The sequence below is a fragment of the Nicotiana sylvestris genome, chromosome 5 (assembly GCF_000393655.2).
Source record: "Nicotiana sylvestris chromosome 5, ASM39365v2, whole genome shotgun sequence".
In the NCBI taxonomy this organism is placed as follows: Eukaryota; Viridiplantae; Streptophyta; class Magnoliopsida; order Solanales; family Solanaceae; genus Nicotiana; species Nicotiana sylvestris.
Window position 1 is genome coordinate 177,922,170 of NC_091061.1, and position 72,089 is coordinate 177,994,258.

Genomic DNA, 72,089 nt, shown 5'->3' on the forward strand with positions numbered 1-72,089 from the left:
ACCAGTATATAGATATATGTAGATTTAAAAAGAATGGATTATTGCATACCGAAGTTAGTTCTCTCACGAATCTCTTTCTCAGGCCAAGAGGTCTAGTTGTTCTGCTACAAACAAAGGAAACATATGCTCTTCATAGGCAATGCCACCGGCTTTAGAGCAAAGGACTTCCAAACTTCCAACTTACTTTTATTAGAATGTGACCTTTGTTTCTAATGTTATTAGAGTATGCGACAGCAGCTGGCTTCATCAGTCACGGTGTCATGTTGTTCACCATTGTCATATCTGCTCCTTATCCCAACGCGATGTTCTGTTGGTTCATCTTTATACAACAAACGAAATCCAAACTTCTTCATTTCTCCGGAAAAAGATAGCCTGACATGCCCATAGTCATTTGGTGTTTTTCCATTTGCCTTAGATGTATCCCATAAGACAGCAAAAGGTACAAAGAAAAAATGTATATAATATACCGAATCAGATTCTGAATGGTTGGATAAGGCAAGTTTCTGGGTCATCCACGACATCCCATCATCACATACGGGAATCAATTGAGCTGTGGTGTCAGTTAAGATGCCTTTGTAACATACAGCAAATCCCAAGAATTTATCAGGTATATACCAATTTCCAGGCAAATTGACTGATACACTTCTATCCCTTCCCTTATGGTGGAACCAACTTGGGATCTTCTTCCAAGGATGCACAATGGTAAACACATTTTCGGACAAGGAATCTGAAGCAGATATGTCATGCCTCAAGGAAGAGATATTCTGAAACAGGGCATGGGTAAACAAATTATATATAGAATCATTGTGTGCATCATCCTTACCATACAGTGGTGTGAATATCACCCTCTGTAGTTTCTTTCTCTTTGTTACTAAATCATGGATAAATTTCAGAGCCATATGACAATCTACACGCAATTCATTTAATTCTGGTGGAAGTTCTGGCAGCTGTGTAAGCCTCTTGCCATTTCTTAAGTCCAAGATTCGAAGAGCACCTAGTTGGGCTATGCTTCGAGGCAAATGCTCAAAATTATTTCCACTGAGATCCAACTCTTTCAAAGAGGATAAGGATCCAATATCTTCCGGAAGTCCTCCATCTATTAGATTGCAGTAAATGAGACTCAAAGTTTCCAATGAGCGTAATCCTTCCGCCACAGGAGGAAACTCAAAGTGCACTCCATCGTCTCTGAAGCAGCTAAAGCTCAAGATTTTAAGTTTGTTCAAGCGTACGATGGAAGACGGAGGTCGTGAAATTAGAGTATAGCTGGCATCAAGCTCCTCCAAGTTGTCTAAATCCCCTATTTCTTCTGGCAAGCTTTCCAGTTTTAAGCAACATGACACACTCAGACTAACCAAACTTTTCAACCTACAGATGCTGCTTGGAAGAGCTACAAGGTTTTCCATATCGCTCAAATCTAGCTTGGTAATATGAGTTTTGTACTGAAAATAAGAGGATGGTAGTTCCCTTAACCCAGAGTATTTCATGTGAATTTGTATCTCCGGCTTCATTCTCCCGTGGATTTCTGGAAATTTCTCTAAACTTGAGCAATGTTCTAATTCCAGATATTCAAGAGATTCCACATTAACACATGGAAACCTCTTAAGGCTTTTACAATAATACAAATTTAACTGAATGAGTTTGCTGCAACATCTCAGGGAATGGTGAACCTCTTCAAGATTACTACAATTATTTAAATGCAAATACTCCAAATTTGGCAAGTTACAGATGCTGCTTGGAAGAGCTACAAGGTTTTTCATATAACTCAAATCTAGCTCGGTAATATGAGTTTGGTACTGAAAATATGAGGATGGTAGTTCCCTTAACCCAGAGCCTTGCATGTGAATCTGTGCCTCTGGCTTCATTCTCCCTTGGATTTCTGAAAATTTCTCTAACCGAGAGCACTTTTCTAAACTCAGATATTCAAGAGATTCCACATTAACACATGGAAACATCTTAAGGCGACCACAACGACTCAAATCTAACCGAATGAGTTTGCTGCAACATCGCAGGGAATGGTGAACCTCTTCAAGATTACTACAACATGCCAAGCTCAAATACTCCAAATTTGACATCCCCGTGAAATCGGGTGTTCGCATCAGGCTTTCAGAGCCGCTGAGATCTATCCTCCGTAGAGACGGCAAATGCTGTACAGAACATAAACAGAATGAGAAAAAAGAAAGAACCTATTTTGCTGCTCCGCAGGATTCCTATAATATTATATTTTGTTAGTGGGGCTATCTATGAATGTAGAAACTTTTTTGTTTTGTTTTTTCATTTGTATTTTTGGGCATCAATGACCTCTGTTTTCTTGAATTCTTAATTACTTATTGCTAGCTTTCCTAAAAGTATTTATTACTCCCTCGACAAGAAATGAATGATAGCATTTGAATTATGAGGGCCAACACATTATTTTTGTGCGAAATTAGAAATTTATTTTTTGTATATGGAAAATTACTTGTTAAGAAACTGAATAAAAGTAAATTATAAATAAAAATATTGCTAACTGTAATTTAACATGATTGGAAAAAAAAACTGTAGCAAAGAGAAAAGTGTTTCTCTATTTAAAAAAGTGTAAAATAAAACGGGAAAACCCAAATGTTAAATCCGGAAGCAATGTATGAAAGCGTATATGTCATTCGAGAAAATAGTCTTACAGAATAAACTCCTTTTGCTTTAGTAATAAGTATTCCTTCCGTCCCACTATATACAACCTAGGATGAAATTCATGTGAATCTAATCTTATTATGAGAAATAATTGAATGAGTTTTTAAGTTGAGCTTCTTAGTTAAAATGATGATGGGATGATTTAAAGAAAAAAGATAGAGAGATTTTACAATAATACTGAGAACAACCCCAAATAATATAAATTACAATAATCTAGTTGAGATGGAAATACATTAATTTGAGCTTATGGAATTAGTAACTTTTGTTTATTTAAAGACATGCACCGTAATTCAAGCAAAAATAGAAAGTACCTCAAATAATACGTGAGAAAAGCAATAATATTTGTTAATTATCACTAAATTAAAAGACAAAGATAGTTAGAAAGAAAAATAAAAGTAAAGTAAAACTTAACTATTGTACCTTTGTTTCCATCCAGAAATAACGCAGTGAATTGCCAGAGAGTTTAAGGTGAACAAGCATTTTGGGTTCAAATGTAGATGGCAATGATTCACAAGGATAGTAATCCCAGAAAAACCAACGCAAGTTGTTGGGCAGATACTCAATGGAGCCATCATGGCTAATATTGGAACCATCATAGGGCCAACTCTCGATGTGTAATATCCTAAGCCTTTTCATATTTTTCATGGCCTCATTGTTAAAGCGTAGTGCATTAGAATGAAGCCAAATTGCTTCCACTGCCATGGTCCCCTGGTAAGAAGATCATTAGGAAATGCTGATAGAAAGAAACTGCAATTGATTAGAGTCAATGACTAAGAGCCAAATTTTTCTAATATTTCATTTTTCTTAGAAGTTCATTAGAGTCAAGTTTATAATTGTAGTGACTTTTTAAAATTAAAAGAAATAAACAATGGTAAAGTGAATCTCTGATTGAGTTATTATGTAATGAAATGTCATAAAATTTTCAAGTTAATCCAAAGAATGAAATTGGATCAAACAGATTTTGGTTACTAGCTAGATTAATCAATGGGAAAATGCATAAGTACCCCCCTGACCTATACTCGGATTTTCAACTACACACTTTTTCTTTGCGGGAATCCTATTACCCTCCTAAACTTATTTTAAATGGAATTATTTGCACCCTTAACGCTAACAACCAAACTCTTGGCAAGTGGTGAGCTACACGCGCCCCCACATATATTTTTAGTACTTTTTTAATTCTTTCTTCTTTTTCTTATTTCTTATTATTCTCATTTTTTTTTGGTTATTTCGTTCTCTTTCTTTTTGTTTTGATCACCAACGGCATAAAATGGTGGTCATCGGAATTTCACAAACATCATTTTTTCCGGCGACAAATTTTTATCCCGATCTAAGTGTTTTTTATTTTATATGATGATTTTTTCCCCAAATCTGAGTGTATTTTACTTTGCTTATGAATAGATCTTTTTGAGAGTTTAATTTGGGCGTGAAAAGAAAAAATGAAAGAAAAACGGTTAGACAAAGTTGTCGGTGAATGAATATCCGCCGGAATGAGAGAAGAAACGAAAAAAAAGTAAAAGAAAAAAGATAAAGAAAAAAAAAAGGAAAAAAAAAGTAAGAAAAAATGGTAAAAAAGAAAAAAAATAATCTGAAAATCATTTTTTCTTGCTTCTCACTCTCCTTTGGGAGAGTGAAATACACACACTCTGCCACGTCAGTGTTAAGAGTGCAAATAATTCCATTTAAAATAAGTTTAGGGGAGTAATAGGATTCCCGCAAAGAAAAAGTGTGTAGTTTGGAATACGGGTATAGGTCAGGGGGGTACTTATGCATTTTCCCTTAATCAGTCGCTTAAAAATATAAGAAAAACAACTTAGGCAACGTAAATTAAAGAGGCTACTAAACGAATTAGGCAATTAATTTTTTTTTTACTAATTAGGCAACTATTATTACTTTTGCTTCTCCTTCTAACTAAAGTAAACAACTAAAATGACGTGCCTGCAAGAAGATGAAGCAAGATGAACAAATAATTGGAGTTGGCTGCCTATATGTCTTTGGAATATGAAAATTAGAAATTCAAAATTATTGCTTTGTTTAGCTTACTAACCGTATTGTTGATCATCACTTCTTCAAAATCCTTGGCGAGCCATAGTCTGCTGCATTCTCCCAAATCCTTTTGCAAGTTCACTATATATCTACCCATTTCTTGTATTAAGTCATGCATTTGAATTTTACCGTATTCAGTGATGAACACAAGAGATCTTTCAATTAGGACATCCAATCCGTATTCAGCTCCACAATCACAACTCTTAAGAACTTGCATGATGGCACCTTTTCCGTACCCTCGGAAGAAGCATGATATATCTAGGAACATCTTTTGTTGTATGGGCTCTAATCCATCATAACTAATTTTGAGATTTGCAACAATTTTTGAATTAGGATTATTTTTCATTTGCTCTATAGCACTTCTCCACACAGTTATACCCCTATTACGTAAGGAAGAACCCAACACTCTTAGGGCTAAAGGAAGGCCTTTAGCATGATTTACAACCTCCAATGAAAGCTTCTTAAAATACTCATTTGGAACCTCTTTATTGAAAGCATACTGATTGAACAATTGAATAGATTCATGATCAGGTAGTGCATTCACTTCATATATTACATTATTCTTCTCTATCAAATGCTTGTCTCTAGTTGTTACAATAATTCTACTTCCATTATCAAACCAATCAAGATCTGCTAAATACTCCAAATAATGATCTTTATCATCTATGTCATCAAGCACAATTAGGACCTTCTTAGAACGAAGTCTACTGGCCATTTGGTGCTTTCCGTCCTCCTTATTATTGTACTCAGCTTTTTCCCTTAACAGTTTAGCGAGAAGGGTATTTTGCAAAGAATGTATTCTACCTTTGTATTCTTTAATATTCTCAAGGAAACAAGCACCATCAAATTGATAGGAACTATCCCTTCTCACTAAGAGAGTATCAAACATAGCTCTTGCTATTGTCGTCTTACCGACTCCTCCCATGCCCCAGATCCCCATAATCCGAACATCATTGATTCCTATCCCTAGTAAGGATTCTATTTCCTTTAAATAAGTATCTATTCCAACAAGGTTTTGCAAATAAGATAAAGAAATCTTGCATAATTTGGACGAGATTTGGTCAATAATCTGCCGAATACAGTCTGATTCAGTCCTACAAAAAATAAGAAGATTGCTGATATATACAGGTAAATAAGTCAAGAATTACAAGAGGTATTTCACACTATAGAACGCAAAATTATGATAAACTGTGCACATAAATCAATCTCTTGAATTACCAATCAAACTATTATCAATGTAACAATGTCATTGAGTAATTAAATTGAGTGGAACTATCCGTTCTTACTGATAAAAACATAATCAACCATTATTCTTTTTTTAGGAAATAAAAAATAAAAATAATTTTTAACTTTTAAATGACAATCAATGAAATTAAATTGTACATGCATTACTCTTAACAAAACAAAATGATTTAGTTTCCATCTTTTAATTTTTATTTTCATATAATTAGCTAGAGTTTGGACATAGATTTGGTTGAAACTTGAAAAAAGAGGTTTTAAAGTTGTATTGAAAAATTTTTGGAAGTTGAAGTTGTGTTTGGATATGCATTTTATTTGAAAAAAACGTGAAATTTTGTGTATGAAAGAAAATTTTCACCAAAAAACGGTCCTAAAACCAGTTTTTGGGAATTTGAAAAACATTTCGATTTTTTTTCAAAAACTCATGTTCCATGAAAAAACAATGTTTTCAATTTATTTTTTAAAAAAGTAGCCAAATCTATGGCTAAATGGGAGCTTAGTGTCGAATTCGTTTAACTCATTTTTGGAGGTATAGATTCATTGTTCTATAGTAGAATATGTATTAGTCTTAACATAATCATGCAGAACTGAATGGAAATTACTCCATTTTTATAAGCAATTATGTGTTCTTAACTCACTTGTCACGAATATCACAGCCTTTGAGATTGGCCGCTGCAGTTAAAGCAATCCTCCATCTTTGCATTCCTTCGATATCATCCTTATACTTTGTTTCATGTTTGGAAAATGCTTCGGCAAAGCTCTCCCTCTGGTTCCGAACATGTGATGGATCCACATCATAGAAGACCGGTATGACAGTTTGTCCAAATTGAGTCTTGCAATCCATGATCTTCACTAGTTCATTCAAGCACCACCTCGATGTTGCATAATTCTTTGAGAAAATGATGACTGCACATTGAGACTCTTCGATAGCTTTACAGAGTTCATCCGAAATGGATGCGCCATGCTCTAGCCTTTTATCATCTTGAAAGGTTTTTATTCCCCTGATATCCAAGATTTCGTACAGGTGACTCGTAAATGTTTTCCGAGTATCTTCACCTCTAAAACTTAGAAAGACATCGTAGTTCCATCGAGGAAACTGTGAAGTACCAGAAGCAGAAGATGATGCCATTGATTCAATTAATTATCTGGAAAAAAAAAATAACCCAAACGTGGATAAATTGTAGTGTTGTGGTAAGAGATAAACTGATGATAATAGGAGAGAAAGAAATAAACAATTAGTAGCACTTCAAATAAGAAAAATTTGAATGAGTTGGGCTATACTCCATAGAATTATTGGTATAGGACCGAGTCAACTGATACATACTGTAATATTTAATGTGGTAGGAAATTATTGTGAAGCTTCTTCTTAATGATCTACTCCAGTTGATTTGAATTTATTTTGTTTTCTTTGAACTTTAATATAAGGAAGTAGGAACTACCCTTCTTTAGTCCACTGTAAGCCTGTAATATGTACACAATGGATAGCTAAAAGTACAAGCAGATGAAGCTACAAAGAAAAAGAAGGGTAATTTCCGAGCAATTTGATCATTAGGCCATATCCTTGGATGCATTTGGATATACAACTTGATGTACCTGACCTGAATTTAGTAACTTGATATACAATCTTCCATTTCCTCAAAAGAGACCGATTTAGATTGAGCAATTTAGTAGATTATTGATTGTTCTTGTTCAAGACAAATAAACTCAAACAGTATAAAATAACATATTTTTACAAAGGAGAAAAAGGTGAAGCAACTCACAGCGGAATATCGCCGGAGGAGACGAGGTCTTGTCCTGTTTGATGCATTTGCCTACTCCTACTGTTCTTCTTATCTGCTAAAAGAGAGCACAAAAGTCAACACAGTCAAACAAAACACAGCGAATTTGTCGCCATTTAAGGAAAGATTTTTAGAGAGATTTTCTGAGAGAATGACAAAAATGTCCCCCAAACAAATTTAAAATGTTCCCTGTACTATAGTTTGAGTAATTACATAAGTACCCCTTAACTGTAATCATATTTTCAACTACACATTTCCTTTCCGATGGGCCCTATTACCCTCTTAACTATTTTAAATTAGAATAAATTCACCTTTGAAATACGACAACCAGACTACTGTTGGGCTGTGAACTGCACTCGCTTGACACGTGTATATTTCGTTAAAATTAATTTTTTGCTTATTCTTTCCCTTATTTTTCTTTTCTTTTCCTTTCTCCTTTTCTCTTTTTATATAAATTGATTCGTATATAATTAATATAGTCTTCTTTCTTCTTTCATAGATAAAACGATTGGTATACATGAAATAATTCCTAAAAACACTAACTTGCTAAAAGTTAAATTTGCCGCTACTCTTGGCTTGAGGCCTTTAAATGACTATTGTGGTAGAAGACTTTTAGATGGTGAATATCACTAGTGATAATGAGCGGCGTAAAAATGGTGGTCATTGAAATTTCAAGGACTCTATTTTTTCCGGTGCCAAAAAACTTTTCAGTGACAAACTTTTTTGTCCAGATCTGACTGTGTTTGCTTTATATATGTATAATTTTTTCTTGAAAGTGTGATTTATGTGTGGGAGGAAGATAAAAAGAAAGAAAGAATATAAGCTGAAAAATAGTGGTAGTCGGAATTTCAAGTACTTCATATTTTTTTGGGGCAAAAAAATTTTTCGATGATAAAATTGTTTGTCCAGATCTGATGATGTTTTGCTTTATATATGTATAATTTTTTCTTGAAAGTGTGATTTATGTGTGGGAGGAAGAGAAAAAGAAATAAAGAAAGAATATAGGTGGTCATCGGAATTTCATTTTTTCCGGCGCGAAATTTTTTTCCCGGTGACAGATTCTTTTTGTCCAAACGTCGTCGGTGTATGTTCTATTTGAAGAACCTCATGTAAAGAAGAGAAAAAAGAATATTATAGAAAAAGGCAAAGAAAAAGAAAAAGAAAAGAAAAAGATTAGAAAGTATATATTTAATTAAAAATCTGCTCCTCACTCTTTTTGAGAGAGTGGAATACACACACTGCCACATACGCCTTTAGGGTGGAAATAATTCTACTCTAAAATAGTATAGGGGATAATAGGACATGTAAAGGAAATGTGTGTAGTTAGAAATATGACTATAGTTCAGGGGTACTTGTGCATTTTTCCCTGTAGTTTTGGTACTTTTAAGTTTGTAAAAGGAGAGCATTTTAGTTTTTGTCAAATATTTGATCAAACGTTGATTTTTAGATTTAATTGGAACCGTGAAAAAACATATGTATGATTTTATATAAACTCACATTTGAATTTGCATTTTTTCAGTTTTTGCTATTTTTTTGGTCTATTTTTGGATTCTATTGCAGCTTTTCAAGGTGTAATTTTTGATATTTTTAATTTAGTGCTAGTGTCTGGTGAGTGTTGAGTTTCTCATATTTGACGGAACTTTTCGAGTGTTTCTAGTTAAATCTTTTTTTTTTTTAATATTTCATATTAAATCTAGTTCTGGTGTCTTTTTTCACATTTTTCACATCATAGTTTGTTAAATATTTGACGAAAATATAAAATATTCACTTTTAACAAACTTAGAAGATCAATACTTCCTAGGTATGTACTTAAGGGACCATTTTTGTTATTTTTTGTCTTTCTTAAATAGGGTTTCAAGATAGAGTTCGGCCTATTGTGAATGGCCAACATTAGATTGAGGGACTAATGGCATTTTCTATCATTCATTTCTATTTTATCAAGATTTTATCGGAGCTAGTAAATAACTGTATCCTTCTAACTTTACCAGCAAGATGAAGAATTAGAGAATTGTAGAGATCTCGCGAAAAAAGATTAGAGCAAATGCAACACAACATCCAATAAATCAATGCAATAATTCTTCAACATCACTGTTTCTGGGAGCTATTTACAAATGATCAATACTTCATTAAGCCCATATATTCTACTATTAAATTAACTAGCTTTTGCCAATAAAGATTACATTAGAGGCACTAAAATGGGACACTGCATCTTTCATAGACTTTATTTCTAAGCCTATGCTTTTCAGTAGAACTTGGTAGTGGCAGAGAAAGTATTTGAGCTCTACATCCCAAAGGAAAAATAGTTGCTCGATCGCTGGAGGTACGTTTGATTCCAGGAAATAGTTCCCCTTTGATCCGCTTGCTTTGTGCTTCGCAAACATTCATTTGGATTGGTTTTTAAAAGCCTACAAAGGCGAAGATGCGATTTCATTTCACAAGACTAGCTCCTCTAGTCAAAGAGAGGTGTCATGTCATCTTTACTAATAAGACCAGCATATACATATACATAGATTTAACTTTTAAAAAGAATGGATTATTGCATACCCAAGTTCTTTCGCGAATCTCTTTCTCAGGCCAAGAGTCTAGTTGTTCACTTGTTCTGCTACAAACAAAGTAAACATATGCTCTTCATAGGCAGTGTCACCGGCTTTGTTCCCAAAGTACCATGTTCCCAGTTTGCAGTGCAGACGTGATCAAAAACCAAAAGACTTATGAAAACCGCTTATAAGTAATCAAAATATTGATGTTATTGTTGAAGTTTGGCAAATTCTTTTGTCCCACATCGGCGAGCTCTTGAGTTTGGGCGGGATTTTCCCCCTATAAAAGAAGGCCTAATGTTTAGGATTTAAACACACCTCTCATTTACCTTCTCATCTGTTTAAGACATTTGTATCTTCTCTCTTTAGTATTATTTCACTTGTATTTTTGGAGTGGAATAAAATATTGGTTGTGTCCGAGGAGTAGGCAAAATTAGCTGAACCTCGTAAATTCTGGTGTTCCCTTTATTGTTGCTTTATTGTCTTATTTATTATTTGGTGGCTGTCATAATTTTTGGTATAGTAGTTGTGACTTATTCACACTATATACATTTGGCTTCCACAACAATTGGTATCAGAGCCAAGGTACTGTCTAAGTATGCTCTGTGGTTGCAGCATAGTCTGATCTTCCACATCAGAAAAGATTTATCTTGGTAACTGAGTCAAGGTTCTGTCTGAGTATGCTCTGTGGTTGCAGCTTAGTCTGATCTTCTACATCAGAAAGGAAATAATCTTGATTTGTGTCGTCAGCTATTAAATAATATTTGTGTCAAATATGGGAGACAATAAACAAGAAGAATCTACATCAAGTGTCAACAATACGTCATCATTGGCATCTTCGCTTATGACAAGAATTGTGTCAAATGCGAAATTTGCGGTAGAAATTTTTGACGGGTCCGGGCATTTTGGGATGTGGCAAGGCGAGGTTCTAGATGTCCTTTTTCAACAAGGGCTAGATCTGGCCATTGAAGAAAAGAAACCAGATGTTATTGGAGAAGAAGATTGGAGAATTATCAACCGTGTTGCTTGCGGTACCATTCGATCCTACCTTGCTAGAGAGCAGAAATATCCATACACAAAGGAAACTTCTGCAAGTAAATTATGGAAAGCACTGGAGGATAAATTTTTGAAGAAAAATAGTCAAAATAAATTGTACATGAAGAAGAGACTGTTTCACTTCACCTATGTTCCTGGTACCACGATGAATGAACATATCACCAGTTTCAATAAGTTGGTCACAGATTTGCAAAATATGGATACAACTTATGATGATGGTGACTTGGCCTTGATGTTGTTGGCGTCACTTCCTGATGAGTACGAGCACCTTGAAACTACTCTACTCCATGGAAATGACGAAGTTTCTCTCAGAGAAGTTTGTTCGGCTTTGTACAGCTATGAACAAAGAAAGCGAGAAAAACAGAAGGGCGGAGAAGGAGAAACACTATTTGTGAGGGGTCGTCCTCAAAATCAAACGAGGACAAAGAAGGGAAGATCCAAGTCAAGATCCAGACCCAGCAAAGATGAATGTGCCTTTTGTCGAGAAAAAGGGCACTGGAAGAAAGACTGTCCGAAGTTGAAGAATAAGGCCAAACATAACAATGGAAAGGCCATTATGGATTCAAATGTAGCTGATTGTGATGATTCAGACTTCTCATTAGTTACAACAGAGTCATCAACATCATCAGACATATGGTTGATGGACTCGGCTTGTAGCTATCATATGTGTCCCAACAGGGACTGGTTCGTGGAATTTCAAGAAGGAGAATATGGAGTCATCCACACAGCGGATAACAGCCCTCTTACCTCATATGGCATTGGTTCAATACGATTAAGGAACCATGATGGAATGATCAGAACATTGATAGATGTTCGATATGTACCGGATTTGAAGAAGAATCTCATCTCTGTGGGAGCCCTAGAATCAAAAGGGTTCAAAATCATTGCAGAAAATGGAGTGATGAGAGTATGCTCCGGTGCACTAGTGGTAATGAAGGCTAATCGGAAGAATAATAATATGTACCGCTATCGTGGCAGTACAGTTATTGGGACAGCGACAGTAACATCCAGTGACGACAAAGAGGCAGAAGCAACCAAGCTATGGCACATGCGCTTGGGACATGCTGGAGGAAAATCCTTGAAAACTCTATCAGATCAAGGATTGTTAAAAGGAGTAAAGGCTTGCAACTTGGAGTTTTGTGAGCATTGTGTCAAAGGGAAACAGACAAGGGTTAAATTTGGTACAGCGATCCATAATACTAAAGGCATTTTGGATTATGTACACTCTGATGTTTGGGGTCCTTCCAAAACACCTTCATTGGGTGGGAAGCACTATTTTGTAACCTTTGTTGATGATTTTTCTCGAAGAGTGTGGGTGTATACAATGAAAAACAAAGATGAAGTGCTGGGAATTTTTCTCAAATGGAAGACGATGGTGGAGAATCAAACAGGCAGGAGGATCAAGTGTATTCGCACAGACAATGGAGGTGAATACAAAAATGATCATTTCAATAAGGTCTGTGAAAATGATGGCATCGTCCGACACTTCACTGTTAGACATACACCACAACAGAATGGAGTGGCAGAACGTATGAACCGGACCTTGCTGGAGAAGGTACGGTGTATGTTGTCCAATGCTGGCTTGGGCAAAGAATTTTGGGCTGAGGCAATTACATATGCATGCCACCTCATTAATCGTCTACCATCTGCTGCTATTGATGGCAAGACACCATTTGAAAAATGGTATGGAAAGCCTGCTGTAGATTATGACTCTTTGCACGTGTTTGGCTCAACTGCATATTATCATGTGACAGAGTCAAAATTGGATCCAAGGGCAAAGAAGGCTATTTTTATGGGAATTACTTCTGGAGTCAAAGGATATCGCTTATGGTGTCCTATGACAAAGAAAGTAATATTCAGCAGGGATGTTACCTTTGATGAATCTGCTATGGTAAATAAGGTAACAGAAGATACCAAACAAAATGAAGGTGCTTCTAAGCAGGTGGAGTTTGAGGGAAAATTTATTTTTCCTACACAAGAAGCAGAGGAGGAAACAAATGAAGATTACCCTCTGGAAGGAGAGCCAGTAGAGGAGATTCCAACTCAGGAACCTCAACAACAACTTGAATCAATAGCAACCAGCAGGCCAAAAAGAACAATAACGAAACTTGTTCGTCTCATAGAGACGGTTGCTTGTGCAACCTCAATTGTAGCTGATGATGTTCCTACCACTTATAAAGACGCTGTCCAAAGTTCAGAAGAAGATAAGTGGAGGATTGCCATGAATGATGAAATACAGTCCCTTCATCAGAATCATACATGGAGATTGGCCAATCTCCCGAAGGGAAAGAAAGCAATTGGGTGCAAATGGGTATTTGCAAAGAAGGAAGGATTTCCTAACCAAGTAGATGTTCGCTACAAAGCAAGATTGGTGGCCAAAGGATATGCTCAAAAGGAGGGAATTGATTACAATGAAGTGTTTTCTCCAGTTGTAAAACATTCCTCCATTAGAATTATGTTGGCTTTGGTAGCACAATTGGATTTGGAACTAGTTCAGATGGATGTAAAAACTGTGTTTTTACATGGAAACTTGGAGGAGGAAATCTACATGACTCAGCCAGAAGGATTCAAAGTTGCTGGAAAAGAAAATATGGTGTGCAAACTTGAAAATCGTTGTACGGATTGAAACAATCTTCTAGACAATGGTACAAGCGATTTGACGAGTTTATGTTGCGGCAAGGGTACAAGAGAAGCAAATACGATCATTGTGTGTATTTGCACAAGCTTAAAGATGGTTCCTTTGTATATCTTCTCCTATATGTTGATGATATGTTGATAGCTTCCAAGAATTCGGAAGAAATTGATAAGTTGAAGATTCAACTGAAGAAGGAGTTCGAGATGAAGGATTTGGGTGAGGCAAAGAAAATTCTTGGCATGGAGATAATTAGAGATAGACGTTCAAAGAAACTCTGTTTATCTCAAAAGGAATATTTGAAGAGAGTACTTCAACGTTTTGGCATAGATGACAAGACTAAGCCAGTTAGTACTCCACTTGCTTCCCATTTTAAGCTAAGTACTACTATGTCGCCAATGGATGAAGCTGAACGAGAGTATATGTCAAAGGTACCATACGCAAATGCTGTTGGTAGCTTGATGTATGCAATGGTTTGCACAAGGCCTGACATTTCACAAGCTGTTGGAGTTATTAGCAGATATATGCACAATCCAGGGAAGGAGCATTGGCAAGCTGTGAAGTGGATTCTACGGTATATTCATAATACTGTAGATGTCGGGTTAGTTTTTGAGCAGGAAGACAATCAGTCTGTAGTTGGATATTGTGACTCAGATTTTGCGGGTGATCTGGACAAACGAAGATCAACTACTGGTTATGTGTTTACTTTTGCAAAGGCACCAGTTAGTTGGAAGTCTACTTTGCAGTCAACAGTTGCTTTGTCTACAACAGAGGCAGAGTACATGGCTATTACAGAGGCTGTGAAGGAGGCAATTTGGCTTCAAGGATTGCTAAAGGAGCTTGGTGTTGAACAAAAAGGTATCACAATTTTTTGTGATAGTCAAAGTGCTATTCAATTAGCGAAGAACCAAGTTTATCATGCAAGGACGAAGCATATTGATGTTCGGTATCATTTTGTACGAGAAATCATAGAAGAAGGAGGAGTCGCGGTGAAGAAAATTCATACTACGGAGAATCCTACTGATATGCTGACAAAGGTGGTGACTGCGATCAAGTTTCAACATTGTTTGGATTTGATCAACATTGTTGAACACTGAAGATTGAAGATTTAGACACAATCAAAAATTTGAAATTTGTTATTGAGAGAAAATTGAAGATGTGGAATTTTGCCAAGGTGGAGATTTGTTGAAGTTTGGCAAATTCTTTTGTCCCACATCGGTGGGAAAACAAAAGTTGGGGGGATTTTCCCCCTATAAAAGAAGGCTTAATGTTTAGGATTTAAACACACCTCTCATTTGCCTTCTCATCTGTTTAAGGCATTTGTATCTTCTCTCTTTAGTATTATTTCACTTGTATTTTTGGAGTGGAATAAAATATTGGTTGTGTCCGAGGAGTAGGCAAAATTAGCCGAACCTCGTAAATTCTGGTGTTCCCTTTATTGTTGCTTTATTGTCTTATTTATTATTTGGTGGCTGTCATAATTTTTGATATAGTAGTTGTGACTTATTCAAACTATATACATTTGGCTTCCGCAACAGTTATTGCTTTATCCAGATCGACATAAACAACACATCACATGTTATCACATATTGCTAATCCAAAAGATCACAACATCACATCTAATCATGAATTAGTGCAATCAGTCTTTAGAGCAAAGAGCTTCCAAACTTCCAACTTGCTTTCATTAGAATGTGACCTTTGTTTCTAATATAAGATTATTAAATCGCAGTCATAGCAGATATTAATACACAATTGTAGAATCAATCTAGAGTTAGAGTTTAAGGAAGCGTACCGTTAAACTCCATGGATACAACAACGACAACAAACAGCGATTAAGCCTGAGACCAACTTTCACGATCCACTTGCTACTCGCTCTCATAGCCCGAAGAACTTGACTGATGGGATGTCTACCGTTATCACGTATTCAAGAGGCAGAAGGTTTTCTAATAGCTAGGGAAATAGGGGTTGGCCTCTATTTATAAAGAGTGTCTACCCATCACAGACCAATAGTTATTAGGTCTCACTTATCCACACTCACGATATTTAATATTAGACCTTTTATTTATCCACTACTTGGTCCACGTCACTATCCTTTCAGGCTATAACCAATTAACGTAAGTCCAAATTCCAACATTCTCCCACTTGGACACCAACGTTAATTGAGGACAAGAAAACAATTTTAAATATTTGAGTTTTTAAGAAAATCATTTTGAAAAAGGATTTTAGACTCTACGGTGGCCACACTACTCACATAACCAAGGATAGAATGACCCATATAACAATCCATTCAGTCTCAGTAGAAAAGACTAATAATGAATCATAGCAGGCATCACACCATTTTAAGGTATGAATTCTATCTACGATCACATATGCTAGAATTTCCATCAACATGGATCAAACATACGTGCTAAGCATTTTATCTTTATAATCAAGGTGAATAGATTCACACCTCTTAGAAAGAAATAATCCTCCAAGTGATATTATAAACATATCACCTCAGGAGCCTCCAAGTGACACAAAATCATATCACCTCAGGAGGATTCCCTTGTGCCTTACCCGGGATAATTAAGGCAACAAGCCGCAAGACTCAAAGATATCATGAGTTTATGCAGTGTCCAATTGGAAATAAAAATAAATAAATTATCATGTTAGTCATAAGCATAAGAGATATCAAATAACACAAGCTTGCATAAAAATAGAATTTATTAAAGGCAATATCTCAGTCAGCAATTACAAAGTAACTCCCAATGACTAAAGCACATCAAAAGACTCTAAAATACCCATATTTTTAGTATGTTCATTAAATATGCCTAAGACATTTAATCAAAGGATCATCCAACGTAGATTCTGAGTTAATATGCTCAATACATATATCACCTTCTTTTACCATGTCTCTAACCTTAAGAAACTTAAGGCTAACATGCTTAGAGCCTCTTGTTCTCTTGTTATTCTTGGAGAAGAACACAGTTGCACTGTTGTCATAGAAAATAGTCACCGGCTTAGATATAAAATCCACAATTTGCAATTTAGTAAGAAAATTCTTCATCTAGACAGCATGTGAAGCAGTCTCAAAACAAGCAATAAACTCAGCTTCCATTGTAGATATAGCAGTGATGCTTTGCTTCTCACTTTTTCAAGAAATAGCACCTCCACCCAACATAAAAATATACCCAGAAGTTGATTTCATAGTGTCTTGACAACCTGCAAAATCAGAATCTGAATATACTAGAAGATCCAGGTCATCAACCCTTTTGTACACAAGCATGAAGTCTTTGGTGCGTTGTAGATATCTTATCACTTTCTTTGCAGCTACCAAATGTGCCCACCTAAGATTAGAAGAAAATCTTCCCAACATGTTAATAGCAAATGCAATATCAGGCCTTGTACAAACCTGTATGTATATCAAACAACCAACAACACTTGCATATGACACATCTTTCATTGCTCTCATTTCAACTTCATTTTTCGGATATTGATCTTTACTAAGTTTATCCCCTTTTACAACAGGTGCAACACCAGGTCTACAGTCTTGCATATTGAAAGTTTTAAGAACACTCTCAATATAGGAACGCTGTGATAAACCCAATAAACCACGTGACCTATCTCTTTTAATTTCTATCCCAAGAACAAAAGAGGCTTCACCAAGATTTTTCATATCAAAAGACCTAGACAAAAATTGTTTGGTCTCATTCAACAAGCCCAAATCATTTGTGGCAAGCAGAATGTCATCAACATAGAGAACCATGATAATGAAATTACCATTAGCTATTTTAAGATAAACACATTCATCAAGCTTATTCTCCACAAATCTAAATTTTGTAATAATTTCATCAAATTTCAAGTACAACTGCCTGGAGGCTTGTTTAAGCCCATATATGGACTTGTTAAGCTTGCACACCAGATGTTCTTTACCAACTTCTTTAAACCCTTCAGGTTGAACCATATAAACTTCTTCAAGTAGACTCCCATTCAGGAAAACAGTTTTAACATCCATCTGGTGCAATTCTAAATCAAAATGAGCCACCAGAGCCATCACAATTCTAAATACATCCTTGGATGAAACAGGAGAAATTGTTTCTTTATAATCAATACCTTCTTTCTGAGTGTAACCCTTAGCAACCAACCTTGCTTTATAACGGTCTATGTTTCCCGTAGAGTCTCTTTTAGTTTTAAACACCCATTTGCAACCAATAGGTCTAAAACCTTCAAGCAGTTCAACTAATTCCAACACTCCATTGTGTTTCATGGAGCGCATTTCATCTTTCATTGCCTCACGCCATTTATCAACAAATGGAGAGGAAATAGCTTGAACATATAAAGGATCAGTCAGCTCTCCAGTATCACTAAGATTTTCAGTCATATACACAATAAAATCATCAGAGATGGCAGACCTTCTTTCTCTTTGTGACCTACACAGTGGTTCATTGTGTACATTTTGTTCAGGAACTATGGGATCTACGTCGTTGTTCCCTTGATTCTCCCCCTCATGAATAGGTTGGTTTACCACCTTTTCATGTATAACAGGTACATGGACAATGACTTCTTTCTCTTTCAATATAATTTCCTTACCACATGATCAATCACAATCACAAACATCATGCTCAAGAAATTTTACCTTAATAGACTCAACGATTCTAGTGCCACGCCCAGGACAGAAAAACCTAAAACCTTTAGAGTGATCAGGATAGCCTATAAAGAAACAACTGGTAATTCTAGGATCAGTTTTCTTTTCTGTGGGTAAATAAATACGAACTTCAGCTGGACATCCCCAAATGTGAAAATGGTTCAAGCTAGGTTTTCGGGTTGTCCATAGTTCAAAGGGAGTTTTTAAGACAGGTTTTGTAGGAACTCTATTCAGGATATAGCTAGCTGTTTTTAAGGCTTCACCCCAAAGAGACTCAGGTAGGCTAGTCCTTGACATCATACTTCTTACCATTTTCATGAGAGTACGATTCCGTCTTTCAGCCATACCATTCTGCTTATGAGTACCTGGTATGGTATATTGTGCTACTATCCCACATTCTTGCAAAAATAAAGCAAAAGGCCCCATACATTGACTAGACTCATCATATTTTCCATAGTACTCACCACCACGATCAGACCTCACTATCTTAATGGACTTCCCAAGCTGTTTTTCAAATTTAGTCTTGTAAATTTTAAACTTATCAAGTGCTTCAGATTTTTCTTTTAAAAGATATATATAATAGTATCTTGAAAAGTCATCAATAAAAGTAATAAAATACTTATGATTGGTCAAAGTAGGTACATAAGGTCCACTAATATCAGTATGAATTATTTCTAAGAGTTCAAATCTCTTAGTGGAACCCTTTCTCTTAACTTTGGTCATTTTACCCTTAACACAATCCACACAAGTTTCGAAATCTTTTGGATCAAGAACAGGTAAAATATTTTTCTTTACCAATCGTTCAATTTTTTCTTTAGAATTATTCAGTTTGGTAACAATGTTAACCAATTTCATAATATGATCACGGACACTACCTACAAGGTCATACTTTATGGTAGACAGGGAATCAATCAAGCTACTTATCTCAGCTTTATCAAATTCTAGGAATTTCTGTCCAATGGCACTCAAGAAATCTTTGGCATTCCCATTATCCTTAATAGCACCTTTTATGTGATCAGAAATAGATCTCTTCATGATAATGAGACTCAATTTATTAGCTTTCATCCATTTCTCATACTTAGCCTTTTCATCAGCAGTGCTAGTAGTTGTGGGTTCATCGGGTTTCTGTTCAATCAATGCAAAGTCCAGGTCCATCAGGCCTAATACTATTTCAATATTCTGTTTCCACTTCTTGTAGTTGCTACTAGTTAGAGTTTCAATGGAATTCAACTGAGTAGTCATGTTGTTAACATGTATAAGCAAACAACACAAAATTAGCTAAAATTATGGGTAGGAATATATAAATCAAAAGAGTCAAAGATATTCCTTACACCCCTTCTTTGGGTAGAAGATGCAATTGTCTCCCTTTTAAAAAAAAATAAGGAGTCCAAGGCATTCATTGCATCCTCACCTTTAGGCAAGAGATACAAAACTTTCCCTTTATTATCCAAGAGTACAAGACATACATTATGTCCTTCCTTTAGGTAAGAGACACAAAACCTCCTCTTACAACAACTTATCCTTAGCATTAATTTAGCGTCACTAGTATCAAAAGAAAAATCTCCAACACTAGTGTATACTTGTAAAGGATAGTTTGGACATGGTACATTGAGAATAGTTTAATGACTCAAATAAACAGGCCACTTTGGTGGAAACTATCTAGTAATCATAACTCTCAATCCATGTATTAAATGATCTCACATGTATGTAGTATTAAGAACTTTTCAGTGACTCTAAATAAATAGACCACTATGGTGACACTATTTATTAATCACAGTTTCTTAGTTATATACGTTAATACATGTGATAAAACACCCATATACTCAAACTCTTCTATATATCTTTATTAATTTCTGATTGGAAGAAATAAAAGTACCAAAGCAGAAGGTTTAAGGATACATAGCATGCAGGCAACTAAACAATTTCTTTTTCCTTTAATGAAAAGCAAAACGATCTGCCGCTAAAGTGAATGATCGAAGTGGCAGCAATAATAAGATCCTTGATTAGGGATCATACTATTTCTATAACAAATACTACAGCCATGTCCGTAAACCAAACGTTGAACCATAAATTAAAAAATAAAAAATATTATAATAATAAAGAACATGCCCCAAGATAAGAAGTATGTTCAAGACAAAAGAAATCATCATATTGTCTTCTGTCGCCATCGACTTTCACCAGCCAAAACTTATAGATTAATTTATTTTAATCCTATCATAAAGGCCACACACATAATTAGAATTCCTTTAACAAAGAAACAGATTTTGTTTCCTCCGCCGCCTCTATTACATTAGACTAAAACAGTTACCAACGTGCGGCGATGGAACAACTTTGGTGAAAAAGAGTATCGTACCATCGTCCAAGTTCACAACGATCGCTTTTCCGTTAAAACCCAAAATTAATTCATGATCTTAATCCCTAACTATGGTGGCTCTGATACCAACGGTAAAATTATTAAATCGCAACTATAACAGAGATTAAGACACAATTGTAGAATCAATCTAGAGTCAGAGTTTAAGGAAACGTACCGTTAAACTCTATGGATACAACAGCGACAGCAAACGGCGATTAAGCCTGAGACCAACTACCACGATCCACTAGCTACTCACTCTCACAGCCCTTGACTGATGGGATGTCTACCGTTACCATGTATTCAAGAAGCAGAATATTCTAGGTTTTCTAATAGCTAGGAAAAGGGGGGTTGACCTCTATTTATAAAGAGTGTCTACCCATCACAGGCCAATAGTTATTGGACCTCACTTATCCACACACACGATATTTAATATTAGGATTTTTATTTATCCACCACTTGGGATACGTCACTATCACTACTAGAAATCCGGACAAAAGCGACCACAAAAAGCGACCAAAGTTGGCCGCTTATGGAATAAAAAGCGACCAAAAAGCGACCAAACACGCCTGGTAGCTATATTGATGGTCCCTTTTATTTAGGGACCAAATATTCTGATTTTGACTTTAGTGACCAACTTTGGTTGCTATATTAATTTAATAATATAAATTTGGCGACCAAAGTTGGTCTCTACATATGAAATACGTTGTTTTTAATTTATCATTAATCATTAGAAAGCGACCAACGTTGGTCTCTAATCCAAATATTATATTTTAAAATATGGACAATAGAGACCAAGTTGGTCGCTAAATTCAAGAATTTTTTTTAAGGATAAGCGACCAACATTGGTCGCTATATTTCCAGAAATTGTATTTTTTTTAATACAAATCTGGGCAGGTAGCGACCGAGATTGGTCGCTATTGCCCAGAAAATTATTATTTTTATGGTGAAATGCGACCAAATAGAGACCAAAGTTGGTCGCTTTTCTTGGTATATTTTTGGCAGAAACTGCCTGTTTTGGCAGCTACACCACCTGCCAACTTACCAAACATCCTAAACAGGCATTTTATGCCAGCAACAACAACAACAATAATTAAAAGCAACAATCAACAGAACTAACACATTAAGCTAACAAAACTAAGTTAACGCTTATTACAAGCCCATTCGAACTAAAAAGAACTAACACAATAGAATTAAGTTTTTTTGTCTAGTTCAAAGTATATAAAGTACTCAAGGAGTGTTCTTTCAGCATCCTCGTCCGAAAGTTGGATTGCCTCGCCCGATTCATTAGGTGGTTGACTGCGTATGAATTCCCCCACGTCAGCTGCATGTGAAGCGAACCTATATGAAAAATTATATATATTGAATTAGTATTTCAAAATTTATATAAAAGTAAATCAAAATACTTAATGAAAAGTAAAAAACTTACATGTATATAGTCGAGGCTCGACCCTCCTTTCTGAATCAGTCTCTTTCTTCTTCTTTACAATACGAGTTTCATTGAATAGCTCATCTTGCTTCATTGGCATCATATTGTCTGGTGACTTTGGTGATTATCCTCGTGGTACTATTACTCGGGATGAACTTGGACAGAGAATAACTTGGATACAGTACCTGACAGGGTGTGTCTTTGATCAATTATTGATCTCTATAGCTACAATGATAATGAGAAGGCAACGACATGTGTTTCAAAATAGTGATGGTAAAGGTAGGATTTAACATTTCCTAAGTAGATAAAAGAGGTTATAGAGGAATTCTCTACTTCACTTTCCAAGAGGAAAAGAAGTTTGATTGATAGTGACAACGTTGATGAAAACGGAATGTTTTTCGTTGGTCATGGTAGTTCCCATAAAGTGGGGATCATAAGACTCTATGATTACCAATGGAATACATTCCGTCTTCATCAACCTTGTCACTCTCAATTAAACTTCTTTTCCTCATGGAAAATGAAGTACAAAATTACTCTATAAGCTCTTCTTTTATCTACTTAGGAAATACTAAATTCCTACCTACACCATCACTATTTGAAACACATGCCATTGCCTTCTCATCATCATTGTCGCTAATGAGAAGAACAATTAAAGGCACACTTTGCCAGGTACTGTGTCTTAGTTATTCTTGGTGGAAGTTCTATTGCATGTCTAATAACGTCATCAACCTCTTCTAATAATCGTCCGGCAATCTAAAATTCCAAAACATAAACTAAAAGTTCAATTCATATCCTAAACCTTCAATTCATATCCACAAAAGTTCAACTCATATCCTAAAAGTTTCAACTCATATCGTAAAAAGTTCAAGTCATACATAAAAGCTTCAATTTATATCGTACAAGTTCAATTCACAAGAACAAAATCTAAAAACTAAAAGTTCATCAATTCTTATCCTACGAGTTTAAACATAAACTAAAAGTTCAATTTATATCCTAAAGGTTCAATTCATATCCACAAAACTTCAAGTCATATCCTAAAATTTCTATTTATATCCTAAAAATTCAACTCACATCCTAAAAGTTTCAATTTATATCCTACAAGTTCAATTCACAAGAACAAAACCTAAAAACTAAAAGTTATATTCATATCCTACGAGTTTAAACATAAACTAAAAGTTCAAGTCATATCCTAAAGGTTCAATTTATTTCCTAAAAGTTCAACTCATATCCTAAAAGTTTCAACTCATATCGTAAAAAGTTCAAGTCATATCCTAAAAGCTTCAACTCATACCTAAAAGGTTCAATTCATATCCTAAAAATTCAACTCGTATCCTAAAAAGGTTCAATTCATATCCACAAAAGTTCAAGTCATATCCTAAAGGTTCAACTTATACATAAATGCTTCAATTTATATCCTAAAGCTTCAACTCATACCTAAAAGGCTCAAGTCATATCCTAAAAGTTCAACTCATATCCTAAAAGCTTCAAGTCATATCCTAAAATTTCTATTTATAACTAAACTATCAAGACAATACAAAGATTCAAGGTTCAATTTATATCCTAAAAGTTATATTCATATCCTACGAGTTTAAACTTAAACTAAAAGTTCAATTTATATCCTAAAAGCTTCAACTCATACCTAAAAGGTTTAATTTATATCCTAAAGCTTCAACTCATACCTAAAAGGCTCAAGTCATATCCTAAAAGTTCAACTCATATCCTAAAAGCTTCAAGTCATATCCTAAAATTTCTATTTATAACTAAACTAGTTTTATCCTAAAGGTTCAACTCATTGTTATTTCAAGCATTATTACACGGCTAATGTTAGTTATCCTCTATGTGGGTGACTCGTTGTACTCAAATAAGAGCCACACAACGATTCGCTTAAGGCGTTAAACATTAACATTGTCTTGAACTTTAAGAGAAAATCCAAATATATATACTATCACGTGTCTATATTAAATATCTGCCTCTAAACTAATCAAGATTAAACTAAAAGTTCAATTTATACCCTAAAAAGTTCGATTCACAAGAAAAAATCATAAACCCTAAAAGTTTAGGGTTTCTTCTCTTCAAACCATTTCTTGCCCAAATTAATAGGTAAAACCAAATATTTTAGCTACTAACAATTATCATAGATTTAATTTAGCTAAGAACAATTAATTTTTAGGGTTCAAACTAGAAGGAATTAAACAAATTAAAATAAGTCTATTTCGAAAAAAAATAAATAAAGGAGAGAGAAACCTACCAGCTGGGCAGTGGAGGACACCGACGGAGGGCGTCTGTGGCGCCGCTGCTGGAGGGAGACGGAAGGGGGGGGGGGTTTGAGTGTGAGAGAGAGAAGAAAGGGTTTGGGGAATTTTTTGAAGAAAATAAGAGAATGGGAGGGGAAACCCGTTTTTAACTCTGTTTTTACAAAAAGCGACCAACCTTGGTCGCTAAATTCTGACCGTTTTACCAGAATAGCGACCAACATTGGTTGCTATATCAAAAAAATATTAAATTAATTATAATTCAATTTAAAATTTATATTTATTTAATTCAATTAATTTTAATTCAATTTAAAAAATTCAATTAATTTTAATTCAATTTAATATATATAATTTTAAATTGAATTTAAAGTAATTTAATTGTTTAAAGCTTTCAATTCATATCCTATATATATATATATATATAAGTTATATAAGCTATATTCGATACAGTATTACCTAATACATTTATACTCAGTGCACAGTATAGCGTAAGTATATATATTATATATATATATATATATATATATAAAAGCTATATTCGATACGGTAATACCTAATACACTTATACTTAATGCATAGTATAGCGTAAGTACATATATATATTATATATATATAAGCTGTATTCGATACGGTATTACCTAATACACTTATACTTAGTGCATAGTATAGCGTAAGTACATATATATAAGCTGTATTAGATACGGTATTACCTCATACACTTATATATACTTAGTGCATAGTATAGCGTAAGTACACATATTATATATATATAAGCTATATTCGATACGGTATAACCTCGTACACTTATACTTAGTGCATAATATAGCGTAAGTACATATATTATATATATATAAGCTGTATTCGATACGGTAATACCTAATACACTTATACTTAATGCATAGTATAGCGTAAGTACATATATATTATATATATATATATATAAGCTGTATTCGATACGGTATTACCTCATACACTTATACTTAGTGCATAGTATAGCGTAAGTACATATATTATATATATATAAGCTGTATTCGATACGGTAATACCTAATACACTTATACTTAATGCATAGTATAGCGTAAGTACATATATATTATATATATAAGCTGTATTCGATACGGTATTACCTCATACACTTATACTTAGTGCATAGTATAGCGTAAGTACATATATTATATATATATAAGCTGTATTCGATACGGTATTACCTAGTACACTTATACTTAGTGCATAATATAGCGTAAGTATATATATTGTATATATATAAGCTGTATTCGATACGGTATTACCTCATACACTTATACTTAGTGCATAGTATAGCGTAAGTACATATATTATATATATATATAAGCTGTATTCGATACGGTATTGCCTCATACACTTATACTTAGTGCATAGTATAACGTAAGTACATATATTATATATATAAACTGTATTCGATACGGTAATATCTAATACACTAATACTTAGTGCATAATATAGCGTAAGTACATATTATTTATATATATAAGCTGTATTCGATACGGTATTACCTCATACACTTATACTTAGTGCATAGTATAGCGTAAGTACATATATTGTATATATAGACACACACGCCCGCTTCGTAGTACTATTCATCCCTTGTATTACAAAAGTATTAACGACTTACATTTATATTATTTACGTAGTAAATACAAAAGTGATTTTTAATTTTGACCATTGTTGACCAGAATAGTGACCAATTATGGTCGCTATTTATTCATGAATTTAGTTTAGCGACCACAGATTTAATTATATTTCATATAATAATTAAATTAATAATATAATTATTAAAATTGAATAACTGGGACCCAGTTAAGTGACCAAAATTGGTCGCTACCTTTCTTGCCTTTATGTAGCGACCAACGTTGGTCGCCAATTTTATATTATATATATTTAAATTTTATAGTTTTTTCAAAATAATAATATAATTATTAAAATTCTGTAAGCGGGTCCCACTTTAGCGACCAATATTGGTCGCTAATCTCAGTAAACGTTTGACCAAACAAGTCTGACCAATTCAGTCAATATTTTGACTACTTTAGCGACCAACCTTGGTCGCTTTTTTCCATAGACCAAATTTGGTCGCTATTTTTTGGTCGCTTTTTTCCATAGACCAAATTTGGTCGCTATTTTTTGGTCGCTTTTTACAGGAATTCTAGTAGTGTATCCTTTCTGGCTATAACCAATTACGTAAGTCCAAATAACATCTAATGTTGTTAGAGCATGCGACAGCAGCTGGCTTCATCGGTCACGGTGTCATGGTGTACACCAATTTCATATCTGCTCCGTATCCCAATGCGATGTTCTGTTGGTTCATCTTTATACAACAAACGAAATCCAAACTTCTTTATTTCTCCAGAAAAAGATAGCCTGATATGCCCATAGTCATTTGGTGTTTTTCCATTTGCCTTAGATGTATCCCATAAGCCAGGAAGAGGTACCACGAGAAAATGAATAGTAGATTCTGCATCAGGTTCTGAATGGTCAGATAATTCTAGTTCCCCGTTCATCAACAACATCTCATCATATTCTGAACGGCCGGATAATTCTAGTTCCCGGGTCATCCATGACATCCCATCATTACATAAGGGAATCAACTGAACTGTGGTGTCAATTAAGCTGCCAGAGTAACATACAACGAACCCCAAGAAGTTATCACATACATACCAATTTTCAGGCAAATTGACTGATACAATTCTATTCATTCCCTGATGGTGTACCCAACTTGGGATCTTCCTTTCAAGATGCACAATGGTAAACACTCTTAGTGACAAGGAATATGAAGCAGAAATGTCATTTTGCAAGGAAGAAATATTCTGAAACATGGTATGTGCAAACAAATCATAGATCGAATCATTATATGCGTCATCTTTATCATACAGTGGCATGAATATCACCCTCTGTAGTTTCTTTCTCTTTGTTACTAAATCGTGGATACTTTTCAGAGCCATATGACAACCTACATGCAATTACTTTAATTCAAGGGGAAGTTCTGGTAGCTGTGTAAGCCTCTGGCAATCTGATAAGTATAAGGATCGAAGAGCACCAAGTTGGGATATGCTTCGAGGCAAATGCTCAAAATTATTTCCTCTGAGATTCAATTCTTTCAAAGAGAATAAGGATCCAATATCTTTCGGAAGTCCTCCATTTATTAGATTGCTGTACATGAGATCCAGATATTCCAATGAGCGTAATCCTTCAGCCACAGGAGGGAACTCAAAGTGCACTCCATCTCCGAAGCCTCTAAACTTCAAGATTTTAAGTTTGTTCAAGCGTACGATGGAAGACGGAGGTCGTGAAATTCGAGTCCATTTGGCATGAAGCTCCTCCAAGTTGTCTAAATCCCCTATCTCCTCTGGCAAGCTTACAAGTCTGTAGCAATCAGACACATCTAGAAGAACCAAACTTTTCAACCTAGAGATGCTGCTGGGAAGAGCTACAATGTTTTTCAAACGCGTCAAATCTAGCTTGGTAATATGAGTTTGGTGCTGAAAATAAGAGAATGGTAATTTCCCTAATCCCAGAGTCTTCCATGTGAATCTGTATCTCCGGCTTCATTCTCTCGTCAATTTCTGAAAATTTCTCTAAACTTGAGCAACCTTCTAAACTCAGATATTCAAGAGATTCCACGTTACCACATGGAAACCTCTCAAGGCTTTCACAATCACACAAATCTAACCGAATGAGTTTGCTGCAACATCCCAGGGAATGGTGAACCTCTTCAAGATTACTACAATATTTCAAAGCCAAATACTCCAAATTTGGCATCCCCGTGAAATTTGGTGTTCGCATCAGTCTTCTAGAGTAGCTGAGATCTATCCTCCGTAGTGACCGCAAATGCTGTTCAGAACATAGACATAATGAGAAAAAAGAAAGAACCTATTTCGTTTTGTTTTTTCATTTGTATTTTGGGCATCAAATGACCTCTGTTTTATTGAATTCTTAATTACTTATTGCTAACTTTCCTAAAAGTATTTATCACTCCATCGACAAGAAATGAATGATAGCATTTGATCTGTGAGGGCCAACACATTATTTTTGTGCGAAAATAAATAAAAAATTTATTTTTTATATATGAAAATTACTTGTTAAGAAACTTGAGTTTAGTATTATGGTTATCACTTGGCACCAAAAACTATTTATATTTAATAGCTAAAATTGTCAAAATTGTCCACTAAATTTAGCTGCTGGATAAAGAATGTCACTGATATTTTGTTTTTTCCACCAAATTATCCCAATTTTAAATTTAGGATAAAAATAATTTTCCCTCTCTCCAAAAAAAGTTTGGAGCACGAGGGTTAACTCACTTTAATATCCTTTTGGAATTAACTCTGGTGATCTGTAATTTTTAATTATTATTTTTATGTTTAAAACTATAGAGAAGCATGTTAAAGCGTATTCCTACTTGCTATTTAGAAAATATATGAAAATTTATAGTTAATAATAACTATTTGTCTCTCCGATTAGTAAAAAGTCAAGCCAATTCAGAGAAAGAATTTTTGTTTACGGATAAATAATTTTTTTTTTATTTTTTTGACATTGACTTTCTTACTAGTTTTATCTTTTTATAGGATTTTCTAATTAGAATTTGACCCTTTTTAATAGTTGTTAGAGCTATATATCTTTGAAAATTTTCACAAATAGTTTCCTACTGTTTCAATTTAATAGTCCCGTAGACAATAAATTGCGTCGAGAAAATAAAACCAAGACCAAAAATATTGCAACTATCGTAGTATTTTATTTCAGATATTTGAGTGTTCAATCTCTATGAATCCTCTGATTCTTCTTTTCAATAGTAAATAAATTCAAGGGCCTTTGAGCTTGATCTTGAATTTATGTTTGTTGCCACGAACGATGATCTTGTTCTTGAGCTTGATTGCTTGAACTTGACCTTGATTCGTTCTTCGTTCTTGAGCTTGAACCTGATTTCTTGAAGTTGAACTTGATTGCTTGAAGCTTGAAACTTGTAGAGAAATTTGCGGCGTTTGATCCACGAGCTCTTTCTTGCTTTTTGTTATAACTTCTGGTGTCTTTTCTGGGTTATGGAGACCCCTATTTATAGTTGTGGAAATGAGGAGTTGTGATAAGAACAAACTCTTTCCGACCAATAAAATTGAAGTGTGACATGGTCGCATTTGATTGGCTAGAACATGTCACTTGCACATGTGGCATGATTTCATTGGCCTTTTAGTATGACTTGGTATGCCTTGTCATTTTGACACGTGGCATGATCCTATTGGCTCTTCCGTTTGACTTGGTGTGCCACGTCATTTGAGACGTGACACCAAACTGGGCCTCTAAGAAGATGACATCTTGGGCTTAATGAAGTGGGCTCATCACTTTAACCCAATTAAATGGGCTAGCCCAATGGATTAAAATTTATTTATTTAATCCATATATATTGGGCTTATATAATTAATTCAGTTATATATTGGCCCATAATATTTATTTGGACCAATATATCTTGAATTTAAAATATAATCCAAATTCTTTTATGGATTTAATTTTAATAAAAGGGAAATTTTCACATAAGAACAACTGAGATCCCTGCTTTTTAATTTTATAGCCCATATTTTAATTTACAACCAACTAGCCCAAAACATAATAGGCTAAGATTCAACATCCAACTCTAATATATTCTCAAAATTACTATTTAATTTTTAAAAAAAATTGCTCAAGCTATTAAGTTAATTTTCAAATCAGTAACTGTAACTCAAATATTAGTTCAACAAACCAAATCCATTTGGATGGTGAAAATTAGATTTTTAACAAGCTTGAATATGTGGGTTTAGATTCCGAATTTGATTTTGTGAGAAATTTGGAGTGGGTATTATCCAGAATTATTAGAAATAGTATAAGGAGGTTGTATATAAAATATGAAGTCATTTAATGGAGATTTAGACTGATTTTGAACAAGAATTGCAACTGAAAATCGTGGAAGAAGTTTGTCAACAGACGCTTGTATAAAGTTGTATAAAAATATATAATAGTGTATAAGATGTGTTTATACACTCATATACACTATGGGAAGATGCATAAGTACCTCCTGACCTATACTCGGATTCCCAACTACACACTTTATCTTTGCGAAAATCTTATTACCCCTCTAAACTTCTTTTAAATGTAATAAATTGCACCCTTAACGCTGACATGGTAGAATGTGTGTATTTCACTTTCCCAAAGGAGAGTGAGAAGCAAGAAAAAATAATTTTCAGATTATTTTTTTATTCTTTTTTACTATTTTTATTACTTTTTTTCCTTTTCCTTTTTCTTTTTTCTTTTTCTTTTTTTCGTTTCTTCTCTAATTCTGGCGGATATTCATTCACCGGCGACTTTGTCTAACTGTTTTTCTTTTCACACATAAATTAAACTCTCAAAAAGATTTATTCATAATCAAAGCAAAATACACTCAGATTTGGGGGAAAAAATTCATCATCGAAAAACCTTCCCACGTCGGAAAAAAATGATGTATTAAAATTTTAACTGGAAAAAAAATCTTCTCAGCTTATATTCGTTTTTATTTCTTTTGCTCTTCCTCCCACACATAAATTACACTTTCAAGAAATATATATATATATATATATTATAACACCCCACACATTTGGATTAGGTATGAATGAGTTAAAGGAGTAGTAAAGTTATATTTTGGACATATGAAGTCTTATCAGGATGATTATGGGTGAAAATAGTTGTTTCAAAATCAAGATGGAAAGTGAGATGCATAAGATTTGACAAAATCGACTAAGTTTGCAGAAGGTCCGTCTTCCAGTAGAGTTTAGTGAAAATGTGTAAGGAATTTTGGAAAACTCTAAGCATGAAAGCTGTAGGCCTTTGAGAAAGCTTTCCAACGATATATTGTGAATCCCAAACGAAGCTATGTGCAAAAAGTTATGCCCATTTTACAGAATGGTGTGCAACCACCACGGTTCTGTCGTGTTTTTACCGCGACCGAGGTGCTGAGGCAGTGTTCCAGCGATTTACCGCGGCCAACTGGAACGCAGTGGACGACTTCGGAAGTCATTGTTTTAGCCTTATTTCGTCCCCCGCAGCCCCAAAACATAAAAACTTGCCCAAGAAGGGAAAGCTCTCAAAAACCCAACTCCTTAAGGGTTCCTCCACCACCCAAGGTAAGTTCTCATGGTGATTCTATATTTATTTCAATTCCCCAACATCCTATTTACATGGGTGAACCCTCCATATCATTAGACATTCGATGGGGACACCGTTGTTGAGAGAAGAACCCCTAGAATTCGAATTCAAGAAGATTGAACGTCAAAAAGGTAATATCTTCACCCTCTAGTTGATTCTATCATTGAATTAATGATTATAGACTCTATTTCATAAAATATGAGTTGATGAGTTTGATAGAAAAACATGAACGGTGATAGGTTTGGGTTGTTGATTGGTTATGGGTGTTGATTACCTTATGAGTGATAAAGGATAGTGTTGATTATAACCATTTGAGACTTTAGAATTTATTTAGGAGCAAGAGAATGAGTTATTGGGTGTAGAAACACCATTAATAAGGACTATGAAGCTTTATGCCACCAAGTATTTGAGAAAATACCTAAGTGACCAAAACATGAGTATTATTGCTAATATGGAACCCCTTTGACTTGTATTGATATAGATTGAAGTTGAAAGGGTTGGCGAATATTGTATTACGCGCAAGAGCAGGAAGTTAAGGTATGTGAGGCTAACTCTCTATGTTTGAGAATGTTAATGATTCTCCCTGCACTACGTTTCTTTTACGATTTCACTAATTGCCCCAGAAATATAGTTAAGCCTAGTTCCTTGAATAGTTGTAGAACTTCTATTCTCTAGATTCATAACTCGCTCATGACTTTCATTCTGAACGTTGTGAGCTCAGTGCGTATTCAATATAGACTTGGGTTTGATACCCCTGAGTCTTAGCATAGATTACTCAGTATGCCATATACAGTTGAAATTTCAATATTCATAATCAGTTCAAGAATACATGTCTCAGTCTAGTCCCATTCAGTATGTTAGTATTATGTAACCCAGTATGATCCAGTATTCTAGTATCATGTAACTCAATGTGATTCAGTATTCCACTATCATGTATTGCAGTATGATTCTCAGTTTTTGATTTTAAATTTCCTGAATGTTGAACACCTGTATTTGGGCCTGAGGCCGTAGTTTATGCTTTATGAATGTTTGGGCCTGAGGACGTAGTTTATGCTTTATGCATGTTTGGGTCTGAGGCCGTAGTTTATGCTTTATGTATTTTTGGGCCTGAGGCCATAGTTATGTATACATATACTTGGGCCTGAGGCCGTAGCTTGTGCACACATATATATTGGGTCCGAGGCCGTAGCTTTTTCAAATAAACAAGTTGTTCATCATTCAAAAGAGGGAGTATTCGTATCCTTACTTCCTTTATCATTTCAGTTATCAGTTCAGTTATCAGTTATTAGTTCAGTTACCAGTTATCAGTTCAATTATCCGTTATCAGCTCAGTTATTAGTTATCAGTTGTCATTTCAGTTTCAGTTTCATTAGTTATCATTTCAGTTATCAATTATCAATTCTCAATTATCAGCTTAGTTTCAGTTTCATCATTTTTAATTCTTTCTTTCAGTTGCTTTACATACCAGTGCAATTCAAATGTACTGACGTCCCTTTTGCCCGGAGCCTGCATCTCACGATGTAGGTAATGATTTACAGGTTGATGATTCAGAGCGCTAGGATTCTTGTACCAGCTATTTGGTGATCCCTAGTTCCTTCGGGGCATTATCATTACTTTACAGCCTTTCAGTATTTACAGATAGTCAGTGATTTCAGTACTTCAATAGAGGCTTCATAGACTAGAGTAACAGTTAGACAGAGTCACATGCTTTTTATATTAAGCTATGTTGGCTAGAAATATGTTTCAGAATTGTATTAGTATTTCCGCACTTTGATTTATATCATCCTGACTTTTAGTATATCAGCATGTGTTAGTTTATCTTCCGCATTCAGTATGTTATGATACCACATGTTGATTCAGCCAGCCAGTTGGTTCTCTCGGTCACATGTAGTCAGGTACCGAGTGCCGTGTTACGTCCAGGCCCAGGTTCGGGGCATAACAAAGCTTGGTATCAGAGCCCTAGGTTCAAGAGTCCTGGGGAGTCTATGAAGCCGTGTCTAGTGGAGTTTCCTTTATTTGTGTGTGCCGGCCACTCATATAAATGGTTAACTACCAAGATATTCAGGATTGTCCCACTTCTTTCTACTCTAGATCGTGTCATGAAGCTTAGAGCTCTTCCTATCGAATTCCTGACATATTGAATGCCCAAGCGACGGGCAAGAAAAACCCAAGGTTCTAGAGAGGATGAATTCCCATTGGGATATAATTATGGAGTACAAGTTAGTAACAAATGAGACTTGAGAGGATGTTGGAAGTGGAATGCAATGGATAGTAGTACAGATTAGAGCATAACCTTATCGGAAAGTACAAAAGTAGTTATCATGTCTTATGGTTATCAGTTTACCTCAGTTACCAGTTATATAGTCTTTCAGTTAGCAAGTTTATGGTTATTCAGTACGCTAGTATTCAGTTATATGTTTACCAAATTTCCAATTTTCAGTGTATCAAAATTTCTGGTGACTTGTGAGTATGCAGTGATGCATATGGGTTCTCAAAGAAAATGTACGTAACAGTGATTATAGAGAAACCTTCGCATATTTTAGGTCTGGATTAAGACCCAAGACTCATCGGACGGTACATGAAGTGATTTATCTGATGATGGTATACTTTGAAGGACAAGTTTGTGTATGGTAGTATATTCATATGTGTTTTACCTCATGAAACAATCTCATTTTTAATTCTTGGAAATGGAGCCACAAGTTGGATGATGATAGTTCAGATGTCAGACCCTAACATTGGTCACTATAGTTTTGGACAGGAAAGAGTCTAAGGGTAAAATACCTAGGAGTTAGAAACATTTGTTGTTACCAAAGAAGCGATTTCGTACAACTCATGCAAATGACTAGAAGATATGATGTATGAAATGAGAACCAAGAGCAACCAATAGTGAATTTTGGGGAACGATTTTAAGTTGTTTAGATTTATTCAAATCAGAATTAGAAAGTACCACGTTAGTGAATTGCTATATGAAACAACTATTATTATGAGATAAAAGATATGACAATTCCCCTTAAGTTATGTGACTAAGTGTTTACCCCGAATGTTTATAATCTAATATGACTTTGAAGTGTATAGAAAGTTTGGGGTTAGATGTTCCAATTTTGTATAAGACAAATGAAATTCCCCTAGGTGTGATCCATGTACATAGTTCAAAAAGAATGATAGTATGCGATAAAAGAATATGATCAGATGGCGAGGGAAGTTAGGAGTAACCTTATGCTTCACTTTAGTTATTCAAAGCAGGAGAAGAAAATATGATGCTAGCAGGTGGCTAGTGAAAGGATAGTAAGTAAGCTCTGAGTAGATACAGTGAATTAGCAATTTTAGCAGAGCTAGTAGAGGTAAGATTTGATCCACTTAGCCAGGTTATCTCTAGTGAGTGGATGACAATTTGAAATACCGAACGCATGTGTTAGAACCCAAAGAGTTTAAGTTATACCCGAAGTAAAGTGGCAGTGGGAAAAAAATCAGCTAGCAGTGAGACAGCAAACTATAGAAGAATACCCTTTAAGAGTTATAGAAAAGGGGTTTCCCCAAGATTGACAGTGTGGGCAGAGTTAAATCATTACGATTATGTATGATAGTTATGAAGACATAAGCTTTCCGTTTATGTAAATAATTTTGTTTTTTCCTAGTAAGAAAGATTTCTCAGAGGTAAGTTGGGAGATGAGTCGTCATTGACGTAGAGTGCAAAGTATTGCAGAAATTAAAGAAAGTTGTTCGGATCCCAACAAAAGAGAATGATCTACAAGTACAAGACCTTAACCTTTGGTCTAAGGGAGAGATATGAAAATCGTCGGTAAGTCCAGTTGGAGATCTGAAACTTGAATAGTAGCATGGGATATGAAAAAGAAAATCAGTTCGGTAATGAGGGAAAATTGTATAATTACCATAAGGGATTATGTCTAGCATGTGTAAGAAACACAAAGTGAGTAGAATGATCACCAAGCTTAGTTATTGAATATAAAGTGTGGGAAGTATAACTCATGATTGAGGTAGATAAGAGAACTCTGGTAAAAGAAGTTCACCAGCCAAGATAGGAGTTCGACTTCGGACTCCAAAGATGACAGAGTCGTTATCTAGAATAGGACTTGTTCCCCTTAGTAGCCGAACAGAAAGAGAAACAATTTGATGATCCCTACATGTTGCAGTTGAAAAAGGAGATTCACAAGTATAAAATGATAGCTTTGGAATAAGGGGGAGATGATAGTGCTTTGAGGTACCGCAACAGATTGTGTGTTCCAGACATAGATGGACTTAAAGAGGGAAGATCATGCTAGAAGCCCAGAATTTCAGGTATTCTATTTATTCAGGTACCACAAATATGTATCATGGTCTTAAGGAGATTTATTGGGGGAACGACATGAAAAAGAACATTGCAGACTTTATGGACAAGTATCCAAATTATCAGTAAGTGAAGTCGAGCAGCAGAAGGCCCAGTGTTTTATCACATAATACAAATATTTTGAGTAGAGATGGTAAATATGGGCCTTATAATAGGATTAACTTGCTCATTTTGAAAGCATGATTTTTATGGCCGAAGGTGTAGATCACCAATTGGTTGGTTCAAAGTTGGTAAAAGGGAGTTGATGGGACCAAATTTGGCCTATCAGACTATAGAGAAAGTTAAGTTGATTCAAGAGCGTTTGAAGACGGTTCAGGCCGCCAAAATTCCTATTCGAATGTGCAGCATAGAGACCTAGAGTTTCAAGTTGATGATTTGTTGTTTTTGAAAGTTTTGCCTGTGAAAGGCGCTATGAGATTTGAAAAGAAGGGGAAGCATAGTCCCTGCTATGTTGTGCCATATAGAATCTTGTGAAGGATCGGTCAATTAGCTTATGAGTTGGAGTTACCACCAGAGTTAACGATGGTACAACCAGTATTTCACGTGTCATGTTATAACATTCAAGTTTCCAGCACTCAAATACTCATGTCAGTTCAGTACTCAGATATTCATGCCAGTTCAGTACTCAGATACTCATGTCAGTTCAGTACTCAGATACTCATGCCAGTTCAGTACCTAGATACTCATGTCAGTTCAACACTCAGATATTCAAGTCAGTTCAATACTCAGCTACTCATGTCAGTCCAATACTTAGATATTCATGCCAACTTAGTACTCTAATATTGATGTTAGTTCAATTCTCAAATATTTGTGCCAGTTCAATATTCGAATATCCATGTTAGTTCTGTATTCATGTATCCATGACAGACCAATATTCATTCAATGCAACAGTCATTAAGTTCAGTATATCAATAGTTCAGTAATCATGTATTCATTCAGTTTAGTATGCAAGTGTTAATGAAAGTTCATGTTTGCACCAGACCCATTTAAGGTCCGGAGTTAGCAGAAGTTACAGTCAGGACAATCATTCGAGGACGAATGATCCCAAGGGGGAGATAATGTAACACCCCGCACATTTGGATTAGGTATGAATGAGTTAAAGGAGTAGTAAGGTTATATTTTGGACATATGAAGTCCTATCAGGATGATTATGGGTGAAAATAGTTGTTTCAAAATCAAGATGGAAAGTAAGGTGCATAAGATTTGACAAAAGCTACTAAGATTGCAGAAGGTCCATCTTCAAGCAGAGTTTAGTGAAACTGTGTAAGTAATTTTGAAAACCTCAAAGCATGAAAGTTGTAGACATTGAAATAGCTTTCCAACGATATATTGTGCAGCCCAAACGGAGCTCTGTGTAAATAGTTATGCCTGTTTCAAAATAGTATGCAACCACCACGGTTTTGCCACGTTTTTACCGCGACCGCAGTGGTGAGGCTGTGTTCTAGCGATTTACCGCGGTCGGGACTGCGGTCGCGCCAACTGGGATGCGGTGGATGACTTGGGAAGTCATTTTTAGCCTTATTTTATCCCCCGCAGCCCGAAAACATAAAAACTTGCCCTAGAACATAAACCCTCCATATCATTAGACATTCGATGGGGATACCATTGTTGAGAGAAGAAACCCTAGAACTCGAATTCAAGAAGATTGAACTTCAAAAAGGTAATATCTTCATCCTCTAGTTGATTCTATCATTGAATTAATAATTATAGACTCTATTTCATAAGATATGAGTTGATGGGTTTGATAGAAAAGCATGAACGGTGATAGGTTTGGGTTATTGATTGGTTATTATTGGTTATGAGTGTTGATTACCTTATGGGTGATAAAGGATAGTGTTGGTTATAACCATTTGAGACATAGAATTTATTTAGGAGCAAGAGAATGGGTTATTGGGTGTAGAAACACCATTAATAAGGACTATGGAGCTTTATGCCCCCAAGTGTTTGAGAAAATACTTAAGTGACCAAAACATGAGTATTATTGCTAATATGGAACCCCTTTAACGTGTATTGATATAGATTGAAGTTGAAAGGGTTAGCGAATGTTGTATTACGCTCAAGAGCGGGAAGTTAAGGTATGTGAGGCTAACACTCTATGTTTGGGAATGTTAATAATTCTCCCTGCACTACGTTTCTTTTACGACGTCACTAATTGCCTCAGAAATATAGTTAAGCCTAGTTCCTTGAATAGTTGTAGAACTTCTATTCTCTAGCTTCATAACTCGCTCATGACTTTCATTCTGAACGTTGTGAGCTCAGTACATATTCAATATAGACTTGGGTTTGATGCCCCCGAGTCTTAGCATAGATTACTCAGTATGCCATATACAGTTGAAATTTCAATATTCATAATCAGTTCAAGAATACATGTCTCAGTCTAGTCCCATTCAGTATGTCAGTATTATGTAACCCAGTATGATCCAGTATTCTAGTATCATGTAACTCAATGTGATTCAGTATTCCACTATCATGTATTGCAGTATGATTTTCAGTTTTTGATTTTAAATTTCCTGAATGTTGAACACCTGTATTTGGGCTTGAGGCCGTAGTTTATGCTTTATGCATGTTTGGGCCTGAGGCCATAGTTATGTATATGTACACTTGGGTCCGAGGCCGTAGCTTGTGCACATATATATATTGGGTCCGAGGTCGTAGCGTTTTCAGATAAACAGGTTGTTCATCATTCAGAAGAGGAAGTATTCATATCCTTACTTCCTTTATCATTTTAGTTATCAGTTATCAGTTATCAGTTGTCGTTTGAGTTTCAGTTTAAATAGTTATCATTTCAGTTATCAATTATCAATTCTCAGTTATCAGCTTAGTTTCAGTTTCAACATTTTTAATTCTTTCTTTCAGTTGCTTTACATACCAGTGCAATTCAAATGTACTGACGTCCCTTTTGCCCGGGGCCTGCATCTCACGATGCAGATAATGATTTACAGGTTGATGATTCAGAGCGCTAGGATTCTTATACCAGCTATTTGGTGATCCCCAGTTCCTTCGGGGCATTATCATTACTTTACAGCATTTCAGTATTTACAGATAGTCAGTGATTTCAGTACTTCAATAGAAGCTTTATAGACAAAAGTAACAGTTAGACAGAGTCACAGGCTTTTCATATTAAGCTATGTTGGCTACAAATATGTTTCAGAATTGTATTAGTATTTCCGCACTTTGATTTATATCATCCAGACTTTCAGTATATCAGCATGTGTTAGTTTATCTTCCGCATTCAGTATGTTATAATACCACATATTGATTCAACCAGCCAGTTGGTTCGCTCGGTCATATGTAGTCAGGCACCGAGTGCCGTGTTACATCCATGCCCAGGTTCGGGGCATGACATATATATATAACAAAACACACTTAGATCGGGATAAAAATCTGTTGCTGAAAAAAAAATTCGCCGGAAAAAATGGTGTTCGAGAAATTCCGACGACTACCATTTTATGTCGCCTGTGAGAAAAACAAAAATAAAGATAATGAAATAACCAAAAAAAAATTAGAATAATAAGAAATAAGAAAAAAGGATAAGAAAAAGAAGAAAGAATAAAAAAAAAAAGTAGTAAAAATACATGTGGGGGTGCGTGTAGTTCACCACTTGCCAAGTTGCCTAGTTTTAGAGTGATATTTATTCCATTTAAAAAAGGTTTAGGGGGTAATAGGATTCCCGCAAAGATAAAGTTTGTAGTTGGAAATCCAGGTATAGGTCAGGGGGGTACTTATGCATTTTCCCTATACACTATTATACAAGATTATACATAATTATACAAAAAACTGACTTCATCTTCTTCCTTGCGTTTTTTCTGAAATTTAACTCAAATCTTGCTCAAATCTACTCCAAATCGCTTCAAATTTAATTTTTGAACTCCTTTTGATATTTTCAATCAATTGGAACAGCACCCAATCCAAACAACTAACAAACTCAAAAAATCTTATTTTTGAAAGCAAAACTTTGAATGACCTTCAATGGTGGAATGTTGAATCTTCAATTTTTTTTACATTGCAACCAGGTGACACAGGGAAGAAGCAGTAATGTCGGATGGCCCCTGAAAGCATATGTAGAAGATGTGAGAAGAAAAGAGAGTGAAAGCAATGGTTGTGAGAACATAGATTTAACTCCATAGTTTTTAGAAGCAATGGTTATAAGAAAACATATTTTGAATTTGCTAGTGCTTTCAAAATATGTACAATATGGGTTAGGTCGGGTAAAACTTAAAAATATGGGTCATTTTTTGTTATGGTGTGAAGTCAAGTGTATTTTCTTGTAATTTATATGCCTACAAATGTCCCCTACTCCAAGATTTATCAGACATAAACTTTGACTTAGAAGTGGTAAATCCTTGAAGTACCACTAGAGAATCAAATATTAGCATCGATGTTCCAGCAATCAATTTATAGTTCATAAATAGATAATATGAATAAGAATAAGGCTAAACAACAATGACTGCACTTGCTTTTTATGTGTAGTTATCTTACTATATCTACGTGGCCTTTGTAATCCATATGGAACTTGATTTGCAATCTTTATTCTTGGCAAAGAAATCCCTTTTTTTGACTCTAATAAGTTTGACGTGATTACTAGATATTTAGGAGGCAACTATAATTCCTCGAATCCTATTTCATGTTGGGAATGAAATCCTGTTGTCGCCTTAACAGTTGATCCCACATCGCCCAACAAATTTTAACGCCACATCTCGATAGCTATATAAATCCGTATGCATTCCCTTTACGAACATCAATTGCAACATTTGCCAGCTACTTCAGTGTCTACTTTTGACGACTTGGAAGCATTGACGCGAAGGTAATTTCTTCTTATTTTCTTGTGCTTTCTTTATTCTATTGTCCTTTTTTGTAGGCGAAGAAGAGAAAGGTCATTGAGTGCCAAGTTGACAGGCAACTCCATGACGTCACATCGAAGGATAAATCTGTAACAACTTATAGACGGTTAAATCCACGACAATCTATAGACGGGCGGATCTTGCAACAACTTATAGACAAATCAATTTGCAATAACTTATAGACGGATAAATCCATAACAACTTATAGACGGACAAATCTCAATCATCATATACATGGACAAATTCACATCAGCATACAGCTAGCCAAATTCACATCAACATATAGATGGATAAATCCATACCAACATATAGATGGATAAATCCATACCAACATATTGACGGACAAATTCACATCAACATATAGACGGACAAATCCTCATCAACATATAGATGGATAAATCCATATCAACATATAGATGGACAAATTCCCATCACCATATAGACGGACAAATCCACATCAACACATAGACGGGCAAATCCACATCAACATATAGACAGACAAATCCACATCAACATATAGACGGATAAATCCATACCAACATATAGAAGATTAAACCCCACGATGACGTATAGGAGAAAAAAAATTCTTAATCGCATAGAAACTTGCCTAAAGCACAAAGGACTAGAATCTTCTCCTTTTGTCAATTGTCGTTGGTTTAATATTTACTAATCTCCTCTTTTTTCTTATGCGGTTTCGAAAAGATGGTTCACTTCAGAGACTACACATCTCCATCCTCCAAGCGCAAGTATCTTATAGTCGGCGCTAAGAATGGAGGGGCTATAACCAAGCTGTTGACTTATCCTCCACTAGTTGGTCGATATGTAAATTTGTTGCCACCTCTGCAAAATTCCCTCCATATGGTAGATTGGACTTCAGAGCGCAACCAAAAGCCTACAAAAATATGGTCCCTTCAGACTCCTTACCAGCGAAAACTCAATATCGTGATTACCCTTCCTTGCCTAAGACGATGTATAATTGAAAGAGAGATATGTTGGGGAGATACTTTGAGAATTGACGGGGAATATCATCATATCCCGGGATATTGGGAATGGGCTGAGGACATACTTGGCCGAAGTCAACGGGCTTTGGAGATAGCAAAAATTTATGATGCCGTCTATGCTTCTTTATTTACATATGATCGAAATTCAAACATCTCGCAAGCATTTCTTGAAGTTTGGTGTCCCACAACAAATACCTTAATTACATCAGTTGGAGAACTATCAATATCTCTTCGGGATTTACATAGCATTGGCAGTTTACCTATTGGATGTTCTCCCTACGAAGAAGTTGTGCCTGAAACTATCGAACTTACTGTTAATGAGAAGAATAAAATATTTACTCCTCGAGCTTGTGGATACCTATTTACTGCCTTTAACCATCTTCAAGAAGGGGAGAGTCATGATCCAAAGGTCTCATTTAGCAAGTGGATTGAATTTTGGTGCAAGAGTGACTTGAGAAATAAACCTGCTCCAGCAAGGAAAGAGAAAAAATCTACCCGTTTTAGGTCAACGCACAATCCCACTGGAGCTATACCAGAAGTACTCGCATGGTCTAGCAAGGATGACACGATGTTTGCTAACTTTGGGGTTCGATACGAAAAGAGAGAAGACACGTGTCTGGCGGCGTTCTTATCTTATTGGTTGTGTGCATTTGTATTTCCCTCTCAAGATGGTGATTTTATCCGACCCGAGACCTTTAAAACAGCGAGCATGATGGCATATGGATGGAAATTCAGCCTAGCAATCCCAGTTCTAGCGAGCATCTACCATGTTTTGAACAAGATCTCCAAGTCCTCGCAGCTCGAGCATATCAAAATCTCTTTTCCCATTCATTATGTATACGGTTGGTTTGCTCACTACTTCAGGACACACTATGGGCTTCCAAAAGGATTGTATGTTCCATTGATGGTGGCGTACTCTAGGGAACGGGCTGCAAGGTATTTGGATGATACAAATGCAAGAAAATGCATCCATCAAGCGGATAATGCGTCTTGGACTTCTACTATGCCGGAGGGGTCCGAACCTTACTATTTTGAGGATAATGATAAAGCATCGGAACCGAAAGTCAATTATTTTATGAGCATCCATTTTAATTTTCTTCCTTTGAGGTGCGGGAACTCTTTCATTCTTGAACCATATAGTCCTCATAGATTCAGTCGTCAATTTGGATTTTATCAGACCAGTCCTGGTATTTTGGAAAATGACCTTCGTAGCGTCTCATTAGAAGAAGGACTCAGATTCTGGCGAATTTGTGTGTCACATAATTCCACCCACGCGAGGGAGACCTTTCCCCCAGCTATATCTACGGCAAAAAAGTTATTTTTGTCAGAGTACAGATCCTGGTGGACAAGAGTACATAGAAACTTTCTTGAAGATCATTTAGAATCTTTGGTGACTTTTGTTGGGCCAATCACCGTTGCGCCTTTAGAGATTACGCCTCAAGAGCGTAACAAGGAGGACAAACCTCCTACTTTGAAATCCAAAGTGGTTGCACCACGAGACGTCAAAGGACCTCCATATAAAGAAGTTTGTAAAAAGAAGGGACCTTCTCAAGCTCACCAAATCCATGGGGGTCCTTTACATTAGGCATAGTTGTCCCTACCTCCAATAAACGCCCACCCCAAAATGAGAAACTTCAAGCGGGTGAAGCCACGTTCAAACAAACATGGAGATGCTTATTTGGGTGTAGTCGAGATTACTGACAGCATCGGCAGTGCTTCAAGGACTTTGACGGCAATCAAAGAGGTAACGATTAAAACTTTCATATTATCTTATAATATCCGAGTAATTTTACTAACTGTATATTCTTTTACATGTAGCCAAATGGTGTTCATATTTCAATGGCGTCACACCAGAGCAAGTCACAAGGTAGTAGTGAATCCGTGGCAGAGCCAGATTCGAGGAAATCACTTCCAATACCTAAGTCAGACCTAAAGGCGACTTCCTTTCCTAGTCTTGGAGAAAAACCGGGGCCTAATTTTCATCAACAATCAACACCAACAATGTCTATCTTTGATGGAAGAAAGGTTATCTTGACTCTTCGCAAGGATTACATTTCGAATGCCTGGGCTAAAATTCAGGCCAAACTCAAGGATGCTACCACATACAATGCATCTTCTCTTCAATTCGCGATCCAAGTGATTCTCGAGGACATGGATGGAAAGGGTGTGGATATTTCCCCTCTAAAAGACCTTTTGATGTCTTTGTTCGAGCTTGCCATTTCATATGACCAGGAACGATCAGCTCTTTCTGACAAGGTTATGGATGTTGAAAAATCTGAGTCATTTTTTAAATGCCAAGGAACATTTTGATCTTGTCTTGATTGAGAAAGGGGATAAGGTCGAGAAATTGTCTACCACCAGTCAGTCTCTCAAAGAGGCCAAGGAGAATGTGAAACAATTAAGAGCTCTTCGAATTATTGCCAAGAAAGAGGTTAAAGAGATTGAATCTAAAGTCTCATTTGCTGAAGAGGAGTACCGTAGATGTTCTGATGTTTCCTTGACAACTGTTGATGACTTGGTCGATGTGAAGATGAAAAAACAGCACTTAGAGGCCAACCTTAAGGACTTAGTCAATTACAAGTTATGTTTAGATTAGCCTATATAGAGTATTTTATTTGCCTCTAATTTTTTTCTTGCATTTAGTTAACTAGCGAGTATCCTTGAAACTGAAAACTCCACCCGTTTTACTTTACATTGCACACTTTTTTATTGATATTTCTCCTTCCTTCTTTTTTTTCTCTTTTTGATCAGTACCAATAGTTGATTGCTTAGAATGATGCGTTGACATTTACGTAACAAAACTTGGCTTTCTTTGAGACAACATTTTAAAACCCACTTTATATTGTATCGTGCTGTCAATTCCAGATTTGCGCAATCTCACCAAAAAAATTATATCTTGGTGTAGGAACGTTAAAATAATGAACCGTTTGATTTATTAAAAGCTAGACTTCAAGATTTAGAACATATCCAAAATTATCAACCAAACAACTTCAGAATCGTCCCAATAATATTTTGAAATTAACTTTATATTGCACCAGGCTATCAATTCCAAATTTGCGCAGTCTCACCAAAAAATTCATATCTTGGTGTAGGAATGTCAAAATTACAAACCGTTTGATTTATTGAAAACTAAAATAGAACATATCCAAAATTCTCAATCAAACAACTTCAGAATTATTCCAGATAATATTTTGAAATCAACTTTATATTGCAACACGCTCTCAATTCTAGATTTGCGCAGTCTCACCAAAAAATTTATATCTTGGTGTAGAAACGTCGAATTACAAACCGTTTGATTTTTTGGAAACCCAGCTTTGAAATTTAAATCATATCCAAAATGCAAAATTTAATGCCTTAAGTATAGTTTCAGATAATATTCCAAATTCAACGTAAAATTTTGACACGCTAACGATTTCAGATTGCGCGACTTCACCAAAACTTTTGTATCTTGGTATGGAAGCCTCGAGATCAGAAGATGTATTACTTGCCATCAATTGAAATTTAAGAGCTATATTCTCACAAATATCTTGGGTTCAAGTCTCACTGAATTTGAAACATTGTGCCAAACAATCTTTTCTTTATACTTGTGTTTTCTTTTGACGCCTCTCTTCTCTTCCTGCCCCCTTTTTTAAGGAAGAGGGTGGGCTTGGAGACCTACAAACTTGAAGGTTTGGCGAACCTAAAGACATAGAGAATCCCTGGACTTCAACACAAATACTTGACATCCTCCTAAAATCGGCCCATTGAAGATATCATTTTACCATGGAGGGTTGCCCCCTTTAAATCAAATGAGATCACAGTTCAACCAGAGGATGGCATTTCAGCTTGATCTTACATTCCTCCATACTTCATTCGAACAATAATTGGGGCAATATATATCTTTTGAACTTATGCGACTAGACTTAGAATGAAACTCTAAGCTGCCTACGTACCTCGGTGAAGAGGATCAAGTCATACCGTAGTTCAGATTGGGTGATTTTTTTTATGTCCTAACTTTTGCCTAGGCCACCTATTTTGAAGTTTTCAACCTAACAGACTTTTTTTTTGCAGGGGCCGTACACAGTTTAGACTCATGAGGTCTAGGAGTGTAGCAACATGCAGTTTAGGCTCACACGTCAAGGAGCGTTGCAACTTCAAGGATAATACTTCTTCAAAAACTTGCCATTGATAGGGCCGATTCTCATGCCATCTGCATCAACCAGCTTGTAAGCCCCACTTGAGTAAGCTTCTTGTACGACATATGGCCCATCCCATTTTGAAGTGAACTTCCCTACAGGTTTATGGGAAGTAATTATGGGTCTTCGTACGACAAGGACTTGATCTCCTACTTGAAAGGATCTCGGGCGAACTCTTTTATTGAAGGCGTGAGACAATTGAGCTTGATAACATTCAAAACTCTGTTGAGCTTCCAACCTTTTCCCATCAAGAGACTTCAACGCTACTAATCGAAGTCAAGCATTTTCTTCATCAATGATGCCCTCTTGAATAGCTAATCTTAATGAAGGTATTTGACGCTCGAGTGGCAAGACGACTTCAACTCCATAAACGAGTGCATAAGGGGTCGCTTGTGTTGGCGTGCGATGAGTTGTCCCATATGCCCATAGAGCGTCTTCCATATGATCGTTCCAATCTCATTTGGATTTGGAGACGACTTTCTTCAATAAGTTCCATAGAGTTTTGTTGAACGCCTCAGCTAGACCATTGGCGGCATCATTATACATCGAAGAGTTACGTTTCTTGAAGCCAAAGAGATCATATTGTTCATCAACCTATTATCAAATGGCTTTCCATTATCCGTTATTATGTAACGAGGAATGCCAAAGCGATAAATAATGTTTACTCGGATGAAACTTGCAACATTTTCCTTCTTTACTTCCTTAAGAGCAACAACTTCAGCCTATTTTGAGAAGTAGTAAGTTGCAGCCAAGATGTATAGGTGCCCACCAGAGGACTTTGGCAGTGGTCCAACAACATCCAATCCCCAAGTATCAAATGGCCAGGATGCAACAGTCGGGTGCAACACTTCAGGAGGTTGATGAATAACGTTCGCATGGAATTGACAAGCCTTGCATCTTCGAGCGTAGTCCAAGTAATATTTTGCCATCGTTGGCCAATAATATCCCATCCTTTTTATATGGAAATGGAACTTTGGTCCATACTGGTGTGACCCACATACCCCAGAATGCGCTTTTTGCAAAGCTTGGAGTGTTTCATCTTCCCATAGCACAACTAGTCAATAATGGGTTGTCGCCATTCTTCTTTCTCGACTTCAGAAATAGCGACAAGATGCTTGAGTTCATTTTCTTCACCTTCAGCCTCATTTGGCGGCGGTACTACTGATTGCAGCCAACTCTGCACCACTAATAAGTAGCGAGAGAGGGTCGCAATAGCTTTTACCCGATTTTGGGTCGGGATCGATTTCCATAGAGAGCTAGAATTGGATTTGAGTATCTATTTAGGTTGGGATTGCGTATTGGTTCCAAATTGCACTTCTATTCATTTTTGGGGTTTCTTTTATAATTCTACTATTATCAAACTACAAATTATAATTGTAACTAGATTAAGCTAAGAGTAAAATGCTACAAGTTGTTCAAATATTCTCAAAGGCACTAGGGTAGTGACTTTCACATAGGTGGTCAATTGACGGGTAATTGCGTCTAATACACGATTGACATGATTGAGGAATATGTTATAACCTTTGCTCATTATTACCCACTCTCACACCTCTCGGTAGAAAGAATGATTTTTCCCAATTGACTTTCTCAAGACCAATTGGGTATGCATATTTGCTCAAGCAACTAGGTTTCAAGTCGGGTATTACTCTCTCGAGGTTTAACCCTTTAATTGAGACTATCAATTCTCTTGAGTCCATCCCAATTCCTTGTTAGATCAATTTCGGAGACTTAGGCTCTCTTTCTCAAGAAGAGCCCAAGTCAACTTAGCTCAAACTAGTGTTTGCAATCACTAATTCAGTAATTAAACCATGAAAGTGACCCAAATAGCAAACACCCATAGTCAATCTATCCCTAAATTGCAACACCCATCAATTACCCACACTAGGGTTGAGCCACAACACTAGCTACTGGGACTAGCTACTCATACTTGAAGAGAAAAACAGAGAAGTAGATGAAGATGAACACATATTAATTAATTGCTAAGCTAAATACAAAGATTCAATGATAAAAAGTAAGTAAAAATGCCCAAAATGGCTACAAGATACGTTCCCACGAGCGCATCAGCTATTCTGAAATGTCTGATACCTTAAAAATGGAAAAAGGATCTATTTATACTAAGCTGGAAAATTTGGACAAAAATGCCCCTGCGGGGTTAGTGTGGACCACACAAAATGGCGTGTGGCCGCACTAGGCTCTTGAACTTGCAAACTCGGCTCTCTGTACTCAGGCTCTGCGGACCGCACAGAATGGTAGTGCGACCGCATTGCCTTCAGTGCGGACCGCAAAAAACCTTCTGCGGCCGCACTACCTTAATGCCCGAAATTCCAACTCTCTGAATCTCCCTAGTGCGGACCGCACAAAGTGTAGTGCGGCTACATTAGGCCTCTTTTTCCTAAGTTTGTCTTGTCTTTGATACTTGTGCAAGTTTCACTCCTTTTGAGCTGATCTTTGACATCTTGTCACTTTGTTGATCAAACCTACAATCAAGTACAACTTATGAGTCTTTTGAGACTATTTTGTATGAATTTATAATCAAAGCGTAAGCAAGATGGAGTATAAAATGCGTCAAAATCCCTAGTTATCAACTCCCCCAAACTTAAGCTTTTGCTTGTCCTCAAGCAAACAAAATAAGACCACCCCTTAAGGGAAAATCCAAGAAATTTTCAGCTGTCCTAAAGCAACCTCAACTAGCATCAATTGGGACTAACAATTGCCCCCAACGCATATGAGTCATTAATAACATTTAACCTTTGAAACATCATGGATTAAGTGTGACACAAGAGCATCAAGAGTTGACTCAACATATCAAAGAACTCTTTCAATTACTTTGGTCATTGTGGAACCCAAATTCACACATCCTCAACTCTCTCTAAGCAAACCTCACCTTTAGAATATTGGCACGCAAAATGAGGTTAATGGAAATTCACTCATCTCTCTCAAGAAAAAGTCACAAGTCCGGCTCTAGGTACCATATGCTTGCCCCTTATGTGAGTATCCACTAATGTAAGCTTCATTTAACTCAAGATCATATAGGGCTTTTGTGGAGACATTATGAAGGCTTTTGGTTCAGGGTAGGACATGTTTTGGTCTAAGTAGGTTCAATCTTTCCTTAAGCACTTCATTTGATTCATTTGGCATAATTCACTTGACTCTTTGAGTCATTTCACTTATTTCTAAGGGGTTAGAGAGACACAATGTCACTCTTTCTTATGTATTTCAAACCTTTTCAGCTTTTTCAACTTTCCACACCTTTCATTCTTTGCTTTTTCTTGAATCCCTTTTTATTCTTTTTCACTTTGAACATTCTTTTTGTCTTTTTGCTTTTCTTTCTTTTTCATTGCCTTTCCTTTTCTTCATTTTTGTGCTCTTTTACCACTTTGTTGCAATCGTCATCTCTCCCCCCAAACTTATACTTTTGACATGTGCTAAAAGAAAGATCGGGTTCCAAGAGAGGGTATCTTTTAGAACAAGTATAGGCTTGTACAATGGTTCTTGAAAGAAAGAGGTCTAAGGCTCAAAAGGGTTGACTAGGGATCATATCATTTGTAGGCTATGGAATTGTTCAAACTATCATTTGGATCAAGGAGAGCCTATAATCATGTCTCAAATCAAAATTCACTTAAGATTTCGCCTCAACAAACATTCAGGGCAAGTTCTAGACCAATGGCTTGGGACTTGGATTTGCAATTCAATTACTCACCACACAAGCTAAGGGTTTGCTAAAGACATAGAGTCTGAGGCCCACAACGACCTTAGATACGATTTGAGCACACAATGGTCCCGGAAAACCACTTGATGATTATCGATCAACACAAGAGTCTCAAGGTCACGACTTTTACCATCCTAAACACAACAATTTATTTTTGACCATGAGATCAAAGGCAAATGTGTTAGGCCCAAGTGAAGCTTTGCTTGAGGCACCCTTAACTACTAGCTACTAAAAACAAAAAAAGAAAAACGGACTCAAACCCTTAAGAAGGTTGTCATGCTATCCATCATTGGGAAGAGCCACCCGGTTCACACAACACTCCACCTTTGAAAAGAATCGTGGCATTAAGAAAATCAAAGGCTTATTGAAAATGTGCAAAACAAAACAAAAAGCGACGAACATAAATAAGAGGCTAAGAACGAAAAATTTGCGGAAAATAGAATGAATATATACAAGATGGGATTTGAATATACATTAGATGGGATTGTCACACCTCCTTTTTTACACACCTGAAGGGTATAGATAGGGAGTTTTTCAAATTTAAGTGACATTATTCGAAATGAGATTATTTATTTATCAGAGTTGCCACTTAGAATATTTTAAATGGCGTCCCAAGTCACCGATTTATTTTAAAATCCCAAATCGAGGAAATTCGACTTTCCCTTTGAAGTCTACGAACCAGAAATTCTAAGTAAGGAATTCTGTTAACCCGGGAGAAGGTGTTAGACATTCCAAAGTTCCGTGGTTCTAGCATAGTCGCTTAAACCGTTATAATTGGCATATTATCTGATTTTAATACATGTTTTAGCCTATGGTATATTTTAAACTTATTAACTGCTTTTAATCATTTTAGGAAGATTCAACGTTATTTAAAACACGCCTTGAACCACGCCACATAAAATGCACCCGCGATTCACGACATATTTTATTTAACGTTGTTGAGAATTGGAGTTGGGTCACATGAAATGCACACCCGAGTTTAAGGAAATTAAATTAAAATAGCGCGCCTAATGCAACTACGCAATTTCAAGTTAATAACAAGGTTTGCGAGGGACATGAAAAATTCGACTGATGGCACACCTCGATTTCTAAAGGGTTGAAATTAATTACATGAGGGCCATGGTTATGGAAATTATTGTAGAAGAAATAAGCTAGATAACAATCCAAAACCCAATTTAATCTTAATATCCCCCAAAATCCCTTTCCTCCAATTTAATGCCGTAAACAATTAATTGTTCAACTTTTCAAACCTTACTATTCTTATTTCTTAATTTGCTCCATTAACCTGACAAATCGTTTCACAAACAGAACGAATATAATATATTAACCTCAAACAATTAACATCCAAACTAATCAGTGAGCTAAATGAACTAAAAATAAGGAGAAAACATAAACAAAGCTTAATACCCACCTACGATAAATTAAACACATAAACAAACAAAGCTTTTAAATAAGAAGAAAACAACTAAAACAAATTTAATATTAACAGCCACGGAACAAATAGATCTAAAATAGCTACCAAACTAGTGAGTTAAGAAAAAAACAAAATAAAATTGAAAGTATAAGGATCTTGTGGAATGAAGCTTCAAAGGCATAGATTAAATAACAACAAAGAAGGGAAATATGGACCTTTTATAGCTTCCAATTCATCAACAACCTTCTGTTATTTACAGGTAGACAAAAAAATGCCGATGGAATTGAATGGAACAAACTGTCAACAAGACCACGCCGGAAACCTCGAACGAGCTCCACTGATTCAGCTTAATTTATCATTTATTGTCACATTCTTTACAACCATAGTTGACACTCCCAGATTGTATTCACAAAAATGAAAAAAAAAACGGGGAGGGGAAAGGTCGAAGACGACGGTTCAGGGAGTGGGGTTGTCGATTGCGGTGCCTAGCTTAAGTCCTAGGTCCTTCAGGCCAACTTTTTGGTTTTTTATTAGGTCCGCTCTTTTTCAATGGATTTATGTGTTATTTGTTTTTGTTCTTGCCAAAGTAAGAATGAGATGAAAATGGTGATTTTTTTTGTGTAAAACGACGGAAGGCTTAGAGTTTTAGGTGTAGGTATATGTAGGGATTATGTACTATTATATAGGGGTAGGGATTATGTTAGGGGTATGGGCCTAGAAATTATGGGTTTGGTAATTATGGACTAGGTCCAAAAATTAGGCCTAAAGATGGGTTGCTCGAGCCCAAGTTTTATTCTTTCCTTGGAAACAAGATTAAAATACGATCTCATTTATTAATTAGTCCTACCTAAGTAAAATAAATGTTAAAATAAGACAGACCGTTAAAATAAACTATTTATTTTTGGTATTTTTCAAGATTAAAAATGACTACAAAACATTAATGAAACAATTTTTGTAATTTTGGATTTTTCTTGAAATAAAATAAAGGAAAAGAGTAAAAATTAGTTGAAATAGCTATATTAGGCCTAGATTAAATATTTACATGCTAACATATGAAAAATCCTGGGGAAGGTCAAAAATCACATGTCTACAGCTGCCCCTCTTTGACTGGAAACGCGAAGAGTTTTCAGACAAATAATGACTACACAGGTTTTTTGACCCGATCCTAATTTAGGGAAACTGAAAGCTAAAAGAAAGGAGAATGTGACCGAGCTCTGGTATCTGAGCTGCCTACTTATCCTTGGCTATAAAGGAATCAGGCCACGTGTAGTTCAAAGATGAATGAGGTGATGGAGTATGCCGAGGTGGAGAGCCGATTGAGGTGCCGTTCTGTTGAGGTTCCGATCAGCAGTCCTGTTATTACATCAAAATCAAAAAAGAAAAAACTAACTAAGCCTATCAGCTACGAGTTACAAGATTCTTATCTATGAGTCTTCTGAAGCTTGATCTTGAGTTTTGGTTGGTTCTTCATGCGGATTCTGATTTGAATCTTGATACTTGTTAGCTGCAGGTGTTGGTTCAATCTTCTTCCAACTTCTCCGATCAAGGTGGGACATGCAAAGCTTGTGACTTCAATTATGTCTTGAGCAGTCCACATCTTTTCTCCGCTTCTGCACTTTTAGTTCGCTTCTTTTTCTTTTCTTCTTTTTTCTTTTATTTTGTATTGAGACTACTTCTTTTGGTCGTCTCGAACCCTGTGCCTCGAGGTAAAACCTGCTCAGACACAAAAACAAACAAACGAACAAAATTTTTCTGCCCCAGTTTTCACTAGGAATATTTCGTGAGTTATTGTAACAAAATTCTAAACTACTTCTTTATTGAAAGCAATAAAATCAGGATTGTGTATCCTTGAGAAAAGAGATTAGGGAGTGGAGCCCTATATCTATAATGAAATCAACTAGGGATTGGGGCCCTAAATTGGAAAGATTGCCAGGTTATGCTGGAATGATGACCGGGTTATGCCGGAAAAGAAAAGGTCATCGGGTTATGCCGGGGAGGTCCACAGGTTATGCCGGAAAAGTCATCGGGTTATGCCTAAAAAGAAAAGATCCTCGGGTTATGCCGGAGAGGTCTACGGGTTATGCCGGGAAAGTCATCGGGTTATGCTGAAAAAGAAAAGGTCCTCGGGTTATGCCGGGGAGTCCACGAGTTATGCGGGGAAAGGTCCTCGGTTATGCCGGGTAGGTCTACCAGTTATGCCGGGAAAGAATATCGGGTTATGCCGTAAAAGAAAAAGGTTCCCGGGTTATGCCAGAAAAGGTCATCGGGTTATGTCGGAAAAGAAAAAGGTCCTCGGATTATGCCCGGGAGGTCCACGGGTTATGCCGGGAAAGTCATCGTGTTATGCCAAAAAAGAAAAGGTCCTTGGGTTATGCCGGAGAGGTCCACGGGTTATGCTGAGAAAGGTCATCAGGTTATGCCGAAAAAAGAAAAGATCCTCGGGTATGCCAGGGAGGTCCATGGGTTATGCCGGGAAAGGTCCTCTGGTTATGCCGGGGAGGTCCATGAGTTATGCCGCAAAAGGTCATTGAGTTATGCCGAAAAAGAAAAGGTCCTCGGGTTATGCCGGGGAGGTCCACGGGTTATGCTGTGAAAGGTCATCGGGTTATGCCAGAAAAGAAAAAGGTCCCCGGGTTATGCCAGGGAGGTGCACGGGTTATGCCGGTAAAGGTCATCGGGTTATGCCGGAAAAGAAAAATGGTCCTCGGGTTATGCCGGGGTGGTCCACAGGTTATGCCGGGAAAGGTCATCGGGTTATGCCAGAAAAGAAAAAGGGTCCTCGGGTTATGCCGGGGAGGTCCACGAGTTATGCCGGAAAAGTCATCGGGTTATGCCGGGAAAGAAAAAGAAAGGTTCTCGGGTTATGCCGGGGAGGTCCACGGGTTATGCCGGGAAAGTCATCGTGTTATGCCAGAAAAGAAAAAAGTCCTCGGGTTATGCCGGGGAGGTCCACGGTTTATGCCAAGGAAGTTCATCGGGTTATGTCGGAAAAAAAAAAAGTCCTCGAGTTATGCAGAGGAGGTCCACAGGTTATGCCGGAAAAGAAAAAAGTCCTCGGGTTATGGAGGGAGGTCCACGGGTTATGCCGGAAAAGTTCATCGGGTTATGCCGGAAAAGAAAAAAGTCCTCGGGTTATGCCGGGAAGGTCCACAGGTTATGCCAGGAAAGTTCATCGGGTTATGTCGGAGAAGGAAAAATTCCCCGGTTTATGCCGGGGAGGTCCATTTCATTGGGTTATGCCGGAGAAGAAAAAAGTCCTCGTGTTATGCCGGGGAGGTCCACGGGTTATGCTGGGATCAACTAGGGAGTGGAACCCTATAATGAAAAAGATTACCAGGTTATGCTGGCAGCGACTAGGAAATGGGACCCTATGTTGGAAAAGACGTAGCTAGAGATTGGAGGCCCTATGCTACCATGGTTTTGAATTTTTCTTCTTCTTCTTCCTTTTTTTTCATTTTCATCATTTTTCTTCTTCTTTTTTTTTCATAAATGAGTAAATGAGGGAAAGAATTTTGGAGGGGACTTCCCTTTTTGGATTGTTGCTGCAAAGCTATTTCTAGCCCTTGCGTAGTTTCTTTTTAGTTGCACCTGCTTCTTGCAAGGTTGCTTTTGGATTGCACCTGTTTCCTGTTTTCAGACAAAGAACAATTGTTAGTTTGAAACAGTGGTTGGTTTTGTGGCTTTGATTGTTTCAGTCACTTGATCTCGGCCCCGTTTCTTTGATGAAGATTTATATTGCAACTGGTCGTTTCCTGGGGATCGATTTTATTTTAGGCCCTGGAGAACCTCTGGTTTTTTCCATACTTTGCCATGACGGTTAGTCGGTGGAACTCAACCTTTTTGACTTTATTTTTCCTTCGTAGCCTTTCCTTTCTGACTTTTTTTTTCGGATCATCGGGGAACTTTTTGGCTCCTCAAACTTGCTGCAACGGCTAGTCGTGTGTGACTTACCTTTTCCAACTTTTTTTCGCCTTCGTAGGCCTTTCATTCCTGGCTTATTTCTTCCAACTTTAGCTTCAGAGCATTTGGGATCCCTTGGATTTTCAAATCTTCGTCGAGACGGTTAGCCACGTGGGACTTTACCTTTTCAACTTCATTTGCCTTTATAGACACTTCAATTTGATTTTCTCTTTCTGAGAGTTTTGATTTCGAAGCACTGGCTGCCATAGCCTGTCGAGGTCGATTTGATGCCCCTGACGAGACTGGGGTGCCTTTTTGCACATTAGCTCGTGTCAAACGAAAGCCCCGTAAACCAGTCTTGCCATCCCTTCTTTGTCTCAGTTCCGGAATAGAGTCAGACTGAAAGGGATTCAAAGAAAAATAAACAATGGACAGGATGATGAATTTAAACGAGAGGTAATCCCTTTCGGGGAGAAGAAAGAAGGACTTATCTGGAATGCATGCGGACTTCAATGAACATGACATGTCTTTTGGACTGGATGCCTGATCTGTGTAAACCGTTCGACTCTCAGAAATTCATCACAACTTTGCCTTGAAACCGAGGAACCTTGCCAGAACTCTGTTGATGCTGATGGTTGCGAGGATCCTCTTTTCGATCAGGGGCGTCCTTTGCGGGTTTTCACGAGCTGACCTCTCTCAGTTCACTTCTTACCATCGCCTTATAGTGCTCTTTGCGAGTTTTCACTAACAAGACTCTCTCATTTTCAATTTCTCTGCTTACCATCGACTTACGGTGCCCGTGTGGGTTTTCACCAATAAGACTCTCTCATTTTATTTCTCTCATTTTGACTGTATTGGATCCAAGTAACTACATTCTCCAATTTCGAACATCTCTTACCGATTGATCGGAAGGACTTGAACAGGATTTGGGGTAAAAAGAATTTGGATCGAATTACAACTTTAGAACCATTCAGGCAGGATCATCGTCGAACCATTGTAACTTCTGCCCCAGTTTCAACCTTTGGGGAAAGTTAGATTTTTATTTTGGTGTGACTGAACCCCAGAGAGAGGCTGCCTAGATATCCTTTCAGAATCAAGTCGAATGTAGTTTAGGGAAATATTTTGTTTTTGTTTTGTTTTGTTGTTTTTCTTTTCTTTTTCTTTTTCTTTTCCACTTCTCTCTTTTTTTTTTGTATTTTTCTTTTTCTTTGCCTTTTCTCCCTCTTTTTTTGTATCTTTCTCTTTTTTTCCTTTTTTTTTCTTCATCATTATTTTTCATTTTTCATTTCATTTTTTTTGTTTGTAACATTTTCAGGTTTCAAAGAGGGTAATCAAAGAAGAGTAACCGACTCAAATGGTTTACAAAAGGGTTAATGGTATTTGGGTAGTAAGAATGAAAGCCTTCGTCAACCCAACCGGAGAATATTAATACTGTATGGAGGATCGAACATGGTACCTTTTGACTGCATTCGTATTGACAATTGTTTTAAGGACATTTCCTTCAGTGTGTCCCTAGTACAACACACTCTTTTGGCAGTACTCTTGTCACCATGTATGGATCTTTCCAATCTGGAGCCAATTTTCCTTTAGGTTTTCCAACCCTTTGTTTTATTTCCTTAAACTTCTCTTCATTGCGATCTAATTCTTGATTCATTATTTCGAGGTCTGACAGCTTTTCAGGATCTGGGCATAAAGTCGGCAAGCACGTCATGTTATTGAAATCTGTATTTAATAGAACTGAAAAGAAAAGTAAGAAAAGTGACAAAACTAAGAAAAGAGATATTCCTGGACAATGAAATATTAATTTCATTTGATTTTTGATTTTGATTTTTTTTCAATTTTTGAAGATAGAAGGGTTTACATCGGGAAGTAAGACAATAAAGTAAAATATTCGGATCACACCCTGAGATAATCCGGACGCAGAAAGGATAGCAAGACTGGCTACCGAGACTTCCATATGATGGGGAACTTTCATGCTTGGCGATCATTTTTTGGCTTTTCTTCTGTCTAGGCAATGACTGCAATGGCCTTCAGTGCCGAATCAAATTCCTCATATCCACAAATTATTCCGACTATTGGCCCGCTGTTGTGGGCAGGAAACAAATTGTTCATCACATCAGGAGCTTCTTCATCCCGAAAAATGATTCTTTCAGCTTCAATCAAATCCTCAACCGCCCTTTTGAGAGTCCAACAGTCCTATGTACTATGTCTCACTGCTCCAAAGCGGTATTCACATCCATCATCGGCTCAGTGCAAGGGGGACTCGGAGTTTGGCCAGTTTGGGGCCACCGGATGCAGCAGACCTCGCCTGACTAGCTTTGGAACAAACCCGAGTATGATTCACCAATAGAGGTGAACTGATTCCTTTTGAAAGGCTCTCTTGGGTGAGGATTGTACTGGGAATATTTGATTTGGGATTAAATGGAGCTTGGTAAGGATGAACATTTCTGGAAGGTAGAGCTCAATTTTGTGTATAATATTGTGGTCGCGTGCAAGGTTGCGCGTTCATCACCGCATACCAACAAAACCAACCACTTGAACAGAACCTGCTAATTTACTCACACCACAACCTTGTTAGTTTGAGACATTTAACATATAGGAAATCACATGTTGGGATGCAATGCACCTAACAGTTAAACGTTTCTACCATGTGTTTGAACGGTTGCATGTTTCATCCCGGCCTTAACTAATTCTTTCAGTATGTACCTCTTTTCTTTTATTTCTGTCTCTCTTTGAACACTCTTGATTTTTCATTGTGTTTTTGCCACTCTTTTATTTGGCACTCTCTTTTTCTCTTTTGTTTGTCACTCTTTATTTCTTGCCGCTCCTTTTTTTTCCGCTCGTTCCTTTCTTTTTCAACTCAAATTTTTCTTTTCTCTTTTTTTTTTCTAGTTTATTTTTCACTCAATTATTTTATAGCTATGATCGAATCCGATAGGGATTGCCTACGTATCATGACGCCGCATGAATTAAATCTTGCGTAGTTCGGGAAGATCGAGAATAGAGTAAATAAACTAACTCTTTTTTTGGTTGGAAGTTTTATGAAAGAAATGCTTTAAAAGAAGAAAGGAAATATTTTTGATTTTTTGATTTTGATTTTGATTTTTGTTTTGTTGTTTTTTTTTGAAAGAAAGACTTCTAAAAATTCATTTGCTTTTGATTTGAACTTTGAGAATTTTAAAAGTAAAAAGAAAATATTTTTGTTTGAATTTTCATTTGTTTTCTCTTTTCTAAAGAAGAAAAGAAAATATTTTTGAATTTTGAATGTTGCCTCTTAATTTTCGAAAGAGGGACTTTTAAGAAAATATTTTGGATTTCTAAATTTTTATTTATTTACAAAAGCACTTATAAAGAAAAGCGAAAATATTTTTGGACTTCAATTTTTCAATTTTTTTTTGTTTTTTGTAAACATTTACGAAAGAAAGACTTCGAAAGAGAGAAAAGAATATTCTTTTTTTGGATTTTTGTTTTGACTTGTGGATTTTCGAAAGAAGGACTGTTAAGAAAACATCTCGAATTTCTGAGTGTACTTTTAAAGAAAAGCGAAAATATTTTTGGACTTTTGTTTTCTCAATTTTTTTATGAACATTTACAAAAGAAAGACTTCTAAAGAAGAAAAGAATTTTTTTTTGAATCTTTGTTTCTTTTTTTTTTTTTGGATTTTTTGGGAAAAATACTTCGAAATGAAGGAAACCCGTATTTTGAATTTTGAATCCTTTATTGATTTTTTTCGTATGAAAGACTTCAGAAAGAAGGAAACTATTTTTTTGAATTTTCTAAGGAAAGATTTCTAAAGAAGAAACTAATGGAAAATATTTTTGGATTTTTTGAAAATTGAGGCCGGAACCGATGAGGTTTGCCTACGTATCTCACATTCGGTGACAATCAGACCTGCGTAGTTTGGTCAGTTTTGACGGAACAGGGGAAACATGAGTTTTGAAAACAATCACTTATTTTCTTTCTCTCTTTTGTTTTTTAAAATTCGGGCAGCGTTTCGGATTTGGAATACCTACCTCTCACTTTTTTTTTTGATTTTCTTTTTCATTCATCTTTTTATTTTCTTTCCCTATTCTAGAAGCCGGTTAACATACAAATCCAAAGCAAATAAATGCACAAGTAGCTAGTAGAATGCATCAGGATGGTCTTTTCATTTCGGGTACACCTGTCCTAGACAGACCCAACCCCTATGTTGAGTCTCCAAAGTCAAATGCACGTGATGCAAATAAATGTTCCTACTAGGGATTCGACATGAGGCTTTGTTATACTAGGTTTAAAACCTGGGTGTATTGTTCTAGACCTGGCTTACCCGAGCAGACAGCTCGAGTCGGGGGGAGGGGGGGCAGCGTACCGGAAATAGAGAAGCTTCACCGGTTTTGCAGCTTGTCCGAACCTCGTTCTAAAATTGGATATGACTCTAACAAAAAAGAAGTCACACGAAGTGCACACTTCCTAGATGATTTAGAAGACTTAGAGAGAAGAGGGTTTCATATTAATTTATATACAATCCAAACAATATCAAATCGGTAAAAGCGGCATTTAGTACATTAGGCTCAACATGTAAAAATCAGATAAAAATAAGTCAACTATAACAATTATTCTAAGCTCGAATTATTAAACCCTGAACCAAAGTTCTGGGTTTGTATCCCCAGCAGAGTTTCCAGAGCTGTCACACCTCCTTTTTTACACACCCGAAGGGTATCGATAGGGGGTTTTTCCAATTTAAGTGACATTATTCGAAATGAGATTATTTATTTATCAGAGTCGCCACATGGAATATTTTAAATGGTGTCCCAAGTCACCAGTTTATTTTAAAATCCCAAATCGAGGAAATTCGACTTTCCCTTTGAAGTTTGCGAACCGAAAATTCTAAGTAAGGAATTCTGTTAACCCGGGAGAAGGTGTTAGGTATTCCCGAGTTCCGTGGTTCTAGCACGGTCGCTTAAACCATTATAATTGGCATATTATCTAATTTTAATACATGTTTTAGCCTATGGTATATTTTAAACTTATTAACCGCTTTTAATCATTTTAGGAAGATTCAACGTTATTTAAAACATGCCTTGAACCACGCCACATGAAATACACCCGCGATTCACGACATATTTTATTTAACGTTATTGAGGATTGGAGTTGGGTCACATGACATGCACACCCGAGTTTAAGGAAATTAAAATAAAATAGCGCGCCTAAAACAACTACGCAATTTCAAGTTAATAACAAGGTTTGCGAGGGCCATGAAAAATTTGACTGATGGCACACCTCGATTACTAAAGAGTTGAAATTAATTACATGAGGGCCATGGTTATGGAAATTATTGTAGAAGAAATAAGCTAGATAACAATCCAAAACCCAATTTAATCTTAATATCCCCCCAAATCCCTTTACCCCAATTTACTGTCGTAAACACTTAATTGTTCAAGTTTTCAAATCTTATTACTTCTTATTTCTTAGTTTGCTCCATTAACCTGACAAATCGTTTCACAAACAAAACGAATATAATATATTAACCTCAAACAATTAACATCCAAACTAATCAGTGAGCTAAATGAACTAAATATAAGGAGAAAACATAAACAAAGCTTAATACCCACCTACGATAAATTAAACACATAAACAAACAAAGCTTTTAAATAATAAGAAAACAACTAAAACAAATTTAATATTAACACCCACAGAACAAATAGATTTAAAATAGCTACCAAACTAGTGAGTTAAGAAAAAAAACAAAATAAAATTGAAAGTATAAGGATCTTCTGGAATGAAGCTTCAAAGGCATAGATTAAATAACAACAAAGAAGAAAATTATGGACCTTTTATAGCTTCCAATTCATCAACAGCCTTCTGCTATTTACAAGTAGACAAAAAAATGCCGATGGAATTGAATGGAACTAACTGTCAACAAGACCACGCCGGAAACCTCGAACGAGCTCCACTGACTCAGCTTAATTTATCATTAATTGTCACATTCTTTACAACCACAGTTGACACTCCCGGATTGTATTCACAAAAATGAAAAAAATCGGGAAGGGGAAAGGTCGAAGACGACGGTTCAGGGAGTGGGGTCGTCGATTGCGGTGCCTAGCTTAAGTCCTAGGTCCTTTAGGCCAACTTTTTGGTTTTTTATTAAGTCCGCTCTTTTTCAATGGATTTATGTGTTATTTGTTTTTGTTCTTGCCAAAGTAAGAATGAGATGAAAATGGTGATTTTTTTTGTGTAAAACGACGGAAGGCTTAGAGTTTTAGGTGTAGGTATATGTAGGGATTATGTACTATTATATAGGGGTAGGGATTATGTTAGGGGTATGGGCCTAGAAATTATGGGTTTGGTAATTATGGACTAGGTCCAAAAATTAGGCCTAAAGATGGGTTGCTCGAGCCCAAGTTTTATTCTTTCCTTGCGAACAAGATTAAAATACGATCTCATTTATTAATTAGTCCTACCTAAGTAAAATAAATGTTAAAATAAGATAGACCGTTAAAATAAACTATTTATTTTTGGTATTTTTCAAGATTAAAAATGACTACAAAACATTAATGAAACAATTTTTGTAATTTTGGATTTTTCTTGAAATAAAATAAAGGAAAAGAGTAAAAATTAGTTGAAATAGCTATATTAGCCCTAGATTAAATATTTACGTGCTAACATATGAAAAATCCTGGGGAAGGTAAAAAATCACATGTCTACAGCTGCCCCTCTTTGACTGGAAACGCGAAGAGTTTTCAGACAAAGAATGACTACACAGGTTTTTTTGACCCGATCCTTATCTAGGAAAATTGAAAGCTAAAAGAAAAGAGAATGTGGTCGAGCCCTGGTATCTGAGCTGCCTACATATCCTTGGCTATAAAGGAATCGGGCCACGTGTAGTTCAGAGATGAATAAGGTGATGGAGTATGCCGAGTTGGAGAGCCGATTGAGGTGCCGTTCTGTCGAGGTTCCGGTCAGCAGTCCTATTATTACATCATAATCAAAAAAGAAAAAACTAACAAAGCCTATCAGCTACGAGTTACAAGATTCCTATCTATGAGTCTTCTGAAGCTTGATCTTGAGTCTTTGCTGGTTCTTCATGCGGACTCTGATCTGAATCTTGATACTTGTTAGTTGCAGGTGTTGGTTCAATCTTCTTCCTACTTCTCGGATCAACGCGGGACATGCAAAACTTGTGACTTCAATTACGTCTTGAGCAGTCCACATCTTTTCTCCGCTTCTGCACTTTGAGTTCACTTCTTTTTCTTTTTTTCTTTTTCTTTTATTTTGGATTGAAACTACTTCTTTTGGTCATCTCGAACATTGTGCCTCGAGGTAAAACCTGCTCAGACACAAAAACAAACAAACGAACAAAATTTTTCTGCCCCAGTTTTCACTAGGAAAATTTCGTGAGTTATTTTAACAAAATTCTAAACTACTTCTTTATTGAAAGCAATAAAATAAGGATTGTGTATCCTTGGGAAAAGAGATTAGGGAGTGGAGCCCTATATCTATAATGAAATCAACTAGGAATTAGGGCCCTAAATTGGAAAGATTGCCAGGTTATGCTGGAAAGATAAGCGGGTTATGCCGGAAAAGAAAAGGTCCTCGGGTTATGCCGGGGAGGCCCACGGGTTATGCCGAAAAAGTCATTGGGTTATGCCGAAAAAGAAAAGGTCCTCGAGTTATGCCGGGGAGGTCTACGGGTTATGCTGGAAAAGTCATCGGGTTATGCCGAAAAAGAAAAGGTCCTCGGGTTATGCCGGGGAGTCCACGGGTTATGCCGGGAAAGGTCCTCGGGTTATGCCGGGGAGGTCCACAGGTTATGTCGGGAAAGGTTATCGGATTATGACGGAAAAGAAAAAGGTCATCGGGTTATGCCGGGGAGGTCCACAGGTTATGCCAGGAAAGGTCATCGGGTTATGTCGGAAAAGAAAAAGGTCTTCGGGTTATGCCGGGGAGGTCCACGGGTTATGACGGGAAAGTCATCGGGTTATGCCGAAAAAGAAAAGGTCCTTGGGTTATGCTGGGGAGGTCCACGGGTTATGCCGGGAAAGGTCATGGGGTTATGCCGAAAAAAGAAAAAGTCCTCGGGTTATGCCGGGGAGGTCCACGGGTTATGCCGGGAAAGGTCCTCGGGTTATGCCGGGGAGGTCCACGAGTTATGCCGGGAAAGATGATCGGGTTATGCCTGAAAAGAAAAAGGTCCTCGGGTTATGCCGGGGAGGTCCACGGGTTATGCCGGAAAAGGTCATCGGGTTATGCCAGAAAAGATAAATGGTCCTTGGGTTATGCCGGGGTGGTCCACGGGTTATGCCGAGGAGGTCCACGGGTTATGCCGGGAAAGTCATCGGGTTATGTCCGGAAAGAAAAAGAAAGGTCCTCGGGTTATGCCGAGAGGTCCATGAGTTATGCTGGAAAAGTTATCGGGTTATGCCGGAAAAGAAAAAAGTCATCGGGTTATGCCGGGGAGGTCTACGGGTTATGCCAGGAAAGTTCATCGGGTTATGTCGGAAAAGAAAAAAGTCCCTGGGTTATGCCGAGGAGGTCCACGGGTTATGCTGGGAAAGTTCATTGGATTATGCCGGAGAAGAAAAAAGTCCTCGGGTTATGCTGGGGAGGTTCACGAGTTATGTCGGGGATCAACTAGGGAGCGGAACCTTATAATGAAAAAGACTACCAGGTTATGCTAGCAACAACTAGGGAATGAGACCCTATGTTTGAAAAGACGTAGCTAGAGATTGGAGGCCCTATGCTACCATGATTTTGAATTTTTCTTCTTCTTCTTCCTTTTTTTTCATTTTCATCATTTTACTTTTTTTTTTATTTCATAGAATGAGTAAATGCGGGAAAGAATTTTGGAGGGGACTTTCCTTTTTGGATTGTTGCTGCAAAGCTGTTTCTAGCCCTTGCGTAGTTTCTTTTGGTTGCACCTGCTTCTTGCAAGGTTGCTTTTGGATTGCACCTGTTTCCTGTTTTCAAACAAAGAACAATTGTTAGTTTTAAACAGTGGTTGGTTTTGTGGCTTTGATTGTTTCAGTTACTTGATCTCGGCCTGACTTCTTTGATGAAGATTTATATTGCAACTGGTCGTTTCCTGGGGACCGATTTCATTTCAGGCCCTGGAGAACCTCTGGTTTTTTCCATACTTTGCCATGACGGTTGGTCGGTGGAACTCAACCTTTTCGACTTTATTTTGCCTTCGTAGACCTTTCCTTTCTGACTTTCTTTTCTTTTTTTTCCGGATCATCGGGGAACTTTTTTGCTCCTCAAACTTGCTGCAACGGCTAGTCGCGTGGGACTTACCTTTTCCAACTTTATTTCACCTTCGTAGGCCTTTCATTTCTGGCTTCTTTCTTCCAACTTTAGCTTTAGAGCATTTGGGATCCCTTGGCTTTTCAAATCTTCGCCGAGACGGTTAGCCACGTGGGACTTTACCTTTTCAACTTCATTTGCCTTTATAGGCACTCCAATTTGATTTTCTCTTTCTGATAGTTTTGATTTCGATGCACTGGCCGCCATAGCCTATCGAGGTCGACTTGATGCCCCTGACGAGACTAGGTGCCTTTTTGTACATTAGATTGTGTCAAACGAAAGCCCCGTAAACCAGTCTTGCCATCCCTTCTTTGTCTGAGTTCCGGAATAGAGTCAGACTGAAAAGGATTCAAAGAAAAATAAACAATGGACAGGATAATAAATTTAAACGAGAGGTATCCCTTTCGGGGAGAAGAAAGAAGGACTTATCTGGAATGCATGCGGACTTCAATGAACATGACGTGTCTTTTGGACTGGATGCCTGATCTGTGTAAACCGTCCGACTCTCAGAAATTCATCACAACTTTGCCTTAAAACCGAGGAACCTTGCCAGAACTCTGTTGATGCTGATGGTTGCGAGGATCCTCTTTTCGATCAGGGGCGTCCTTTGCGGGTTTTCACGAGCTGACCTCTCTCATTTCTCTTCTCACCATCGCCTTATAGTACTCTTTGCGAGTTTTCACGAACAAGACTCTCTCATTTTCAATTTATCTGCTTACCATCGCCTTACGGTGCCCGTGTGGGTTTTCACCAATAAGACTCTCTCATTTTATTTCTCTCATTTTGACTGTATCGGATCCAAGTAACTGTATCCTCCAATTTCGAACATTTCTTACCGATTGATCGGAAGGCCTTGAACATGATTTGGGGTAAAATGAATTTGGATCGAATTACAACTTTGGAACCATTCAGGCGGGATCATCGCCGAACCATTGTAACTTTTGTCCTAGTTTTAACCTTTGGGGAAAGTTGGATTTTAATTTTGGTGTGACTGAACCCCAGAGAGAGGCTATCTACTTATCCTTTCGGAATCATGTCGAACGTAGTTCAGGGAGACATTTTGTTTTTGTTGTTTTGTTGTTTGTCTTTTCTTTTTCTTTTCCTTTTCCACTCCTCTCTTTTTTTTTGTATTTTTCTTTTTCTTTGCCTTTTCTCCCTTTTTTTTGTATCTCTCTCTCTTTTTTTTCCGTTTTTTTTTCTTCATCATTTTTTTTCATTTTTCATTTCATATCTTTTGTTTGTAATACTTTCAGGTTCCAAAGAGGGTAATCAAAGAAGAGTAACTAGCTCAAATGGTTTACAAAAGGGTAAATGGTATTTGGGTAGCGAGAATGAAAGCCTTCGTCATCCCTACCGGAGAATATTAATACTGTATGGAGGATCGAACATGGTACCTTTTGACTGCATTCGTATTGACAGTTGTTTCAGGGACATTTCCTTCAGTTTGTCCCTAGTACAATGCACTCTTTTGGCAGTACTCTTGTTACGATATATGGATATTTCCAATCTGGAGCCAATTTTCCTTTAGGTTTTCCAACCCTTTGTTTTATTTCCTTAAACTTCTCTTCATTGCGATCTAATTCTTGATTCATTATTTCGAGGTCTGACAGCTTTTCAGGATCTGGGCATGAAGTCCGCAAGCACGTCATGTTATTGAAATCTGTATTTAACATAACTGAAAAGAAAAATAAGAAAAGTGACAAAACTAAGAAAAGAGATATTCCTGGACAATGAAATATTAATTTCATTTATTTATATTTTTTATTTTTGATTTTGATTTTTTCTTCAATTTTTGAAGATAGAAGGGTTTACATCGGGAAGTAAGACAATAAAGTAAAATATTCAGATCACACCCTGAGATAATCCGGACGCAGAAAGGATAGCAAGACTGGCTACCGAGACTCCCATCTGATGGAGAACTTTCATGCTTGGCGATCATTTTTTGGCTTTTCTTCTGTCTCGGCAATGGCTTCAATGGCCTTCAGTGCTGGATCAAATTCCTCATATCCACAAATTATTCCGACTATTGGCCCGCTGTTGTGGGCAGGAAACAGATTGTTCATCACATCAGGAGCTTCTTCATCCCAAAAAATGATTCTTTCAGCTTCAATCAAATCCTCAACCGCCCTTTTGAGAGTCCAACAGTCCTCTGTACTATGTCTCACTACTCCAGAGCGGTATTCACATCCAGCGTCGGCTCAGTGCGAGGGGGACTCGGGGTTTGGCCAGTTTGGGGCCACCGGATGCATCAGACCTCACCTGACTAGCTTTGGAACAAACCCGAGTATGATTCACCAATAGGGGTGAACTGATTCCTTTTGAAAGGCTCTCTTGGGTGAGGATTGTACTGAGAATATTTGATTTGGGATTATATGGAGCTTGGTAAGGATGGACATTTCTGGAAGGTAGAGCTCGATTTTGTGTATAATATTGTGGTCGCGTGCAAGGTTGCGCGTTCATCACCGCATACCAACAAAACCAACCACCTGAACAGAACCTGCTAATTTGCTCACACCACAACCTTGTTAGTTTGAGACATTTAACATATAGAAAATTGCATGTTGGGATGCAATGCACCTAACAGTTAAACGTTTCTACCATGTGTTTGAACGATTGCATGTTTTATCCCGGACTTAACTAATTCTTTCAGTATGTACCTTTTTTCTTTTATTTTTGCCTCTCTTTTAACACTCTTGATGTTTCATCTCGTTTTTGCCATTCTTTTATTTTTGGCACTCTCTTTTTCTCTTTTGTTTGTCACTCTTTATTTCTTGTCGCTCCTTTTTTTTCGCTCGTTTCTTTCTTTTTCAACTCAAATTTTTCTTTTCTCTTTTTTTTTTCAGTTTATTTTTCACTCAATTATTTTATAGCTATGATCGAATCCGATGGGGATTGCCTACGTATCATGACGCTGCATGAATCAGATCTTACGTAGTTCGGGAAGATCAGGAATAGAGTAAATAAACTAACTCTTTTTTTGGTTGGAATTTTTTTGAAAGAAATGCTTTAAAAGAAGAAAGGAAATATTTTTGATTTTTTAATTTTAATCTTTGTTTTTTTTATTTGAAAGAAAGACTTCTAAAAATTTATTTGCTTTTGATTTGAACTTTGAAAATTTTAAAAGTAAAAAGAAAATATTTTTGTTTGAATTTTCATTTGTTTTCTCTTTTCTAAAGAAGAAAAGAAAATATTTTTGGATTTTGAATGTTGCCTCTTAATTTTCGAAAGAGGGACTTTTAAGAAAATGTTTTGAATTTCTGAGTTTTTATTTATTTACAAAAGCACTTATAAAGAAAAGTGAAAATATTTTTGGACTTCAATTTTTCAATTTTTTTTGTTTTTTTTAACATTTACGAAAGAAAGACTTCGAAAGAGAGCAAAGAATATTCTTTTTTGGATTTTTGTTTTGACTTGTGGATTTCCGAAAGAAGGACTGTTAAGAAAACATCTCGGATTTCTGATTATACTTTTAAAGAAAAGCGAAAATATTTTTGGACTTTTGTTTTCTCAATTTTTTAAGAACATTTACAAAAGAAAGACTTCTAAAGAAGAAAAGAATTTTTTTTTTGAATCTTTGTTTCTTGTTTTTTTTTTGGATTTTGTGGGAAAAATACTTCAAAATGAAGGAAACTCTTATTTTGGATTTTGAATCCTTTTTTGATTTTTCTTTTTTTTTTTTCGTATGAAAGACTTCAGAAAGAAAGAAACTATTTTTTTGAGTTTTTTTTTTAAAAATCTTTTTTTGAATTTTCTAAGGAAAGATTTCTAAAGAAGGAACTAATGGAAAATATTTTTGGATTTTTTGAAAATTGGGGCCGGAACTGATGAGGTTTGCCTACGTATCTCACATCCGGTGAGAATCAGACCCGTGTAGTTCGGTCAGTTTTGACGAAACAGGGGAAACATGAGTTTTGAAAACAATCACTTATTTTCTTTCTCTCTTTTTTTTTTGAAAATTCGGGTAGCGTTTTGGATTTGGAATACCTACCTCTCACTTTTTTTTTTTGATTTTCTTTCTCATTCATTTTTTTTATTTTCTTTCCCTATTTTAGAAGCCGGTCAACATACAAATCCGAAGCAAATAAATGCACAAGTAGCAAGTAGAATGCATCAGGATGGTCTTTTCATTTCGGGTACACATATCCTAGACAGACCCAACCCCTGTGTTGAGTCTCCAAAGTCAAATGCACGTGATGCAAACAAACGTTCCTACTAGAGATCCAGCATGAGTCTTTGTTATACTAGGTTTAAAACCTGGGTGTATTGTTCTAGACCTGACTTACCTGAGCGGACAGCTCGAGCCGGGGGGGGAGCGTACCGGGAATACAGAAGCTTCACCAGTTTTGCAACTTGTCCGAACCTCGTTCTAAAATTGGATATGACTCTAATAGAAAAGAAGTCACACGAAGTGCACACTTCCCAGATGATTTAGAAGACTCAGAGAGAAGAGAGTTTCGTAGCAATTTATATACGATTCAAACAATATCAAAGCGGTAAAAGCGGCATTTAGCACATTAGGCTCAACATGTAAAAATCAGATAAAAACAACCCAACTATAACAATTATTCTAAGCTCGAATTCTTAAACCCTGAACCAAAGTTCTGGGTTTGTATCCCCAGCAGAGTCGCCAGAGCTGTCACACCTCCTTTTTTACACACCCGAAGGGTATAGATAGGGAATTTTTCCAATTTAAGTGACATTATTCGAAATGAGATTATTTATTTATCAGAGTCACCACTTGGAATATTTTAAATGGTGTCCCAAGTCACCGGTTTATTTTAAAATCCCAAATCGAGGAAAATCGACTTTCCCTTTAAAGTCTGCGAACTAGAAATTCTAAGTAAGGAATTCTGTTAACCTGGGAGAAGGTGTTAGGCATTCCCGAGTTCCGTGGTTCTAGCACGATCGCTTAAACCATTATAATTGGCATATTATCTGATTTTAATACATGTTTTAGCCTATGGTATATTTTAAACTTATTAACCGCTTTTAATTATTTTAGGAAGATTCAACGTTATTTAAAACACGCCTTGAACCACGCCACATGAAATGCACCTGCGATTCATGACATATTTTATTTAACATTGTTGAGAATTGGAGTTGGGTCACATGAAATGCACACCCGAGTTTAAGGAAATTAAATTAAAATAGCGCGTCTAAAACAACTACGCAATTTCAAGTTAATAACAAGGTTTGCGAGGGTCATGGAAAATTCGACTGATGGCACAACTCAATTTCTAAAGAGTTGAAATTAATTTCATGAGAGTCATGGGGAAATTATTGTAGAAGAAATAAGCTAGATAACAATCCACAACCCAATTTAATCTTAATATCCCCCAAAATCCCTTTACTCCAATTTACTGCCATAAACACTTAATTGTTCAAGTTTTCAAACCTTACTACTTCTTATTTCTTAATTTGCTCCATTAACCTGATATATCATTTCACAAACAGAACGAATATAATATATTAACCTCAAACAATTAACATCCAAACTAATCAGTGAGTTAAATGAACTAAAAATAAAGAAAAAACATAAACAAAGCTTAATACCCACCTACGATAAATTAAACACATAAACAAACAAAGTTTTTAAATAAGGAGAAAACAACTAAAACAAATTTAATATTAACACCCACAAAACAAATATATCTAAAATAGCTACCAAACTAGTGAGAAGAAAAAAAACAAAATAAAATTGAAAGTATAAGGATCTTCTGGAATGAAGCTTCAAAGTCATAGATTAAATAACAACAAAGAAGGAAAATATAGACCTTTTATAACTTCCAATTCATCAACAGCCTTCTGCTATTTACAGGCAGACAAAAAAAATGCCGATGGAATTGAATGGAACTAACTGTCAACAAGACCACGCCGGAAACTTGGAAAGAGCTCCATTGACTCAGATTAATTTATCATTAATTGTCACATTCTTTACAACCACAGTTGACACTCCCGGATCACAAAAATGAAAAAAAAAACGGGGAGGGGAAAGGTCGAAGACGACGGTTCAGGGAGTGGGATCGTCGATTGCGGCGCCTAGCTTAAGTCCTAGGTCCTTTAGGCCAACTTTTTGTTTTTTTATTAGGTCCGCTCTTTTTCAATGGATTTACGTGCTATTTGTTTTGTTCTTGCCAAAGTAAGAATGATATGAAAATGATGATTTTTTTTTTGTGTAAAACGGCGGAAGGCTTAGAGTTTTAGGTGTAGGTTTATGTAGGTATTAAGTACTATTATATAGGGATAAGGATTAGGTTAGGGGTATGAGCCTAGGAATTATAGGCTTGGTAATTATGGACTAGGTCCAAAAATTAGGCGTAAAGATGGGTTGCTCGAGCCCAAGTTTTATTCTTTCCTCGCGAACGAGATTAAAATACGATCTCATTTATTAATTAGTCCTATTTAAGTAAAATAATTGTTAAAATAAGACAGACCGTTAAAATAAACTATTTTTGTTTAGTATTTTTCAAGACTAAAAATGACTACAAAATATTAATGGAACAATTTTTGTAATTTTGATTTTTCTTGTAATAAAATAAAGTAAAAGAGTAAAAATTAGTTGAAATAGCTATATTAGGCCTAGATTAAATATTTACGTGCTATTATATGAAAAATCTTGGGGAGGGTCAAAAATCATATGTGTACAGGGATGAATATGTACAACGAAACATAACTTTATATATAGACCAAAATAAAATAAAAGTGCGATAAATGTAACAAACTATCAAAATTATATACAGACCAAAGATGAAAAATCAAGAAAGCATAAAAATGTATCAAATATATATACAGTCATCCAAAATGTAAAAATGAATGTAGGGCCTACCCCGTCAGATGAAAGCTGGCATTGTCCCCCACGCCAACTAGTCCAAATAAACATAAAGAGATAAGAGAAAAAAGGATATAGAAGACTCCCTAAGGCCCGTCTGTATGCATAGGGTCATGTGTGGTCCCTGGGTCCTCTGTGTGCTCGGGAACCTTAGACTAGTTCCCGGTGGCTTGCTGCTCTGCTACTGAGACTTGGTCCTGGACCTGGACAGGCTCTGAAATTGGTACATCCTGTGACTGACTGGAGGAAGTCTCCTGTGGGTCTGCCAGCTAGATGACTGCATCATCAACTCTTGGAATCATCATCTTCCTCTTTGGAGGCCTCTGTGTCTACTCCTGCTGTGGCTGAGCTGCTGGGACTGGGTCCTCGAGCAATAAGTCTAAAGGCAGTTGATCTACCTTCAGTCTGTCAACATCTACACGTAGCTCCTTCACAGACTCTTCCGCAGCTTCTTGTGCTCCCGAGCAAGCTCCTTGAGAGCCTTGTTATGTGAATCAACTGCCTTTGAGAGAGCAGCCTGAGTGTCAAGGATCTTCTTCTGATTGTCAAGTATCTCCTTGACCGCATCCTCTATCGATTGTGGCATCTGTGGAGCTGGGGGAGCCGATTGAGCCTCTACCGTGGTAGTCAAGATGGACAACTTGGATGAAGCATTCTGCATCCAGTTATTGATACTCAAAAGTGCCTGGCTCAGACAGTGGGCAGTAATAGGATGGGCCCGGGAAGATGGGACCTTCGGGCCCGCTGATGTGGATGGACCGGCAGGAATAGCTGTGGATTTCGAAGGTCCGGGAGGGATGTCAGCAGGGACCTCTACCA

General features: G+C 36.5%; 1 protein-coding gene and 1 pseudogene across 3 annotated transcripts in view; both read right to left on the reverse strand.

Moving 5' to 3' along the window:
- The window catches only part of LOC104214033 (TMV resistance protein N-like), an 8,945-nt gene extending 1,090 nt beyond the window's left edge, over nucleotides 1–7,855 (reverse strand). For all 3 annotated transcript variants that reach the window (XM_070145699.1, XM_070145700.1, XM_070145698.1), the window contains exons 1-5: nucleotides 7,707–7,855; nucleotides 6,585–7,091; nucleotides 4,709–5,801; nucleotides 3,085–3,372; nucleotides 50–2,144 (exon numbers count right to left, since the gene is read on the reverse strand). In XM_070145699.1, the coding sequence (XP_070001800.1) occupies nucleotides 219–2,144; nucleotides 3,085–3,372; nucleotides 4,709–5,801; nucleotides 6,585–7,075 (3,798 nt within the window). In that variant the 5' untranslated portion in view covers nucleotides 7,076–7,091; nucleotides 7,707–7,855 and the 3' untranslated portion in view covers nucleotides 50–218. The remainder of the gene's footprint in view (nucleotides 1–49; nucleotides 2,145–3,084; nucleotides 3,373–4,708; nucleotides 5,802–6,584; nucleotides 7,092–7,706) is intronic.
- Nucleotides 7,856–26,844: 18,989 nt separating this feature from the next.
- On the reverse strand, nucleotides 26,845–28,661 carry LOC104248458 (TMV resistance protein N-like; annotated as a pseudogene).
- Nucleotides 28,662–72,089: the final 43,428 nt, after the last annotated feature.